The following is a 61,288-nucleotide window of genomic DNA, read 5'->3' as shown; positions in this document are numbered from 1 at the left end:
AGTCGCTCTGTGCATCTTCACTGATGATCTATCCGGTTCACTTAATTTAGTTCATGTTATGTAAAGTAAGCTTGCCAGATTGCCCGATTGTATCCGGGTTTGCCCGGATATTTGATGCAAAGTTTCGAGAAAGTCCGGTCCGGCCCGGTTGCCCGGATATCGTGAAAAAAGTCCGGATATTGCCCGGATTTTTTCACAATTTTCACAAAGAAGCCAAAAAAAAATCAAAGTTTTTGAGTAAGTTTCAGCAAAATCGATTAACGGTATGGAAATTTTCAACGGTTGTTTCAAATAATTTCGCTGATTTAATTTTATAAAATTTTAAATGTTTAAGTGTCCCAAAATGTTTTTGGAAGTCTGCAATTGCATTAATAAAATATTAATTTCATTTTTTTTACATTTTTTCTTTGCTTTTATATATAATAACACCTGAATTTTGCCCGGTTTTTGCCCGGTTTTTGGATTTGAAAAATTGAAATCCATGCCCGGATTTTGCCAGGTTTTTTTGAAAAAATGCCCGGAATTGCTAGGCCCGGATGGGATTGGAAAAAATTCTGGCAACCTTAATGTAAAGTATACTCCACCAAGTAATATTCGTCGGAATAATCAATGTATTTTTTAAATCAATTGACAAAAAAGTCAAATTTCCGTCTTCAGGTTGATTTGAAATCTTGTGGTAAATGTACCTAATATTCGGTTTTCCAACAGTTATTTCAAGAAAATTCAATACACATTTTCAAGGGGTAGATATATCAAAGAATCTTTAAAAAGGAAAGATTACAAAACAGTTTTAATCATGTTGAAGCTCACAAATTTTAAGCTGATTTTGGTTTGCTCATCATTCTACAAAAAGTCAATGACATCAAAATAAACTGACATTTTTAAGGGAAAATCGTTACGTAACGATGAGCATACCTCCCCCCCTCCCCTATGTCACAATTCGTAACGCTCGAGCTTACTCCCTCCCCCCCCCCCCTAGGTGCGTTACGTAATTTATGGATGCCCCCTAATAACTGTTTCAAAAGATTTTGGCAAAATGAATTCGAATATTTCACCAGATTTTGTCTATCGCCTCAAGATTCTAGTTGAATAAACTTATAAACCTACATTACAACTTAATACTGATTAAAAATCTATTTATTATCCTCTATTTCATGAAGAATCCAGATTTTGCTTAGATTTTCTAATTTCAGAGAAGCAATGCTTTAGAATAAGGTTGCTAAAATTTTTTCCTTATCGTATCCGTGCCTGACAAAAAGGGCTTGTTGAATTTAAAACCTGGCAAAATATGAGCAGTTGATTTCAAATCCATTTTTTTTATCAAAAAACCGAGCAATCGTTGTACATAGCTCACCACAATATAGAAAATTGCTTGATTAAAGTGCATAATGATGTTGATCTTGATAAAAAAAAGGGTTAGCAGTTCTCCTATTAATAGGTTTGCTAAAGCATTCGACAGGGTGTCCCACAAGAAGCTTATCGAAAAATCAATTTCTAAATTTTATTTTTCTGGACCCGCAGCGAAAATGATTAAATCATACCTTCAAACACTTCAAAAAGATTGTTTATATCTTATGTTACACGAATGAAATGGCTTTTTTTTATTATTATTAATATTGAGGCTTATTTCGAAAAAAAAAAACACATTGGTGACTGCTTAAATATCGAGAAGAAAAACAATTGAAACATTATATTTAATCAAAACCCCAATTTGCTGATTTTGAATTGTATTTAAGGCTTTCGTAACATCGATAATGATATTTTGACAAAACTTGACCCAAAATTTATATTTTTGGTCACAAAAATAAAAAATTATGGTTACTCGATTTAAGATTTTTGACCATTATTGCAAGTTAAGTCAAAAACGCCGAGGAAAATCCGGACATTTTTCGAAAAAAAACACGGAAAACAGGACCGAGTGGGACGGATCTTAAATTTTGAAATAGATACACGGGCAAGTCTGGATAAAACTGGGCAATCTGATAAACTTAAATTAGAAAAAAATGTAATTTGACAATTTAAGACATCACATGAAATGCGTTTGAAAAGTTTGATATCAAAGATTTTAATTTATTTAACAACTATGTAGAAGACTGTAAACATAGCGTTTCATTTTCGATATATCTAAAATTAATTTTGCTTTTTTTTTAAAAAATTTGGTCCATTTTCTGTGTTTCCGCAAAACTGTTAAATAACCACATAGGAAACTTACGTAACGTTAACTTGCAGCAATCGAGAATATTAATCATTTAAAGAAAACCTTTATTTCCAATGGCTATGTAACATTTCACTGTTTTTCCAAACAATACGCAATTTTTTCAACACCAGCCAAAATCAGCTTTAATATTTTTTGTACGATCGTGGATTTTGTTACCTAATGCTATCAGAAATTGATCCTTCATTTCTTAATTTTTCAACTATTTCCTAAAATCGGAATTGAGAAAAGCATTAGAACGAATTCATGGAATCAAAAATTATTTTTCATTTTATTCATACCCTCTTTTTTCCAAAGTGATTAATATTCTCAAAAAATGATAAAAATTTCATCTCTTTCGTTTCAGATTGAAAAAGTTTAAAAAATTCAGATTTTTTTATTTTTGCATTTCAAATTTTTGAAATAAAATTTATGGACCATAGAGAAATGAGAAATGAGTTTCAAAATTGATAAACATATTATCTTTTCAAATCAACATTCTGGAAAATATTAAAATATTAAGAAAAAATATTTACATTTGTATTTTACTTAAAACAAGCACTTTTCTTAAATCTAATTGCAATTTTATTAAAACTAATGGTTCTGATTTCAAATCATATGAATATAGTTTTGAAAACGTTTAACAAAAATAAATTTATTTTTCCATCTTAAGGAACGCATTCTTTCTTTAAATCCTTTGATATTTACTTCTTTTCTTGTTTCCATTATATAAGCTATGCACTCTTAAGTCAACCAAAGCCCTGCCTTGAATTTAAAATTTTTCTTGTTTAGGTGCATTGGAATAAATCTTCTGCATCGGAAATATTCAGTTTAAATTTGGTTTTAAGTTCTTTGTTCAACCAAAACCAAATTGTCTAGGACCCTACGCAATCTTTGATTCTATACAATTCCTTGATAAGCTCATAAGTATTTTTTTTAACTTCCTGGTTAACAAAATACGAAACCACCTTTTTATCAACATTTTATAGCTTTGCAGACTGAAGTTGAAGAAAAAAAATATCGAAATAAGGTTAGACATGAAATGGGTTGAAATAGTTTAAATTTCATTTCTGATCTCAAAGTCTCTATAATTAAAAAAAAATCATCTCTGATTTTGTAATTTTTCAAAATACCTCAAATTTAGTTCAATGAAATCAAAATGAAAGAAAAGGTGCTTCCTTTTTTCCACATTACTCATTAAAAATAAACTTTTTTAACTTGATATTGGTGTATATTTTATTTGTCGATTTTTGAAAAATTGTGAAAACATAAAGCCATCCCCTCTTCGCTCTAGGACCGCGCCTGTAAGGGGCCCTTTTCAGATTAAATTTCGAATAGTTATGTATAAGGTAAGGTAGTCCCCTAGAGAAAGCTTTGCAGATTTTTTCCCATTTTTTTTCGGCTGAACATTTTTTCAACATACAATCCAGACAAATCTAAGCAGAACTCGAATTGACGAAAAACACTTCAAATTTTCATTTTATTTAATCGAAACACATATGCAGCGTTGAAATCTCGTTTCAAATTCTAAAAAAAACAAAATGGATAAAACAAACACAGAAAAATTGAGCTTTATTCAAACCTCTATTTGTCCACTTTACTTCGAAAATCTAGACATTTCTGAATAAATCCAGGGGATCTGGAATGCACACCCTACAATAAATAATACATCAATTTCTCTTATTTATTAAAAAAAAGATAATATTTCAGGAGTTTCCAGCGAATCAAGCATTATAATTTCATAAGGAGTTATTTTATCCTCAAAAAAAAAATGTAACGGCTTTAAAGAGGGATGCTCAACAATTTTTAAGATTTGTCCAAACTTAAAAAAATACTAAATTTTCAGTTTTTGAAAGATTATTTGCGAAAACTCGAAAAGTACAGGACTCCTATGAATGTAAAACCTGGTTGCAGAATTTTATTAGATTACTTTGAATTTAATTTTAAATTCAATTTTGTCGATGTTTAGAATTTGATGCTTTGGGGTTAATTGATTAGTAGGGGAGAACTGTACAAGACGCATCAGCGAGGTAAAATGGCCTATGCCATTCTTTCTCAAAAATACACTAACCTTTGGCTCCGAATGGTGTTTTTCTCCATTTTTATTGTAGCAAACGAGCTTTTTCATTATTTTTTAGATGAAAAGTTCACAAAAATGACTCTAATTCTTAGAAACAGAAGAATTAATGGATTGTGCCTAAAGCATGTTATTTTTTATGGTTTACATATAAGGTTTTATGGTAAACCAGTCTGCGCTATCTGATCCAACTGCAGTTTTTCGTTATAACACTCGTATGCACATTCGAATGGCTATAAATATTTTATCATATTTCACTAACTTCCCACAAATTTAAACTAAAATTAATCATATCAAAATTGGGGCAAAATGCCCGTAAAACCACGTGTTTTAGGCTAAAATTTTGGATGCTGTTAACTTTAGAGAAAAACCAAATGTCAAAACAAAATGTCTTTCTTTTCATTTGCTGACTCCTAAATTACGATAAGAATGCATAATTACAACAAATTTCGTCCTTGCTTGAGTCAAAAACGTGCACCAATATTTGACTCGAAAAAATTATCTGCCGCCATGTTTGCCGCGATATCAGTCAAGAAATTGAATAACGTTGCCTACCTGAAGGTGTTTTACCTATAAGGAAATAAAAAAGTGAATTTTGAAAAGCAAAATTTTCGTTAAATTAAGCTATAAAAAATGATTTTTTGCCAAAGTATGGTTAGTTTGCAAAAATACGATGAACATGTAATAAAAAAATTGATGTTTCAATAACTATATTCCGTATTATCTTTGTTCCATTTCTCACCACCCATTAGGTATGGTGCGTTCTGTCCACTAGTTTTGGCGTTCTATCCCGCGGCTTGTTTTCTGGCTGTTTAAGATTTTCACAAAAATATAACCAAAATCGTGTTTTTAACATATTATTTCTTTCTGATAAGATGTAAATATGATCCCTGAATCGTAGTGAACTTTCAATTTGGTTCATAGATGATGGGTATCGCTGTAAATAGCGATTATGCTTAACTGGTGCGTCTTGTACAGTTTTCCCCTATCTGTTTTGATGGTTTCAATGAGTTTTCTGGATCATAAAGGGTACAAAACACTTTCATAATATTTACAAATACGTATTTATCATTTGCTGAGGCACTTGTTAAGGATATTTTAAACCAAATGAAACAAATATAATTTACATGAATAAACAAATAAAATAAATAAAATAACCAGCGATTAGATCAAATTCGTGGAGAACCAGATTGCCACAGCTTATAATCGAAAACGCAATTTGTTAAAAAATTGTGGTCCAAGTAGGGGAGAGCCGGGTAAGACGGACACAGCGGGTAAAACGGGCACTTTCAATATTTCTAAAATGACAGTAATTGGCCCAAACTAATGATGGGAATATGGTTGCCTGTGTGTATCAACTCTTTTGAGATCCGTTGATGATTTAAAGCAAGCAGGGTCTCGTAAATAGTAGTAAACAAAAACTTTGAGTTTGCATAATTTGATGTAATTTTCTCTACTCTAAAAATAGTCCTTAATCCACAACATTTTTGGAAATTTCAACCCTTTGTTGATCGGGCTTCTAATTAACCAGCAAGGTTTCCGAAATCACAGAAAAATCTGCAATTTTACAGAATTTTAAGCAAATTTTTATCACAGATTCTGTGTCAAAGAACACAGAGTTTTGAAATATTCAGATTTTACAGAATTTTCAACTTATTTTTCTTTTGGCCAGTAAAAATTTTATTTTTCTTGAATTTATTAAGAAATTTATGAGAAGATTTCAAATGTCGATTGATTTTGCTTAATAAAAATGTACTAAATTTGTCATAAATTATCAATGAAAATAAAGGAAATTGCATCACAGAAAGCCATCACAGAATTTCTGGGTTAAGTAAAAGAAATTCAAATTTTTGTTTCTTAAAAATCATAGAATTTTTTTCGCAACCTTGTTGACAACTTGAACGAAAACCAGCTAATTTTGGTCGATGGCCTAGAGCAACAAACGTTCACTAAGGCCGGAACAAATTTGAAATTTTTTTTTGTTTTCTGAAGTTGAAACATCACGGGGGTGGGGGGGGGGGGGGGGTTGGTTGGATTATAAAAAGCCTTCCAAATTTTCAACAAATTGGTAGAGTTCAACAAAACTTTTCATGCAACAAACTTACCTACGATATACATTGCATAAAATTGACTAATCAAGTTATTTAAAAACTTTTGGTTAGTTTCAGCAATTTGAAATTTTTCGAATATTAAAAATGATACAATTCACATCGTCTTGAGTTAGACTTACGAACTTTAAACTGCCTAAATTTTAGAAGAACTCTCCAAATTAAATATGACTTATTCACTACGAGGTTTCCCGAAAAATTGAGGAGTGGCTGAAAATCTCAAATTGTAAGAGATTGCTGATTTTTAACTTTGTAATAGTTCAAATTCTAAATTTTAGCCATAAAACAGCTGCAAATCAAAAATTTCAGGTCAGGTCCGTGCAAAGGACTTGTCCATGGGGGTGGTGGGGGGTTTGGTTTTTCGAAATTCAAATTTAGCTAGGAATACCAACAATACCAAAAAAAAAAAAATAAACAAGGCACATATTTTATGTGTTGTACAATTTCAGTGGTGCTAATTCTTTAATTTTAACTTAAAAGGCGAATGAACTAAATATTAAAGCCTCTATAAATAAATAAATCAATCAATCAATCTTTTATTTTAACATTCAATAATATAAATTGAACTGGTTGGTGAAGTTTTGAATAAACTAGATTAAAGTTTAAGAAAATCACTCAATACTTGAAACCACTTTAACTTGTTTGTGATAATGCTTATCGTGATGTGGTCTGGAGTTGAAACGTTTGTCCTAATTTAAGGTTTAGGATAACTAAGAAAATCAAATAGTGATTGAGTCAACATTACGCATAAAAATTAAGCTTTGAAGTTGCTACTTTGAATCATTTTTCGAACTTTTTTTTAAACAAAAGCTAGAAACAAAGCTATTCTTATTGAAAATTCAGATTTTTATTCTTCCAAGAAGATTATATTTTCAAAACACAGACTTGAAAAACAAAGACAAACTTATTGAAAATGGTACAAATTTATTTAAAAGTTTAACTTGAAAATTCGGCAAATTAATTGAAAAAAAAAACAATATAATTTGATTAATTTATTTTGAAATTTTAATAAAATTTAAATTTAATTTTTCAGCCTTGAAAAATTGTTTCTTGAGGAACAAATTGATGACATGTGGTGAAAATGCTTCTTATCAAATTCTACCCGCTCATTTTCAAAATCTATTCATTTTTTCCAATTTTAGATCTGCCTTAATTTTATTAATCTTGAAATTTTCTCAATTAAAGAACAGAACTTTCATCAATATGGTCATTTCATATATTAAAATATAAACAACGGGAAAAAATTTCGGCTCAGTCCATTCACGGATCCAAAACAATCTTTTATAAATAGATAAAATTTTGACATTTTTGGAAAACAATAAATTTTAAAACTTATTTATAGAATTCAATTGATGATTCAAATAAACAAACCTTTCGAAATCTTCAAAACGATTTGATTTTTGCATTGAAATTAGCTCGAATGCAATTTAGTTAATTTATCTTAAAAGCTCGTTTAAAATCTATTATTATAAAAATTGCTGAAAGAGAAGATATAGAAAATTTTAATAAGTTTTTTTTCGCAGAAGTTAAAATGTCTTGAAAAAAAAACCTTTATTTTATTTTTTTATTAATATTTATAAGTTTTAATAAGTTTTATCAGAGAAGTGCAGAATTTTCTTAAGCAATTTATACATATTTTCAAAAGTTGCACCAAAATCAATCAAATTTGCCCTTAAATTCTTTGCACCTAAATGTGAATTTTGTGGTCTTGTGTAATTTATTAAAATCCTTTGAGTGTCCTATTGAGTATTTAGAAGAACATTAAACATAAATTGGAGTCGGTGTTAAAATGGGTTGATTTCTTTGAGAATATATCAAATCGGCATTAAATTTGTTATGATATTAAAGTTATTATTATCGGTGGATTAGTAATAACGTAATGGATTAACTTGTTTAGATACATTTTTCAATTAAAGCCAATTTCAAAGACAAGATAGGGTTTTGTATAAGATTGTAAATCAAAATTGACAATTTATTTAAAACTAGCTTAAATTTGCAAATATCATGTACTGCCACAAAATGAAATGTCTTAGGCCTAGCGTGGTATAGGAATAAATATCGCCGAAGGCAAGAAAATTTGACGGCATTTTGACACTTATTTATACACACCTTCTGAGATGAAGTAACTTCTCGTTACTACGGTAAATTAATTTTTTGAACTGAAAAATATTACTTGAAAAAAAAACTTCATGGGGGGGGGGGCGGTTAAAACCTTAGAAACCCCCCCCCCCCCCCGTTCGCATGGCCATGTTTCAGGTAGCATTTGAGTTTATTTTGGAAGTTTCGTTTAATGAAATAACTTGGTTTTGCAAAAAAAAACCACAGGATGATTCAATGAAAAATGAAATTTTTAAGAAACATGTAATCTCTCCTAACATTAAATTGAGAAAATTCCATAGTTCTTGTTGTATTTCATCACATATTTAATATTGCAGCTTTTTTCAAGAGCTAAATTTCAAACTAAGATCTTTAATGTGAATCGGATTTGAGAAAATCACATTTAAAACTCAAAGCGCTCATCTATTTTTTTTTACATTTGAAAAATTTCATTTAAGTTCATTGATGTTCAAAACCATTGAATGTGTGTTTGATTGATTTTTTTTGAACATAATATGTTCTTTTTCAAAAGAAAATAAAGGGTTTCTTTCTTTTGATCAATATAGCGCTGAGAATTAGAGGGAGAAGAGTGCCCAAATGATAATTTTGAGTAAATTTATTGAATTCAAGTAATTTTAATTCAATTGAAAATATGTTAAAAAATATTTTAAAAAAAACTTTGTTTTACACCAGATAAGATTTAAAGAATCGATTTGGAAACTAAACTCAGAATCAAAGATATTGGCACTTATCTGCCTCCGATTTTAAGGGCCTCAATTAAGCTAATTTTTCCAGTTTTTCGAGCAAACTCAAAGAAATCTATCATCACTATGAAAGTAAGCTTCCTATTTTGTTACATAAGATACATACAATGATTTCCTACATAAATGTAGCTTACCTTTTGAAAAATTAAGGGAGTATTTTTTCAAAAGTTTAAATTCAATACGAAAAATTATTAATGTTAATTACCTTAAAACTGAATGATTATATTTTCCTTGGCTCCTTGCATTCACACTGGGTTATAAGTAGGTACCTACCTCAAAATTATTATTTTTAGGTAAAACGCTTTTTTCGTTGCCCGTTTTAAGGGCCTACCAACCTTTTTCAGGTAAATTATTTTTCTACTTATCTTAGAACTTAAACAGTGAACTATAAACAGGACCATTATCTCTCTTGATCAGATAAGCAATTGAAATTTTCAATACCACACCTATTTTCAACGAATTACTATTGAAAGACCGAAGTGGAGAAACAAAAATCAGTAAAAATCAGTTATCAAATTATTTTCACCTTGGAACAATGTAGATGTTGTTGCCTTGTGTATCTATCCATTACCACAAGTTATTGATTTGTTTGAAACAACTTCGCCTTGATTTAGAATTAAAAGTTATTCACTATACTAAGTCAACTCTGTAGAACAAAATAATTTTGAATAATTTTAAAACGCAAAATGTCGTGGACATGAACATGGACTTGTTTCTGAGGCTGGGAATTGTTCGTACGAAGTATGTAGACCTTGTTCTTAAAAAAAAGGGGGACCACCAACAAATATATGGGTAGATTAGTTCCAAAAAAAGAAGCTTTATCCAATGTTCAATCAATTAATTTTAGAAAAGTTATAAACCAAGGTTTGAAAAAAAAATCAAGAAAAAAGGCTTTCATATACAAAATTCTACCGTATACCTTCAAGTTGAGACTTTTATCTGTCGTTCAAACGTCGGCAAAAACTGATAATGACATAAAACTGGCAAAGGATTTAACGATGTTAACTCAGTCTCGCGTGTTGTCTGTCCAAAAGGTATTCTCCGGAACATCCCATCAGTCCTTATCACTTTAAAATTAGCAGATCGTTTCTGCAATAAACTGTTAAGCCTACATCCTATAACGACACATCTGAATAGCATAGAAACAAACAATTTCGGCAGCCATGTGTTTTCATTCAAAATATTGTAGAATATTTAAGATTATCATAAGCAAGATTAGAAATTAGCCTAATTGTATTTTGTCATTTGAACAGCTTACCCTGAATTCCAAAGTATATTAAAAGTTAGTCAAACTTTTTCCCAGGGAGTGATAGATTTCAAAGATGATAGAAAATCAGTTAGACAGATTTCTTGTGAAATTGTGAATCTTTCAAGTTCAATAAAAAAAACTCATGTCTATGAAAAGTATTTATTTATTTTTAACTAACACGGACAACATTGCACAAAACATGATAAAAACAATTCAGATAAAAAGTATCACATTTCCATAAATAAAGAGAAGGCAAAACTTCTCTCCCAAATAAGTAAGTTCCTCTCAAGCAGAAAGTAAAGTGAAGAGCTCAGCTCAGGTTTCATTGATGGTTTCTTTCGTTCACGTTATCTGACTGGCAGCAGTCGCTAATAAAGTCGTTAAGTTGCCGCCGCTGCCGCGCGCGTGCCTCCTATGTGACTTTGTGATATAGGTACGCGCAACAACTTCGATCGTCAACCTCGCGGCGTCGCGACGCAACGTGACGACGCAATGAGCTTTGGGTGGTTCGGGTCGATTTACACTGAGTAAAGCTGAATGAAAGCTACAGCTGCTGCTGCTGGTGGTGTTTTTAAAGATCCATCAAGAGAACCTGTGTTGCCGAAATGGCCGCGAAGAACGAGAACAAACTGGCCGTGTAGATTATTACCGTGGTGTCCCCGATGGCGTCGATGACACTGCCGATTCCGAGTGCGAGGATAAGCTGAGATGAAAAGAAAAAAAAATTAAAATATCTTCCATTCCTTATTTAAACTAAAATATTCTCAAGTTGTTGAAAAATGAATTTATCAATCATATAGGGGAGAGTGGGGATACTTGATCCCCTTTTCTTATTTTCACCATATCTTTTTGGAAAAAATTAGCAACTCGCCGTCTTTGACATTTTCTGACAGCTTGTAACTTCAAGTTTCAATGCTCCAAAAATTACGATACTTGAACCCGTTGATGAACTAGAAGCATTTTCGTGGGAGTAAAAAAATTGCGATTTTTCTGAAGTCATGGGAGACTTGATCCCCTATTGAAGGAGGCTTGATCTTTTATTCAGGAAGTCCTAATCCTTGTATAAAAATCAAACAAAACCCCAAGATAGAATGTTAATTGACTATTTTGGTCATGTTTGTTCTCAGTTCACAATTTATAGCAGACATAAGAAGAAAATTCTATAACTTTGTCTCAACGCTAATAACATTGCATACTAAAAGGCGCTATTTTTTATAACTAAGAGAAAATTAATTATTTTTTCTCTCTTCTTCAGACAATTGTTTGATTAATATTAGTATTTGGATAAATATTAGTTATTTCGTAATCAGCAATCATAACGATCAATTCAGAAGAAGAATATGACGTTTGGAGGGGGGATCAATTGTACCCAACTCTAGGGAATCAATCATAACCATAATCCACATTTTAGAAAACTTTTTCTGAAAAAAGTTGAGAGTTTTCCATTACTTTGAAAATATGGCATTATGAAGTTCATTTTACGCTCGAACGATTGATACATTGGAAAAAATATTTTTTCCAAAATTTTCCCATGTAAGGAACATTCTAAAGTGATGAAAAAAGATCTTCAAGTTACATTTTGTGAAATTTTTCAAACAAAGTTCAATTTCTCAAACAATTATTTTGTTTAGATTTTTTAAACTACAAGCATTGTTATTTTGCTCATTTTGGCACATTTTTCTAGAACATTTGATCTTTGTAAGACATTCCAGTTTCGAGATATAGCTAAGGAATCAAGTATCCCCAGGGATCAAGTATCCTCATTCTCCCCTACTGCTCTTAATCGCAGTCCCAAATGAAAAGACGAGCAATCGACAAAATAAGCTTTTTCTGTTTTGGAATATATTTTTGAATTATGACCACAACTTTAAGCGTGGACAGAAATCGTTTGTTTGGAATGTTTTCTGGGTTTTCATTATAAATCGAAGGACATTAAAATTTCATTTCGGGCTTTTATTATGACTCGGAGCGTCTTTTTATCCGTTATGGAACTGTTATGATTATGAAGGTATATACGAGTTTTTTTTTCAAATCTACTCGCATAACAGCCCTATACCGAAATTATACTTCTGAGGAGCTCCTTGCCGTAAGATGGATCTTTTTTGTGTTTAATTGTATTTGGTAGTGCTTTTTTTGGCAGTCATTTCTTCTATCTTTGTAACCAGTCTTCAAAGACTTTTGTTAAATATTTTGTCATCAACTACATTAAATCTTAGCCCGGGTGTACATTGTGCTGAGCAGCAGACCACACTAGACCATCGGAAAATTCGACTGGGCATAAAGGCAATATGCTGCTCGTCAACAACAGAATATGCTAATTGCCACACACCAACTTCGGTGAAAAAAAAAGGCGACGAGAAAAAATTTTTTTTATGTATTTTATTTCATTCGAAGTTTCAATTTATTTTAAAAAAAATATAATCCCTTCCGAAAACGTGTCAAAATTTTGGAAATTTTGAGTTGTTTTGGCTCAGGCCATTCAGACGCTCTTCAAAAATGCCTGATTGAAAACAACTCAGAATTCGCGAAAACCCCTACAATTCATTTCTGAGTTGTGCCGTCCTAATCAAAATTTGAGTTTACCCAGTTTTGGCGCATTTTGAATTGTTTTCCTTCAAATCTGAGTCAAGGAGAATAAGAGTGTGGGTTCTATTTTTTGGGAAATGACGTATAGACATTCAACTAAAATTAAACTTTTCGACTTTTTTATTCAAACTGTAATATGTCAAAAACGACAAAACATCTTTTGTAGCAAATTCAATGAGAATATATAAAAATGAAGCAAACATGAGTCGAGTTTCAAAACTTATATGGTAGGAATCAGAATATAAGCAGGTTCGATTTGGTTGGATTTTGAATGTACAAAAAATTATATCTACCGATTTTTTATCTCAACTTGTATTGATATCCAAACCAGAGACTCATGAATTCAAATTTCAAAATTGTAATGATCCATTCATCCAAATTTTCTTTTCATTTTGACTTTCAAAGGAAATTAATTGCATTGGTTTTCCATGCATCGTTACAATTCAGTAGAAATCGAAGTTTTCTGTGCAGGAATTCAAATGTTTTCCTCGAGTAGTTATTGATTCCAATTCAAAGAATCTCTGAAAACTGGAGAAGTTTTAGTTTTAGTTTAGTTTAGTCAAGGATCTCTCAGTGACCATTCTGTAGAGCAAAGTGTTTGGTCGTATGTGAGATATTGCAATTTGAATGAAAGAAGTTCAAAAAGTCTTATTTTCATAGAATTGATGTGTCTTATGTTTCGAATACTTATGAAAATGTTTAAAGATAATAAAACCAAAAAAAAATCAAATCTTTAAATATTAAATTTTAAAGCAACAATATTATTGGAGTTGAACGTTAGATATGTGTAAAGTATTAGATATTCTTGCGTGCACCATAACGTCTTTTAAATTATGCACAGTACTGGTAGTAAATAATTTGTAAAACACCAACCACTTCACTAAAAAAGCCATAAAATTATTTGTTCATTTAAAACCATGCATTATAAGCAATGCTGAATACATTCAAGTAATTTAATAATATAAATAGACTTTTTTCACTTATATCCCAGCGTATTTAGTTCCCAGCTTGAATGAAGTCAAATAAACAAAATTACTTTGAAATCAATTATGTTCCATTTTTTTTTGAGTCCGACTGTAGTAAGCAAAAAATAGTAAAAATGAACCGGTCTAATTCCAATTATTGCAAAACGGTTTCCTATGCTTGTCGCAGAATTACGACGAATTATGGGGTCCGAGCGATTCGATTTCAATCGAAAATAGACAAATTTACATAAATCAGATTAGTTTGAGTTCATTTTTCTAATTTTATTTCAACATTTTTCTGTTGGATTTTATGATTTTGATTGTTACAGGCATTGATAGGAAGCGTTAAAGCAAAGAAACACGTTGGGGGGATCACTAAGTTCGTCTTTCAATATGGCGGAATGTGCCAATAATTCATTTCACCACGCGATTTCAAAATCAAATATCTCAAAAAATAGTTTCAAAAGTGACAAATTTGTTTATCATGTGAAGTAGCTAATTAAAGTGGAAAGTTATTTTTCGGCTCTTAAACATGCATTCATGAATTAAGACGAATCAGAGAGATACGACGGAGGTTGGTGCCCCTACCCTAGTATCAGTTTTGTGAGTTCGACTTTTTTGTAATAGCTAACAATATTTAAAGTGTTTCCAGACATTTCAAGCATAAAGGTTAACAATCTATGCACTTGGAATAGGTACATCATTTAACAAAACTTCCAATGTATAAATTGCAATTTATAACAGTGTCTATATAGTGCCTATGGTGTCTTCGCGACATTTTACTTACATTACAAGTATTTTAAAATTAGTTTTCAGTAAAGTGATTTAATCACCTAGTAATTAGTGATAATTTTTTTTTTGTAATTTCCATTTTAGTCTTCTGCAATTTTTTAAAATTATAAAAAGTATAATAGTTTTGTTGAAGACATCAGCATCGTAGTTTTTTATTTGATTTAAGCTAGTGGTTTTCAACAATTTTAGGGCAAATATAAAACTCAGTCACTGTAGGGGCATAATGAGAACGTCTCCGGGAGCAGTATAAGCATCATTATTCGGGGTATGATTAGCATTTTCTGCCGTAGAATCTTGCAGCGAAATCAACTCGATGAAGTCAACTTTATTAGAGAGCTACAGGTTAACTTTCATCTGACGATTTGGCCAATGGTAAGGTGTCGGAGAGATAATCAGAGGACTCGAGTTCGACTCTTAGCGAATTTTTATTTCCATCCAAGTTCTAGATGATGTTCCAAATATTCCAGACGTCTGAAGCAATGTTCAGAATGGATTATAATTTAAAAATTAAAATACTCATTTCTCCATGAGTAATTTGGTTCTTCTTCTTCTTCTACTCAGGATTTCAGGCAACACAGTTGTGTTATCACAAACCTAACTTGAGTAGTCTTGCTTGGCCTTGTGATGATGTAAACATTTGTACCTCGTTCATCATTATCATCATCTGTCATGAAAATCATCGATCTATTGCTCAATTGCGAATTGACCAAAGCATGTGTAGAACCAAAACAAACAATGTTTTGGTTCTGCTCGGTGCAGTGGATAGGGGTAGTCGTTTAGCCTAATGGCGAACGTCTTTGGCTTTTTAGCCAAAGGTCCAGGGATCGAATCCCGCCACCCTAAAATCTAGATTAAGGAAATTTAGTAAGTCCAGTATTATAATAGGAGCTTTTTTTTCCTGTAGGGGAGAACCCACTGTGACCAGTAGTTGATCTATTGTGGTGTTTACCCCGCGTTACTATATGCTATCAGGTTCACTTGCACTTTTGATTGGAGTGACAGTTGATTGCTGACTAAGCATTTTTTCCCAATCGGGTATGATATCAAAGATGTATGATATAACCTTCTTAGGGCTGATATGCAACCATATTTCTTGTGGGCTTATTAACTTTGCTACAAGTACACGCTCTCTCCTATTTAGGAGGGCGCAGCAGTTGCATAGAAGATGCTCTGCAGATTCTTCTTCGAACCCGCAGAACCGACCGTCATTTAGTGGTATGAATAAGGTTTAGCAATTGCTCCGGTAGCTTTTACTTTGCTCGAAATCAAGCAAAGCAAAAGCCCAAAGCATTTGCTTAGTTTGGTATGAATAAACATTTGCTTAGCAGATGTGTACTAAAGTCTTAGAACATAGCTTTTGCTTCGAAAAAAAGAGCTATCCAACCAGCAGAATCTGAAATTTTCTAAAGTAAAATGAAAGAAGACGATCAAAAAATTGAAAAGTACGGCTAAAATAGCCATGAAATCGACGGTGCGGGTGGTGGGTGTAAGAACGATCGGAAAAATTTAAGTCAATACATGCTCGTATGTTGATGTTTAAAGAAAATTGAATATTGTCAAACAAAAAATGGCCTAGCTTTTTAACATTTGTCATAAGCTCTCCCACACGTTTTCGGATCGGGATAATCAGATATATAAAAAAATAGGTAATAGGCGCGCATCTTAACTTAGATGTTTTTTTAAATCTTTGAATTATAAAAAATCATTTAAATTTGGGAGATCTGAATTATGTTTTTAATTATTACAACTTTCTTCCAACTTCAAGCCGATTGGAACTTCTTCCACTGTAGCCGGATTTTTTTAATTTGAAATATTTACTAATTGATTTGTTTTGTTTCATCTTAGACGAATCATTTCATACAACGACAGGAATATGAAAAAAGTTGGGTTATCACTTCGACTGTTCTTTATCTATGTTGAAAATGCCTTTTTAAGTTGTATTGAAGTGTAATATTGCTAATTTTATAAATTCATGACGTTGTTGAAGAATTTGGTTATTGGAAAAGTCTGCTACCAAGCATGCTTAGAAAATAAAGTAATTGCTAGGAGATTTCTCGAGCGATTGCTTCAGATTTGGGCTTTATTCATACCAAACTAGCTTGTTCTAAAAGTAAAAGCTCCTGACTGAGAAAACAGCTGTCAGAAAAAACTTTATTCATATCAACCGAAGCAATTGCTTTCTGCGACTGCTCGAATGCTCGATTTAGTTTAGCAAAAGCAATTGCTAGGGTTTTTTCATACCACCTATTGTTTTGAATTATGTTTATCCTTTTGAGATGCTGTTTTGTTGGACAATGTTCGGTCAAGAGATCTGTGTAAGTAGTTAATTCGTGCTTACTTAAGTTCAACATGTTTTTTGAGAGTCGTGCGCTTGGTTCAATGAATCTTTTTGCCTGAGTTGCTCCCTCCGCTGTTTTCCAGTTGGAAACGATAGTGGTGCTTTCCCAGTTCTTGAGCTCCATAGTCAAGGCACTTCTCGATACTCCGCAGAAAGGTTCAGGTCCAATCAACAGTTCCTGAGATCCTTCCCTAGCTAGCTGGTCTGCTTCTTCGTTCCCTAGGATACCGCAGTGGCCTGGTACCCAGAATAAAGATACTCTGTTCCTTATGGCCAGGTTTCTTAGTGCAACTATACACTCCCAAACTAGTTTGGAGTAACATGTGAACGTACTTAGTGCTCGGAGAGCAGCCAGGCTGTCAGAGAACATGCAGATACTTGTGTACCTGTATCCTCTTTTCAAACAGGCTAAAGTGCATTCTAGAATTGCTTGAATTTCATCTTGGAATATTTTTGGCCAATTTCCCATAGGAATTGAGATCCTGAGTCTAGGTCCGAAAACCTCTGCCCCAGTTCTATTATCCATTTTTGACCCATCAGTGAAGAATAGGATCGATCTGGGAAGAACCGCAGGTCCACCTGACTCCCACACGTCCCTATCATTGATAGTTACATTGTATGGTATGTCTAGGTTGAAAATCCAGTTCCATCCAGTCATCATTTTTCACAATAAGTGAGTTTAATTTAAATTTCTTTAGGATTTTGAGGTGTCCTGTGAGATCTCCTTCATAGAGAGTTTTGTGTTTGGTCTTAAGGCACTACGTTCCGCCTCTAACTCAATGAATTGATGTAGAGGCAGAATATTTAGTAGTGCATTTAGAGCCTCATTCGGTGTGCTTCGCTTTGCGCCAGTTATAGCTAGTCTTTGGAGATTCGCTGGTTTTTTTCTGGGCCGTAATTTGCATAGTTTTGGTCCACCATACTAAGGAGGCATAAGAGATTTTGGGTCTTATTATAGCTGCAAATATCCAATAGATAATGTTCGGCTGTAGTCCCCATTTTTCCCCTACTCCTTTAGGGCAGACCCATAGAGCTGTTGTAGCCTTAGCGATTACATGCTCTATCAGTTGATTCCACGATAGTTTTGAGTCTAGTACTATGCCTAAATATTTCACTTGTGATTCGAGGTTTAACACTTCCCCATCTAATGTAAGAGGTTTTAGTGTAATTTTCGTCTCATAGTTAAGGCTATCACAGTAGTTTTGGAAGGGTTTATATTCAGTCCCTCTTCCCTGCACCAAAATAGTGCGTAGTTGAGTGCAGTTTGCATTCTATTAGACAACAGATTCTCATGTTTTCCCCGAACTATAATAACTACGTCGTCTGCAAAGCCAATAACTTCGAATCCCATGGATACAAGTTTGTTTAGGAGGTCGTCCACTATCAAGGACCACAACAACGGTGTTAGAACCCCGCCTTGGGGACATCCCTTCGTTGGTGTGGCTTTGATTGTAAGTCCTCTCAAGCTTGCATAAATGGTTCTGTTTATAAGCATGACACTAGTCCAGTTAACAATTGCCGAGTGGCACACTCGTCTTTTCATAGCTGTTTCGATTGAAGTGTGAGATGCGTTATCGAATGCCCCTTCAATGTCTTAAAAAGAAATCTAGCCGTAACCGTGGACATCCCTTTTTGTAAGCGAACTGGAAGTTGTTTAGCTTACTTAAGCTAAGATACTGCGATTTAATATACTCGTCAAGTATCTTCTCCATTATTTTCAAAATAATGGACGTTAGACTAATAGGTCTGAATGCCTTAGGTTGCGTTTTATCTTTTTTTTCCCTGATTTCGGGATAAAGATCACGCGCACCTTCTTCCACTGAGTTTGAATATGACAGAGGGTCATACTGGCGACGAACATCGCTACCAAGGCAGGTGTTACCATTTGTTTAGCTTGCTGTATTTGAATTGGTGAAATTCTATATTCACCAGCTGCTTTGAATGGTTCGAATGTACTTATTGCCTAGTCAACCATTGAAGGTGTAAAGATTGTGCGTGATTTGCTAAGTGCTTCATCACGTCTGACATTTCGAGTGAGTCTTTCAATCGGAGTGTCATGATTCTATATTCCTTCGATGGATTCTGGGAAATGCGTACTTAGTAGTAATTGAAGCGTTTCATTTGGGTTTGTAGTGAACTCTCCGTTCTTTTTCTTCAATTGACCCAATCCATTTGAATGTAATAGGAGCTAGTCGATGAGGCAGTTCCGAGTCGTGCTAAAAATAGAATCCGTGCTAAAAATAGGTGCAGGGAATCGTTCCGATCCACAAAACTTCCGAACTGTAATTTTCAACAAAATATCGTATACAATTTAAAAATTAGTTAAATACAAAAATTGGCACCTTATTTAACAAATTTAGATAGCATAAAAACTGTAACGAAGTGAATAATCCAACAGCCTTTATAAAAAAATTTTAAAATTTTGTATTTAGATGAAAATAATTTCTGTTGAATAATGAATTTTCAATATCCCTCTTGTTTCTCAACCGATTTTAACGAAATTTATAGTTTTGAAAACTTTTCAATGCAACTCAAATATCTTTCTCATCCAATACTCAGCTACAAATCTTCTGTTTTCCGTTATTCAGAGTCTAAGAAAAAAATTTCCATGCCCAATTAGTGTCCAAGGAAGCGGAAGAAAGAAGATATTCACTGTGCACAAGGATGTATATTCTTTTATATTCCTTAAGATCATGACAAAAAAATGCAAAAAAGTAGTCAATGAATCGTCAAAATTGTTTGTGTCACACCAGATAAATTTCGAAAAAAAGATTGACGTTATTAAGAGCATTTTTGCATCTTTAGATTTTCCAAATACGAAAAACAGAATTTTTGATGAATTTTCAAAATTAGCTGTGTTTTGAACTTTTTGTCAGTTTGCAATTTCTCTGATTCTCTAACATTTAAATTCAATTTTGCACTGAATGTTGAATATAGAAACGCTAGATTTCTGCTGTAATTTTCATAAGAAAGGCAACTTCATACAGATTCTAGTGATGTTCTTACTTTTGTGCTGCAATACTTTAGACAAATTTGATAAAAAGCTTCTTATTTCCACTTTTTTGGACACTAAGTAATTTTTTTAGCATTCCGTTGCTTATTTATCTACTGTCTTTTTTTCTATGCTTTTTCGGATTATTTTTATAGACATCAAATAACAAAAAACTGAAGATTTGTATCAATTTCTACAGTAGAACTGAAGACATGAGAACAAAATTAAAAATTGCTACCTTTTTTTCCTTATTTCAAAAATAAACTAATAGTTAAGTATAAAACCACAGTTTACAATTTGAAAAATTCTATAAACTTTTATCAATATGTTGCCTCAACTTACCTGAGCCAGAAACAGCATACTGCTGAGCATAGATACATCAGTTCCAAAACCACGTTTCTGGTTGGACTCTGCGTATTTTCCATCCTTAATGGCAAACTGAAATGGCCGGTCCCACAACAAGAGAGACTTCATTAGTAACGTTTTCACTAGAAATGCAAATTTTGAAAAGATGCATTTTTTCCTCCTGTGTAGGATACTTACCGAGTTTTTGGCGTGATACTGAGAAATGGCCAGAAACGGTATCGAATAGATGGTAGCATACATGATGCCAACCGTGGGTCCACAGGCGAGCACCATCCATTTGGTTCGGAAGACGGCCATTAGCAGCATCCCAATGCTGTAGACCAGGATTCCACCGACATAAACATATCGAGCACTAGGAATTAAAGTCAAAACAAAAGTTTTCTGAGCAACATAATTGCATCAATTAACTGAAAAACGTTCAATTTAGGATTGAGGAATCCAATTCGTTAAGTTTTCTCTGAATAATATAAACAGTGAACGAAAGAAGGAAACTTTTCAATGAAGTACATACTTTGTTTAATAGCTTCGTGGGTAACAAAAACACACTTCAAGTTTGATGCTTATAAGAAGTGTCTGAAAACTGACCAAGACAAATTTTGAAGCTCGATTTTATTCACTAACCTAAAATATTTTATCAGTTTTTCGATCATCAAAGAATAGAGAGCACATGAACCAGTGAATACAGCCATTCCCCAGCAGCCGAATCGGACACCTTCCTCATATAAAATCAATCCTGGCGAACCAGTTGGAGCCTGAAAAGTAAATAAAAATATTACTGATTTCATCGATTTCTCACAAAAAAAAAAACCCATCATCTCACCGTCACATCCCCTTCGAAAACGGCAGATCCAACAAAATCAGTGAAGTACATGCAGTAGCTAAGATATCCAAACATTGACAAAAATTGTGTCAAGTACAAAATCGCCAAAGACTTCGGCATGTGTATCAAATTTTTGAAAAAGTTTCCACAAGAGATCGATGGTTCTTCCTTCTCATCAACAGTTATCGAATAACCATCCACAGATTTCCTAGGCTCCAACACCACACCGGAAACACTATAAATAGCTAGTTGTCGCTTTTTCTCTTCCTCGAACATCGATTGCGTTATCGGTCGCAGGAGTGCATCCTTTTCCATCTGTGGCAGCGAAACCTCCCGGTAGCTTGTAACAGTTACTAGAACTCCGATCAGCATAACGATCACCACACACAGGAAAACGGCCGCCTCGTTCGATCCCATTGCCGTTCCGAAACTGTTCTGGGACCAATCGATGGCACCGAGAGTGTAGCCAGCCGTGCCCCCGATTCCTCCGACGATCATGGCCGTCGTTAGCACCCGGGGATGGTCATCTGGAAGGGAACAGAAATTACAGTTGTAAGTGTCGAAAAAAGGAAGAAAGTTTGGTATCATATTATTGAAGGTGATAAGAAAACTCAGACGCCCTCTTAACCAAGGGGCCAAGGGTATTCCTCACACGGAATTATCTTTTCCTTACTACGGATGTGACCATGGTTTATATCAGCAGGTTTCACACGTAGTGAACTGCACTATTAGGATATTCTCTATCGAAGAAGTTATTCTACTACGCGCAGCATCCATTACGCTCAAATTATGGTTTTCGAGGACTAACGCACTTCACAGCTCTTCCTCATAAGTTTTTTCGATGAGGTTATTGACCTTTTGGATCCCCAGCTTATTTATGGAATGAACCTGTGCTTGGATCCTAAGAGCTTCTAGTGCGTACCCATCGCTTTTTAACACATTGCGGACCAAATACGAGATATCTCTTTTTTTTGCTTGCCGATAGTGTGCTACACTTAGTGACCAAACTCATAGAGACCATCTAATTATGAGACTTAAAGATACTGAGTTTGTATAATTTGGTCCCCAGCCCAAAAGTCCAGTGGTTTCTAGGATAAAGAATGCCAAATTTAAGAGTTTCATGGCTTAGCGGTCCTTAATTCGTTGAGTTGGAACTTCACGCAGCACACTAGGATTTAATCACCTGCACTTGTGATATTTCTCAGTTGCCAAGTCAGCTCTTGTTGCGAGTATGCAATGCAACAAGCAACAATCGAAGCAGTCGTTGCCTAATTCAATTCATTTTTTGGTTAGTCAGAATAAATACTTGTTAGAACAAACACGTTTTTCGATTCAAGCTCTTTCAGTTCTGAACCAGTCCGATTCTCCCATTGCACCTGCCAATAGGTAATGGACCCAGGCCGGCGGGACCGGAACATGCAAAAACAAAGTATTAAAGGCTCCAAATTCGACAACTGAAATTTTCGGATGAAGCTGTTGTTCACCAAGGAGGGCAACAGGATAGCTGTAGCGTACGTAGAACCGGAACCAGTCGAGGCGGCGTAGAAAACAAAGGATGAGCAGGCGCTAGCATCGATCCGATTGGCCTTGGAGGACAACCAGTTGATTCACAAAAGGAAGTCAAAATCGGCGGCAGGAGCGTGGTCAGCTGTTGGAAATTCACAAGTGAAGAGGACGTTGACATCGAAGGTTTCCTGGAGAAGCATGGTTACATGGAAGCGCACGTGTCTAAGTTAGCGGAATTGTTCGATAAACTCACTAATTTGCAGCCGGAGAAGATCTTGGACGACCAGTGGCTGGTCACAATTTTGTTCAGCATTCTACTTGAGGATTACAAGACGTTGGTCACTGCATTGGAAGCCCGACCGGGAACCGATTTGGCCCTAGACATGGTGAAGGGTAAATTGATTGACGATTAGCAGAAGAAGAAGCAGCGGAGCAGTGGCGAGTAAGAATCCGGTTCATTATTCTACGGATTTGAAGGCCAGAAAGGACCGATGTTATTTCTGCAAGTAATTGGGCCACCAAAAGGCGACATGTGAAAATTTCGAGTATGGATAAATTCAAAGAGAAACAGTCGATACCAAGCAACATCACGCAAACAACGTGGCGCAGCACGGTTGCAACAGTCAATACACGTTTCTCACTGAATGCAGTGGTCAAGTAGAAAAGCAATGGATACTAGATTCCGGAGCCTCCTAACATTACCAAATATGTAAGTTAAAAACCTGCAACCCCACCAGCATTACAGGGACTTCCTCCTTTATTTGGCCTCAGGTCTGCTCGCTTGGCAACAGAAAAATCGCAGGGAGTTCGAACTAAGAGCTCAAAAATACCCCAATTATGCACTTATCAATCTTCGTTTACAATTGCACAACACTTAACTTCATCCGTATCGTAGTTTGCTCACCACTAATAATGCCCCAGATGGTTACGGTACATTTTAGTGCCAAGCCCTGGTAGTCGGGTTTTGAAGACGGCGGAGCTTCGACGAGGACGACGCTGCTGCAGCTGACCAACTGCTCTATCGGTCCAACTCCAACCGGAACCCAGGATGTTATTTCCGGGAGTCTCGGCTACGAGGACGGAGGAACTGGTAGGAGAGCTTGGTTGGTCAATCCGAATGATCGTTGTTCGGAATCGACCACAACCTTCAACCAATGATTACCGGGAAGATAACAGCTATCCGTGGCGATCGTCACCAAACTATGACTGATTCAGGGACCAGAGATCAAAGACAAAGGTAGGCTTTTGTCCCGCCAAATGATTGTTTTTGGCCAATACTTAGGGGTCCTGTTAAGGAATCAGTCATTAGTGTTCCGTATTTCAGCGGGAACAAAATGGCAGTTCGGCGTCTCACGACTAACCTGCTGGTATCTGGCTTTACACACTTAGCTAGCTTTTGTGTGCTGGATGTGGCGTACACTTTGTACTTCGCAGTTTAGTATTATTTTTGAAAGTGAGCCAGCACCAGGTAGTCGACCTTGTGACCGGTCTTGAACCGCGAGTTCAGGTCATTGCTTTCTCGTTGTTACGAACACGATTGCTGCTCCTTCGTTAGCTCATCGGGCGTCGCTACCGATCGGGGTCGTTACCAAGCAACATGAGTTACCATGGATAGCCCTCTGGTTGGGATGTGTTGAAGCTTCTTGGCTGCATACTGGTGGTGTGTGGCACTGTCGTCGACTTTGAAGGAAGGATTATTTGGAGAAATCCATCGCCCATCATTTTCCTTCACTGCGATATTTGAGAACTATCATTACTCGCGACCAATAACTACAACCTCGATGGAAGTGTTATCTGGAGCTTACAAAGTTCAAGTCTTTCCTGAGGCAGAACGGTATCATCGCACAGCAAATCGGGGTCGCTGAACTGAAGAGCTGGTTTCTGGTCGAAACAGCCAGGTGTATGCTCATCTAGAAAGTGTTTCTGGGGCGAGGAAGCCAAATTTCAGACATGTCCAGCGTGGATACGTACTGTCACGTGCCGAGTGTGAAGCGAAGTAAGCTGAATAGCAAGGCATTGAAGATTCGTTGGTTACAGCGAGGCAACGAAGGCCTACCGCCTGGTGGACGAGGCGACGGATATCAAATTTCTGACGTCAAATGGGTCCGAGCCGGGATCAGCGAATGAAACTCCCGTTGTTCCATTCATCAATTTCCCACGAGTGATTCCTATCATCGAACCATCAGAAATGGAATCCGATGAAGACGAAGGCGATATTCAATACGACTTAGCTGGAGAAGAAGCAGCAGCATTTGGAGGTTTCGACTCGGAGCTCGATAAGGTCCAATCTTGGTGTTTTTCCGAAGCGGTATGTTTGTTCGGTATGACTTTGGTGCAGGAGGAGCCGAAAACGTTGATGAAAGCGCTGTCCAGTCTGGACAGCAGCAAAGTGGTGTCAAGCGATTAACACGGCTAGGTGGTTTTGTATACGGTCAGGCTGGTAGCCCACACAAATTCGTCACACAAATTTTCGCACCATGATGTCCGTAACAGCAAAAAAGGAAATGTTTGTCAAGCAAATAGACGTTGAAACGGCGTTTTTGAAGATTTTTCAGAAGTTTCCTCCCGGATATGTCGTCTGCGAGGAAAGCAAGGTTTGTCGTCTGAACAAAAGCTTATGCGGACTCAAGCAAGCCGTCTATTCGTCGAACCACCGTCTGCATGAGATGTTGATGGCGGATGAATTCAAGCGGTGCGAGGCAGATCCCTGCCGGTACAAGAAGAAAGCTGGTGGCAAGTGGTGCTACGTTCTTGTTTATGTGGATGATGTCATCGTAGCTAGCGAGAAAGATGGTATCATGGGAACACTGGAAAAGGCTCTTTCCAGGAACTGCAAAACATGCCAGCCTTGGCGACGTGAGAGTTTACCTGGGATCTAGAAATTTTCACATCAGCCAAGCAGAAGTACATCGAAGACGTTGTTCATTCTGTTGGTCTCCAAAATGCAAAAGTTTCGGCGGTGCCACTTGTGGATTCGGCAAGACAGAAGAGGAATAAGTTCTTCTTCCGAACGATCAACAGTACCAGAAGGTAGTCGGGCAGCTGTAATACATCTTAGTCAACAGCAGAGCCGACATTGCAAAGGCCATTTCGATCCTGAGTTGAAGTTGAAAGGTTAGCTGTTCAATCGAGCGTGACTGGACAGAGTTGAAGCGAATGGTTCGTTACCTAAAGGGGATAACCGATCTGGACCCTCGACTTAGCATCAGTGACGATGGTCTAGTCAGCTATGAAGATGCTAATCTCGTTGTCTTCAGCAGGGGCCGAGTTCGGACCACTTTCCGAGGCAACCAAAGAAGCGGTTTAGCTGCAGAGACTACTGGAGAACCTTAGAAAGAAAACGGAATTGAGATTGTTCGAGTATAATCAAAGCTGTCTGAAGGTGTTGGATTTAGCAACCATACGAAGCACATTTCTACCAAGTGTCGTTTTGGTAAGGACCTGAAAACGAAAGGTGTTGTCAACTACGAAAATTGTCCGGCGGAAAGAATGGCAGCGGATCTTCAAAAACCTTTCTTTTGGGTACGTTCGGAGATTCTTCGTCAGAAGTGTAATCTAAAGCAACAGCGTTGGGGAGGAGTTTTGAGAGTATGCAACGAAGCAAGCAACAATCGAAGCAGTCGTTGCCTAATTCAAATCACTTTTTGGTTAGTCAGAATAAATACTTGTTAGAGCAAACTCGTTTTTTGGTTCAAGCTCTTTCAGGTCTGAACCAGTCCGATTCTACTATCGCACCTGCCAATAGTACCATCCTGACCCGATGTTCGTGAGTTTGAGCCCAAGAGTAAACATCGAACACAATTGTACCGGATATGCTGTTCAATGACTGCCCGCCAACCGCATAAAAGGAAACACTAGGTCCTCCGGACTAACTTTAGAATAATAAAAGCCGCCTTAGAGAGTTGCGCACTTGAGAGTTCCTCTCGCGAGTGCTTCTTTGACCCTTCTGCGATCGACTTAACATTAATTTATTAACATACATGGTCACACTTCCGATCAATACCACTTCCTTTCTGATGTAGTGAGTATTCTTCTCGATCAGTAGCTCAATTATCCCATCGATACGCTAGATCTCATCGTATGCTGTTGCTCTGGCCTCTCTAGTCTTCTTTTATCCCGTTTACGAGATTTCTTTATCCGTTCGTTTTGAATGTTCCACGTTTTATCATTTTCCGCATTTATTATTCCCTCCTATCCGTTTGAGGTAAAATGATCCCATCAGTCAACCTACCCCGCTTGAATTTGAAGTCTTCCCTACCTCTCTAGCATTTTATATTTTATTCGACTTATCCTTAATTGATGAATCCCAACTCAATGGGAACATTTGGCTTCTCTGATATGCATTCACCTTTATTGTCCCTATTTTGTAAATTGCAGAGGCATGACGTAAGCTGGCCTGGTAAGTAGGGGTAAGGCATCCGAGTCAACTCTGAATTTAAAAATGTGCAAATATCACTGGAAATAGATCTAGATCTTTATTTAATCCAATCTAGATCATTTTATAATTAGATGCTCTTATTTTGCTTCAACATCGATATAAATCACGTTCAGTTTGGAAAAATTTCTATCATCAAACATCAGTAAAACTATCTAATGTCTTAAAACTACAGATGTGAAATTAACCTACCGATTATGCACATATCCATATAATACGCCCTTCCAATTCCACTGCTCGTTTCGATATCGAAATCAGTCAGCACCAACCCGATAGTGGTTAGCACAATTCCCCATCGGAATCCAGACATTTCCTCCACCGGAACATCGTCATCACCCAACAGGATACCGAGCGTTTTTCCGTGCGGCAAAATGCACAACCCAGTACAAACGGCCAATGCCAAAGCTATCAGAACGGGCCTTCGACGGCCCCAACTGAGCCGGATTTGATCGCTAAAAGCTGCCACTACCGGGGCAAACAGAAAGCCCAACACCGGCGAAAAGGCCCAGATCATTGTCATGAAGGTGTGGCTCAGCCCATTGCTCAGGATGATCGGGGACGCAAATCCGGTCTCGGCAGCGTAACAAAACTCCACACTTAGCTGGTACAACGCCAGGCGAACCAGCTCCCAGGCGCGTTTGGGTCTAAAAGTAAAGAGAAGTTGGTTTGAATTAATAAATATTTAGTAGGATATTTACAATTTTTTTTAAACTTTTATTTACAACCAGAAATAATAATTTAAAAATTAATCATTTCAAATAATTTTGCGCATGTTTTACAAATTGATTTGTTTACAAGATCTGTAAAGCTTACAATCATCGTAGTTTAGGGAGAAAGAACGATCAACAGTTCCGGGTAACTATGAAGTCATCTTTATTGACAACATGCCAATATCAGATGTCAAGATGTGTTATTATCTTGCTTGTGCACGCACAGCCAATAAAACAAACCCGATCGGATTTTCCCGGTTAAATTCGGTTTTCGGCAAGTGCATCAGGTAAAATTTATGACCCGCTAATCTTCCAATTGTTGCAGGGACGCAGAATGAAATTTTACACAATCTATCGGCAATCATGCAGCTATGAAACTCAATTTGATCGAATCCGTAGATTAGCCAATAGCATGTTCGATTGATTATAAATATGGTGTAAAAACTTATTTTCGCGCAGAAAAGATAAGATAATAATGTTTACTTATTTCCAAATTATAGAAACCCAAACCAATTTTTTGGAATGGAACTATATTTGGCGTGCTTTTCCATGTCGTCGCGTGTCGCGTTGCGTTTGTTTTTTTCGCAAAGTATCAAAATGGGTTGTTTTCGGTTGATTTGTGATCTTGCTAATTCGCGACAGAGTTTTAACGATATCGGCTTCCATGTTAAGCTAATTTCTCGTCTTCGCTTCAGAAAAAGAGTTTCGATTCATGTTGTTTTATTAAAGGAATCATGCCTTTAAGGCTCCAGGCATGCGGTTCGATCGTCGAGTGTGTTCGTGGTAAATGTGCGGATTCTGCTCAAATATTATGTACATAATTCAGTGGGGGAAGGACTTGTCGGGTGGCATTGTAGCTGATTGGTAGTGTTGTGAAGTGATTGAAAAAGGTTGTGGAAGTTACAACAGAATCGCCAGTGCCGATGAAAATCAAGTTTTGCAAAAAAAGTCAGATGAAAGTTTTTGGCAAGCAAAAAGCCGCGCTTTGCTCCAGGATGTTTTGCACTTTGGACCGGTTCTTCCAAATATTCACCTACATTGACACGTTATACGTTCACTTCAGAACAGTTTTCACGAAGCCATGGTGCCGGGTATGAAGTTAGTGGTTATCTGAATAATGCATGGGAATCCATACTGTGGTCAAACTGCTGTGAATCCGTGCACCCATGGTGGAATATCAACATACATACATACATACTTAGTTTCAAATACTAGAAATTTTGGAGGTCTACTAAAATTTACGATGGTGTAAACGACGTTTGCGCCAATAAATTTATTATGCTAACAGAAATCGCTCAGAATTCTGTGAAACTTTTTTAGCTTATAGGGGAGATAAGGGCATAATGGCCACCTTAAGGAAAACGCTTATTCAACCATAGAATACACCTTTAATATGTGAATTACATCATTGTTTCGTGTTCAGACACTAAAATATTATATTTTCTTACTGGCTGAAACTTGAAAAAGTAAATGAAAACGTTTGAAAATGCAAGCTGAAAACCAGTCACTGCAGGGGAATAATAAGATCCCCTCCTGGGGCAGAATAAGCACCATTAATTGGGGCACGATAAGCTCAAGCAGCGAATTGGAAACCAAGCAGCGAATTCAACTCGATAAAGTCAACTAAATAATAGAGCTACAACTTGACTTGTTCCATCTGACGATTTGATCTAGAGGCGATGAGCGTGCACGCTATCATGGTATACGTTTTCTCATGCGTTAAACAGAGAAAGCTATAGCCTTCACTCCAATTTCACTCCGATTAACTGTCATTCTTATGGAAATCTGTGAAATGTAAACAGCAAGCTTCATTGTTTTTTACAGGCCCAATTGGAAGGTGTCGGAGAGATAATAATCAGAAGCCCAATCGTCAGATTTGAACTAGTCAAGCTGTAGCTATATAATTCAGTTGACTACATCGAGTTGATTTCGCTGCTATATACGGCAGAAAACGCTTATCGTGCCCCGATTAATAGTGCTCTGCTCACCCCGAGTTAACAAATTTAAGTAAAACGCGTTTTCAAAATAGATGAAAATGAAAATAAAAATTTAATGATGGTGAAAATTGAGAAACAATGTGTAAATCATATTGCAGTGCGTAAATTAAAGATCAAGATGTTTTTAATGTCATAAAAGTTTATTTCGTGGTGCTCAAAAATTATAATATTTTCGTCATCTGAAAACCTAGCTGTTTTTTTTCTAAATATTTCTGTAAAGATTATTAGAAGCTTTCTTTTTTGGTGAAAAATTAAAACTTATGGAAGTACGAAACAAATCTTTATGAAAATTTATTTAATAAAATACATTCTTTTGTAGAAAAAAGAGTGCTTACTATGCACTGGGTGCTCGTTATGCGCTTATCTCCCCTACCTACTGTTTTTCAGACAATATCCAGCTACAACCGAAATTGTTGGTTTAAAAGTTAATCAAATAAAAAAAACAATCGAAAAAATATGATTCAAACAAATCACGCTTTATTCGGAGTGTTTATTTACTTTGCTGTTGTTTTTGTTCAGGAAATCTGGAATTTCATAAAATCAGTATTTTAGATTTTTCAAGAAAATTTTTGTTTCAAACTTCGTTCACACTTAAGAAGGCTCAAAACAACCCTTTCCTTTGGCATGTGACATTCTGGTATGCCAATGATCAAACTTATTTAGTTCAAAGCGCGTAGGATTTTTGTATTCTTTCCATAAAATTTTTTACTCCTTTAAGTCTTGGCCAAGAATGCTCGATAAAATCGAGGTACCTAACGAAATTCCAGCAATCAAAATTTAAAAAGTTATCGGACCAAAACAGGTTGTTGAGGTGAATTGTCTAACAAAACTTTTAAAAAGTTTTGTGGAACAATTCCCAGAAAAATGGAAACTACCCATCTACATATATTCATGCAAAATAATTAATTAGAATTTATTTCAACCGGATCTTTCACGTAAACTAAGATTGCATTGCATCGTATCGATTCTATGCATTCGTGTATTCAGCTTGCCAGATTGCCCGGATTCATCCTGACTTGCCCGCATGTTTGATACCAAATTTTGAGAAGATCCGGTCCGGCCCGTTTATCTGTTTTTTTGTTGGAAGAATACCCGGATTTTTCCCGGGTTTTTTTTTCTTTTTTATAACTGAGGCACTTAGGATCAGAGGGGTGCAAGTGATTTTTTATCAAAACTGAGATAAACTGTTTTTCGGAAAGTTAAAGTATAGATTAACATTCTGTAGAAGACACAGGTGACGCAGAAAAATTATTTCGATATTTTTAAGCTATTTATAAAAAAACGTGTCAATGAAAATCCTGTTTCGTTTGGTGTAAGAAGGGTGCAAGTGCACTTGCACCCTTCTGACACCAAAGGATTATACTTTTAGGCTGATTTCATTAGAACGTATACATTTTTGTCAGTTGAAAACAACATCATCTAGCTCCGACTAGGATTTTCTACTGGTTCTGACCAGGATAATCCAAAGTCCCCAGATAGAGAAGTGATGAAAAATCTCTCGGATGAAAGCTCAGAGGATTCAGAGTTTTCGACAGGCTCTGATCATGATGTCACATACTATCCCACGGAACAAAATGAAACTTCTAAAGGTTCAGATGAGACGTTGATAGTTTATAAAAAAATTACATTAAGTCTTTGAAGGAATATTTACATAACTTTTTAGGAAAGAGAATTTTTATAATAAGACAAAAAAATGAAAAATGTTTAATCCACGGTTCTTCTGGAGAATCAGAAGTTGCTGCTGCTGCAGTTGCTAGCGAGAATGAGTCCATTCCTGGAGAGTCAACTGGCCATTCATCTAGACCCCAAAAACGCCAACGAAATCAGGCAGTCTGGAAACTCATCTTGCGAAAAAGCTACGAAACCAAGGGGAAGCGTACGTTGGTTCTACCGGAAAAAGCGACCAGCTAAACAATTGATTCCAATCAATGAACACATATGCAGGTATTCTTGTGTATCCATTAAGGAAAAAGAGAGATTGAAAGTTTTCAACAAATTCTGGGAATTAGGATAGTGGAACATGCAAACCTCGTTCATTATGAGTTGCGTAGAAATTTAAAGCCCGAAAACGTAGAAAATTAAATGTGTGAACAAAAACAAAACATCTAGTATCATACTGAAAATACTCGTTACATACAGGTTCCAAAAGGATGCTATCATATTGTTTGGAGTCAGAGGGGTGCAAGTGTCATTCTTGGGATCAGAAGGGTGCAAGTGAAAAATATCAATAAAAGTAGTTCGCCGTTTTAACATAAATATCGCAAAAACTTTGGTTTTTCTTTCAGGGTTAATTATTTATTGCAATGGATATTGCTTAAAAAACAATCTTTTGAAGTTTGCAAATTAAAGAAGAAAAAAAACTTTCGTTTCTACCATATTTGTGCTCGGTTCAAATCTTCATTGAAGCTATTTAAGAATAAAATGCAATTTTTTGTAGAGTTCTGTATTTTGTGCAATTATTGTTTCAAAGAGATGGAAAGAAATATGTTTTTCTCTTATTTTGTTAGTAAAAGCAAAATCATTGAAAAAAAACACTTGTCATTTGATTCTCTAGAGTAGCAGTCGGGGAACGTTTTTAATCATTACCAAACATATTTTTCTGTAACCCTTTGTAATATAAGTAAGAGCAAGTTCACTGGTGTTGGAAAAAAGTCGTAGAAATTTCGACACTTACGACGGCACATTTTGAAAATTTTGCCATTCAAAAACATTTTCAAGATCTGTGGCCTTCTAGTTTTTTTACAACACGTGTTGTATTTTCGCATGCTGTGATGCAAAAATAGCAATATTTCTATCACATACGGCTAAAACAGAAACAGTGTTGTAAAAAAATACAACTCCCCAAGATCTTGAAAACATTTTTGCATGGTAAAATTTTCAAAATGTCAGAATTTCCACCACTTTTTCCCAACACCAGTGAACTTGCTCTAAGTAATATGCACTAATATTAACAGTAGCGTTCAAAGAATGAAATCGAAAATGGGTGTATTCTACCCTACACTCAAAATTTTAAATGCAGAATCGAATTATGAGAATAATTTGTTGTTCAAGAGTAACCATCTAGACTCAAAACTAATGCCAAAACTTCAAAAACTTATCCCAAGTTCAAAAATTTTGCTTCAATTCTTTAAAATTTTCTCACTAACTATGTTGTCACTTGTACGTTAAATTTTTAAATTAACTCAACCCATTTCGGACTATCTGATTCCATAATTTCGTATTTTAGATTCTTTATCCTGTTCAGGATTCTTGACTTTCAGTTCGAATAATTATAAGAAATTAGAAAAGCTGCTTGGAATCCTGGGTCAATTTTGGTTGTACATTTCATATCAAATTTGATTAATGTTTTTCGAGATCATATGCATTTTTAATATTTTGATAAATGTTTCCCAAATAGGAAAAAAAATCGTTTTATTTTTAAAAGTGAGGTTCTGAAACTTAATCTATATATATAAAAAGCAATTATCTGTATGTTTGTTTGTTTGTTTGTTTGTCCTCTATAGACTCAGCCGTCTTAAGAGCTAGAGATCTGAAATTTGGCATGGATGCTCATTAGGACCAGGAATGATGAAAAATGTTATAGATTTTTGGATGACCCCTTCCGAAGGGGGTCGTCCATAAAAGACAAATATTGTTTTCGTGTTATTGACGTTATTTTCCGTCGGATTGTGACGAAAATTTGCACATGAGTGTTTTGAGAGACGAACAATCGATTACAGTTATCAAATTTAGGGTCAGGGGTCGGCCAAAGGGGTCATCCATATTCACTGATTAATGTTTTTGCGATATTGGCGTTATTATACATCGGATTGTGATGAAAATTTGCACATGAGTGTTTTGAGAGACGAGCAATCGATTACAGTTATCAAATTTAGGGTTCGAGGTCGGCAAAAGGGGTCGTCCATATCCACTGATTAATGTTTTTGCGATATTGGCTTTATTTTACATTGGATTGTGATGAAAATTTGCCCATGAGTGTTTTGAGAGACGTGCAATCGATTACAGTTATCAAATTTAGGGTCAGGGGTCTGCCAAAGGGGTCGTCCATATCCACTGATTAATATTTTTGCGATATTAGCGTTATTTTAAATCGGATTGTGTTGAAAATTTGCACATGAGTGTTTTGAGAGACGAACAATTGATAACAGTTATCAAATTCAGGGTCAGGGGTCGGCAAAAGGGGTCGTCCATGTTCACTGATTAATGTTTTTGCGATATTGGCGTTATTATACACCGGATTGTTATGAAATTTTGCACATGAGTGTTTTTAAAGACGAACAATTGATTACAGTTATCAAATCTAGGGTCATGGGTTGGCCAAAGGGGTCGTCCATATTCACTGATTAATATTTTTGCGATATTAGCGTTATTATACATCGGATTGTGATGAAAATTAGCACATGAGTGTTTTGAGAGACGAACAATCGATAACAATTATCATACTTAGGGTCAGGGGTCGGCAAAGGGGGTCGTCCATATCCACTGATTGTTTTTGCAATATTGGCGTTATTATAGATCGTATTGTGATGAAAATTAGCACATGAGTCTTTTGAGAGACGAACAATTGGTTACAGTTATCAAATTTAGGGTCAGGGGTCGACCAAAGGGGTCGTCCATATCCACTGATTAATGTTTTTGCGATATTGGCGTTATTATAAATCGTATTGTGATGAAAATTAGCACATGAGTTTTTTGAGGGACGAGCAATCGATTTCAAGTTTCGAATTGCGGATCAGAAGTCGGCTGAAGGAGTCGTCCATACCCAACTTTAGTGTTTTTGCGATTTTGACGTTATTCTACATTGGATTGAGATGAAAATTTCCGCATAGGAGTTTTGAGGGACGGTCTTTTGCTTTCAGGTTTCGAATCTTGACTCAGGGGTCGGCAAAAGGGGTTATTATCTGTCCACTGTTTTTAAGATATTTTCTTTATTGAGCATAGAATTGTAATGAAAATTGACACATGGGAGTTTAACAGAAAAGATAATTGATTTCAGGTGTCAAGTTTTGAATCGTGGTCAAAAAAAAAGGCCGTACATGTTAATTGCTCACTTTTCTATTGATATTGTCGTGATCATGCATCGGATTGAGTTGGAAATGTTCAGATGAGGGTTATAAACTATGAGCAATTGACTCCAGGTAGCATGTTCCGTGTCAAGGGTCGGCGAAAGGGGCGTCTATATTCACTGTTTTCAAGTTCCTGACGTTATTTTACATATAATTTGAAAAGAAAAAATGGCACAAGGGAGTTTTGAGGAACGTAAAATTGGTTTCAATTATCGAATTTCGGGCCATGGGAAAGAAAAAGAGGGTTTCATTGAAAGTTCAGTGTTTTGTGCAAATTTTTTTTTTTATTTGATACCAATTTAAGTGAGAAGGTCAAGCTAAAGAGTCGTGCACATAAACAAATAGCACATGTTTCTACCATAATGTCTAGGTTTTGAAATCGATCGAGAAGAAAACACTCTAACATAAATTTTAATAAAAAGCCAATCAACCGTTTAATTTGAATTTCAAGCAATAGTAATACAGACCCCGTTCGTTTTTGGCAACACGCCCGTAAATTTTATGTTGCCAAAATCGAATGTTGCCAAAATCGAACGGTTTTTTTTGTCACTTTTTTATTTTTGATTTTGATTTCAAATAAGTCAAAATTGATGTAAAACCTTATATGAGCATAAAATTTTTCAATTTTGCTCATTTATATTAGTTTTAAGCAGTAAAACATGGAAAAATTCATGTTTTTACTGTTTAAAATTATTATAATAAAGCCGATATGAAAAATTTCATGCTAATATTACGTTTTACATTGATTTTGATTAATTTGAAATGAAAATAAACAATGAAAAAGTGACCAAAAAAACCGTCTTTTTTGGATGTTGCCAAAAACGAACGGTTTTTGCTCGGATGTTGCCAAAATCGAACGAGGTCTGTAGTAGCGACTTTAAACACTGTTGAATTTTTTCCCCAAAATTGTCGAAAGAATGTTTCGAATTCATTTTCTAAACTCATTTTGACGTACCAAAGCGAAACGAAGTTCGTACGGGATCAGCTAGTTTTTACATAAAATTCAATCATTTAAAGCTTCGAAATAGTAATCAAAAATAGAAATTCAGATTCAGATCCAGAAATAAGATTTTTGCACATTTTCAAAAGTTCGGATACAGATTCAAAGTTAAATTTTTGAATTCAAGTTCAGAATTGCGATTTAGCTTGTTAATAATTATACAATCAACATATATTGTTGAAGAACTTAAGAGATAATGAACAATCCATTCAATTTCTTATCAATTCCATTTCTAGATTTTAAAGTTTAATCAAAATTAGTTTGTACACACAATTAAGCTGAAAAATTATTAATAAAAAGTAAAATTTGAGTTAATTTTCTATGTTTTGTTTAATGCAAAATAGCCAAAATTTTATTTCAAAAAAACATCCACTGGATTGCAATTGGTTCTATATGAAAAATATTTACTGTTAAAGAAACATGTACCTTATCTTCACCTAATCTGCCCAAAATTCTGTTTTTTTCCAATCTATTGTTTAACATTAACATTTAACAAGACCGCGAAAAAATCTTAACCATCAGACCCCAAAATTCGGCATTTTGTGTTTCAGACACTAATTGAAAAAATTCTGCAAATGAATTATACATATTTGAGTAAGTAATTTGTGAAATTGGTTTAGAATGAGGAAATTAGATTCATAACATTTGAGTTATGATTTTTATTGGAGTATACATGGGGCAAACTAAAAACGAGATATCTCGTATTTGATTCGCAATGTGTTAATATTGCAGATTTTTTTTGAAACCAAATTTTTAGCTAACATCTTTTATTTCTTTTGCCAAACCCATTTTTTTATTGATTGGGCTTGTTTGATTTGAGTATATGAAGATAAATTTTCTTAAGCTTAGAAAGACTCTCCTTAAAAAACATATTTTTTGCTCAAATCAAATAAATTTGATCTATTAGATTCTTAAACAACTTCGAAAATTAAGGACCAATTTTCTGAAGTCGCGATTTAATACGAACTGTTTTATTGTACAAGTACCGCAAACTGGGGGAACTTTGATCACTTTTTTCATTCATTTTTGAATATTTTGGTAGGGGTTGTTTTTTGGTGGTTATAATTGAATGTTTGTTACAAAACCAGATTTCGAGTTTCGGGGTGACTTTGATCACTGTGGTTTTTAAGTACCGAAATATCTTCAAAAATTTTGTTATGGTGCCAATAAGCACACAAAGCATAAACATTAATAACAGTAATTTCTGTTAGGACTATACCTAGTTTTTCAACGTTTTTTTTTTCAAAAACATTTATAGTCAAAAGATGGACCATGTTGCTGCATACATCTAGGGGTAAAAATTATAAACATTTCTTATTTTTTTTTGGCCTAAAAAACAAATAAAATTTTACCTTCATGCAATTCCCTAGATCCTCGCACTGTTCCCATGTATTTTTTTTTTTCTTCAAATTGAAACATTTGATAGGGTCTTAGCCATTTTTACTATACGGGGTTTCTCATGGAAATTTTTTTTTTTTCAATATAAAAACATTATCACCAAATGACCTTAAAAATAACACTTAAACTAAACCTAAACAAATAAAAAAGTTGAACTTTCACATTAAACAACCCATTTGCTCCTAAATGCTTGAATTTGGTCAGGAGAGATGTTTGTTTGTGAGCCTTCGAAAAACCAGATATTTTAAGTTTTTAAAATTACATTATTAGGAATATCAAAAATCTTCTAATAAAAACCAAATTTAGCTTATTCGTAGCTCAATTCATAGGCTTTCAAACGTAGTTAACAGTTTTCAGATATTTTAACTTTTTGCTTAGTTCATGATGATTATCTGCAAAAATTTCATGTTGATCAAAGTTACCCCGGTGATCAAAGTACCCCCAGTTTACGGTACTTTAAAATGAATAATGAAATAGTAACAAACATAATTTGTTCTATATTTTTTTTGTATTCGTATTTTTTTGTATCTTTCACCAAGCTGTTTTCGAACATTGCGCTTCAAAATGTCCGTTTTGTTCTTTTTCTATAAAGATTCGTAAAGTTTTTGTTTCCATTCAATCAAAAAGTATGAAGATAAAATTATAAGAATTTGATATTAATACTAGATTGATAAATAATAAAAATGGAAAAACGTTTGGAATTGATTACCCAAAATTGACAAATGAAGCACTTATACCCCTTTGGATGCACACGTCTTAATTATACCCTTGATGTCAGCAAAAGTAATATTTCCGCATTCAAAAACAAATCAACCAAACAAACCTTGTAAAAGAAGCTCAACTTCAACAGTTTTCTTCAAATTTTAAGTAGTTTCAAATCATCAGTCTGTACGATAATTAATTCAAAAACATATAAATAATAAAACTAATACTCCACCTACCTCCTACCTCATCAATAGATTTTATGGTTCTGAAGATATTTTAAAAGATAACTGTTTTTCGAATAAAGGCTATATATTTAAGAAAGAAGACCCTCCCGTTCGCAGGGAGGTGGTCCGATTATTTACATTACAATTATCAGTGTTAGACTAAATCTGAGAGGATGATTGCATTTTCATGCTCATTTAGTATCTAATGAATTTAAGCTCCCATAAGTATTACTTTGACTTCATTTTAACCACATTTGTCGTAATTTGCCTCCGCCCGTGGATAGCCTTCAAGTCTTCTAAGCCAACTGTCATGAGATCGAATTCCAGTCACGGCAGCCCATTCTGTACGGCATGGTTCTGTGTTATGATGGGAATCCCAAGTACAAATGACTACGATTTATGAAGTCAAAATAGGTATTCTTATCCTCGACAACATGTACCTATGACTTTATGAATGGAGTCATTGAACTCCAGTAGAGTGTTACAGAACTTTGATTGTTGATGGGTGAAATCTAGAAAATTTCGATGTCAGCCTTGATGAATAAGGTATCGAAAAATGTTTTATTTCAACAATTGCTTACTATTTTCAATAGTTTTTTGTTGTTGTTAATTTTGACTTTTTTTCAAACGTTTACCGCCCTACCCTATTTCATTCATAAGAGACAAAACGAAACCTACCTGAAGAGATGGGAATAATCCTTCTCCTGTTTTTTCGCATGCTCGAAGCGTTCTCGCAGCATGTGCTCCATAATCACCTTATCACTGATGTGATGCTGGTACGAACTCTCCCGCTTCACTGGCGGATCCATTTCATCCGACATTTTGAAACTTTTAAATTTTACTATTTTTTTTTTTTGCTTACGTCACCGCACTCACAGATGATACCCTTTCGAAGAGTAAATCACGTTTATGTTACAGGAAAAACTGACCTAATCGGAAGCAACTCAACTCAAATCACTTTGACACTTCAATATCGGAAAACTATCGCCCTCTTATCGCAAAACTGGGAAAGAACTTGTCCTCTTGTTACCAGCTAATCACTAGGCACGTTATTCTAGACAGATAACGGTACGTCATCTTGGGAGCCAGTTTGCCAAATTCTGCATTCCGAAATATTGCTCTCTCTCTTCCCACGAGGGCCGACGTGAACTTTTCCCGCTGTAATCCGCGCTTGAACTGCGCTTTGGCGGAAGTCGTTCAACAATCTTTATAGAAACTGGAATGGCTCCGGTTCATCACTGAGTGAGTATGGTGGCAGATATCAGCCATTAATTGGTCCAATTATAAAATCATTTATTAACGACAGACTGACGGCTGATACAACAATACAATAAAGATCTGCGGGGTGCGCCGTTCGATTTCAAATCTGACAGCTCCGTCCCTGTGATAGTCTTGGTGATCCGGTCTACTGAACTTGGTCGCTCGATGCTGTCTCTGGATGTGTGTTTTGCAGAGGATTCTTTCGCGCGGACAATGTCAACCTTCAAATGGTTCGAGGTCGCACCAAACAACAAATCTGCCATCTGCGAACATTTGTTGGCTTTGCCTGGACGCGACGACGAGAAACGTACTACAACTCACTGACTGGAAGATGCATTTCAACAACGAATTCCTCCTCTGTGCAAACAACATCAAATAAAGATGCTACAGTATGATATGAATGGGGAGACTGGAGTACGCCGTTGAATGTTTTCACTGGAGGTGAGGCTTATCAGTTGCATGTCAGCTCTCGGGGAAACGAACCTTGAGATTACGTGTGAAGAGCCGTCGTTCATATGGAAGAGAGTGCCACTTATGCTGTGGGAAAAATGTGACTCAACTCTCTGGCACGACTAGATTATGTTTGATCGAGTGGGGAGCGTCTGGAAAACGGAAGGACGTTCATTGATAGACGGTTTCATTGATTAGAGCGATTGATTGATATCCGACAAGTGTTGAGTGTTGGAGAGTGAAAACTTTTATTTTTTTAACATTTTGCCAAATGTCTTAAAAGTTAAAGTGAGCACGCGGCAGGCACGTGAGGACCCACCACAGCGTGATGCAATGGTTTATGGCAGGGAAAAGTCCAAGAGAGATAGAAAATAGCAGAGTGATATATTTTACGGTACCTAGCTTTAATCGGTGTTGCATTCTGGTACAATCCCGAACACGAATCTAATCTTGAGATCTGAGTTTTGGGAAATTATATTGCTTCTGATTTCGCTTAATTTCATTGAATCGCAATAGGTTTCAGGGTGCTATAAAAATACCACATGGTAAGATTACATTTGGGAAAGGTTTTCTTCAAATGTTGAATATCAAAAGTCGGAATCGTTTTTGGAGATGGGCAAAGTTTGCTTCTGATGTTTGAATAGAATTTGTTCTCTAGACTCGCGTTTGTTCATCTCCATTTTCGTTGGATCGAAAAACATGACTTCGAGTTTGACATCATGTAAACAATACAGACTGTAACTCGATTGAATTTGATATAGAAAAGTTATTACGGTTCAAAGATTGTATTTTGGTCGAAAATTCTCGTATAAAACGCAATGCGTAAAAAGTACTCATTGCGTGTTGGACAAAATTCGCGGCCTTTGAACTGCAATAACTTTTTTACTGCAAGTCCAATCGTGTTGCAGTCTTCGGGTGAAATATTTGTCTCAACTTAAGCTTTAAGAAAATCAACCATAAAAAACAATCAGGTAGTGATGAAAGAAATTATTGATGAAAAACCAGTATTTTTCGTTCCTTTCGGGCAAAATACCTCAAAATGTTATTCACGTTTGAGACTCAAGCAACCCCTCCTTATGGTCATATCTTCCTGAAACTTGGTATGTGACCTTCTGGTAAGCTAATAAATAATTTTGACTTGGAGCGAGTGAGATTTATCATGTTTCATTCTTCCTATAGGGGAGATGAGGGCATAACGAGCACCCAGGGCATAATGAGCACTCCATTTTTCTACATAAGTACGTATTTTCTTAAACAAATTTTCATGAGGACTTGTTTCGTACTACCTATAGTATTAATTTTTCACCAAAAAAGAAATATCCTTTTCATCTTTATAGAAATATTAAATAATAACCAGCTAGGTTCTCAAGTGACGAAAATATTATAATTTTTGAGCACCACCAAATAAGCTTGTATGACATTTAAATCAGCTTGATCTGAAATGCACGCACTGCAACATGATCTACACATTGTTTCTCAATTTTCAGCATCATAAAATTTTTGATTTTTCACTTGAATCAATTTTTAAACACGTTTTTACATAAATTTGTTTACTAGGGGCATAAAGAGCACCATATTATCGAGGCATAATGAGCATTTTCTGCCGTAGACTCTAGCAGCGAATTAAAATTGATTTATAGAGCCACACCTTGACTAGTTTTCATCCGACGATTCAGCCTATTGGTAAGGTGTCGGAGAGGTAATTAAAAGACAAGAGTTCGATTTCTGTTCGAGGTGATTTTTTTTCCATTCACAATTCATGATCGCTTTTTTTTGTTAAATTTTACGGCTAGTAGCATCATCCTCCAAACAAAGTCCATAATGTATGAGCGTGCGTGAATTGTTTGTATTCTACAAACAGACCTAGATTATTTTGTTATTGCTTTGTTTGATGAATCTACGACAAACCTGACTTCATCGAGTTGAATTCGCTGCTAGATTCCCCGACAGAAAACGCACATCTTGCCCTGATTAATGGTGCTCATACTGCCTCAGGGGGGGTTCTCATTATGCCTCTACAGTGGCTGGTTTTCAGCTTTTGGCAAAAATTTTTAAAATGCATTTTTTAACGTTTTCATCTAGTTTTTCACGTTTCAGCCCGTTAGGGAATAGGCTTTTCAAGTGTCTGAACGTGAAACAATAATGTATCCTCCATATTATAGCTATTTTCTATGGTTAAATAAGCGTTTTCCTTAAGGTGACCATTATGCCCCCATCTCCCCTTCTATGATAAGTGTAATGCGGTTCGTTAAATTATTGAAAACTGCAAAAATTACTTTTATGATAAAGTAGCCATAACTTCTTCAATTTTCAACCGATTTTGATAAACAACCGCTTTAAATATTTTTTTTCAAATTGACATGATTTTTTGAATGCTACTATTGAGTCTAAAACTTTCGTTAAAACAAAATTTTCACTAAAAAAATGCGTTTTTTATAATTTTTTCTCTCATTAAGTCACTTATATCAACAATACTATTGGTCAAACGCAAAAACAGTGTTCAAATGATCGATAGAAAATTTATTCACCTTTAATATGCGAAAGAGGGATTTCAAATTACTGTTGTGCCGTCTGAGATATTTTAATCTTAATACAAAAACTTTTTTAATTTTTCCAAAATTTCAAATTTAGAGCATAACTCAAAAACGGTTCTACTGAGATTTTTTTGAATTTCATTTTCGGATTCAGCGCCCGATTTTACATTAAAATTGTTGGTCAGTTAATCAAGTTCACGATTTTTTATAAATTTTGTAAACTAGTGTAATTAATTGAAGTTTTGCGGTTCAAACCTGATACTTACAATCTCGATACAAATTAAAGTTTTTGTTTGAAATTTGGCTCTTAAAAATGTAATTATAATATAATAATATTATTTTATTTTTTTACTGGATGTTACATGATTCTTTATCCGCTATTACTTTTCGTAAATGAATAATTGCTTAGGTAAAATCCTGAGAATGATTTTTCAGGTTGGAAATTCAGATACAGTACTTATATTTAAAATTCTGATTAAGCTAATAAATAAGTTAAAATTATCAAGATTACGAATAGTGAAATTTTAATTTTGGATCTTTCTCCGAGTTTCAATACGATTGCTGAAATATAAATGTAAAAAAACGATTTCTGAATGTAGATTCCAGATCAATATTTCGATAAGAGCCAAGAATTGAAATTTGTTTCAGAGCCCTCAATCATCAATCTAGTATTTTTTTATTTTGAGGTGTTGAGTTTTAATCTGCATTCATTATTTTATTTTTTATGTTTTATCTGAGTTTAAATACGAATTTCGAATGATGAATCTTACTATGAGCTTTTAATACTGGATCGCAATTTTGAAGTTGAGAAATTGCACAAGAACTAAGGTTAAGAACTTCGAATCTGAATTTGAAACAAAACTCAGGATGCTATAAAGCTATTATCATTTAGATTCGGGCACATCATTTTGGTGATAACTACATTCCTAGGATTCGGAGATGCAAAATTTGACAGCGTTGTGTTGATAATGAAAAGGTTATTAATTTACGATGAAAAAGGAAAAAAGACAGAGTTAAAATATGTTTGCATAATCACCTCGGAAATCTTTAATTGTCGACTAAAAAACTCATGAACTGTTGATATTTTTCCTGAAATTATTTTGGCCCAAATAAATAAATATAATGAGGAGACTCACTAAAATGCTAAAGGCGAGTTTTTTTCATAGTCGGAAAATAATTATTTAAATGCATATGAATTTTAAAAAATTATGGATTTTTTTTTTAATGAATTAGAAAAAGAAATTTGCATAACAATTTCAAAACACCTTTTCAAGTACTTTCAAATGATGATGGGAACTGAAAATGAAGAATACTAAACTAGATACATAATGCGAAGTATGAAAATAGAAATACTATTAAGATTTTGATAATAGGGAATTTTCTTCTAATCTTCTTCTATGCATCTTTAAATTTTATATATTGAAATGTTCTCACTATGAGAACATAACAGAATTCTGAACCTGGAATTAGTTTTGAGGTTTTGGTATCAGTTCTGACCAGAGGTGCAAAGAGATCCCATCATGAAACATGCAGTGCCGATTCTAACAGCCCGACGTCAGCTCCGAAAAAATCATCTTGCAAAGTTGCAGACTGATTCTATTTCCCTTACGTGCAGAGCGTCGAACGTGTCTGCAAGTAAAAGTCAACAGCGCGATGACTGCACGTTACGAAAATTTCAAACCAGAGGTTTGCAAGCCCGAAGATAAAATCCCTTGAGCCGAACAGAAAGAATCATTTCCGAAGATAGCTACAGTCTGCAAGTTGCTTGCATGCAGCGCGATGATGCGATGTACGTTTGCAAATTTGCAAGTTGCAACTTACAAGTTACAGGACGGTGGACTCGTTCTTGTGCGGTTGGATTCGTTCCACTAACCTAGGATCGACCGAACCGAATCCATGGAGAAAGAAAGTGATAGGCCGAAGAGCCCCAGCCACCGACCATCAATTCAGTTGCCGTTCAGCCATCGAAGCGTGCGTGTGTAGCGTATGTACATGGCTGTCTGCAAAACACTCGGCGCGCCGCCGTACTACAGAAGTAAGGACATGTTGGAGTTGTTGTTGTTGTTGGTGCCTTCGTGCTCGTTTCGTTTCCTTCTAAGACGGATTCGAAAGGAAGTGGTGCCCAAATTTTATTTGAGTTTTCAATGATCATTCTAGGGTGTTTAAGATAAATCATCAAAGCAAATAAAAACTAGTTTGTTTTGATTATAACTTTGTCATCTTACAAGTTATTTATGAATACAAAAGTGTTAATAAAAGCTTATCTTAAAAATGTTGGAAAATCATCTTTATTGTTTTATAACACAGCTGCGGCCCGAAAAATTCAATCCATTCTCCATGGATAGGATCACTTGATAAAATAGAATCACATATTAAAGATTCAGTATTGAGAGCAGGGTTGCCAACATTCACAAATTCAAGGAGCTTGAAAAGAAAAATCAAAGAAAATCAGGTTAACATAAAATGATCGAGCTGAGTGCCTTTTTTGGTCACCGTTGTAAAATGAAATGGAGTTGATACACATTACCGTTCATAGTTCTATTAAATAAGCTAAGTGCTCACTGTCACTTCAACCTTTAAACGCGATGTTATTTGATTTCATGCCATTAATTCATATTTCGTATCAAAGCGTTTTTTTAATGTGATTCAGCGTTTTTCAAATATGTGATTCAGCAGTTGTTTGAAAATCTACTTTTTTGGACTTGTTTTATTTAAATTTTGAAATTTGAGATACTTATCAAAGCCTTTTGCAAAAATTCTTCATAGTAGTTCTCGCGAAGTTAAACTTAAAAGTGGCAGATTTCAAAAGTTCGTTACGAAAGATACGCAAACAGTTTTAAAAACTTGAATAAAAAATTCCGATTTGTATGAAAATGTTCATTCATGTTAATCCTTTAGTCAATTTATTTTGATAAAAAGTACATAAGTTGCTGACTTTGAAACATAAATCAATAATTTATTCAGTTTCCATACTTCTTATTTTGAAGATTATGCAATTGACTGATTGATGGGCGAAAGCGTGATATGTTTAACCGTGAAACGTCCAGCTTTTTATAAGCAGTTTCGTAACATCTGAGATAAATAGCAACCGTTGAGTAAGATTTTTAAAATTTAAGTTTCTACGAAGACAGCAAGTAATTTTGGCTTTGAAGTAAAAGAAATTTTTTCTTCCTTCTGTTGAGACGAAATTCTGATGAAATTTTATACCAAAATGAATTATAGATATTTTTCAAAGTATAACTTAAAACGCTTTACAGTCTTCAGCAAAGAAGTAAAAAATAATATATAGACAGTGATTGAAGCCTTATCAGTAATACTGGATGCGATAGACAAAATCTGACCAAAAATTCGAGTTCAGGACGCGAAATTAATTAAAAACAAGTTATAAAACTTTGACAGAAGATTCGAATCAAACAGTGTGTGAAGTTTTTGAGTTCAAGGTTGGAATGACGACGAGCAAGCACTGAATTTCTATTGAGTTTTGTACCGATCTGTAAAAACTTTCTGTAAAAACTGTAGATAACTTGGTAAAGAAGACGTGATTCTTATATATGTCTAAGCAAATGAAACTGAATTCTAAAATTGAAATTCACACAATTTAATCTGTGATCCTACTAATCAAGTGATCCTGCCTTTGGAGAATTGATTGAATTTTTCGGAACGAAACTTTAAAGAATTTTAAGGCAGCTCTGTTATAAAACAATATAGATGATTTTCCAACAGAGTTTTGATCAGTTTTAATTAACAACTTTGTGTTCATAAATAACTTGTAAAATGACAAAGTTATAATCAAAACAAATTTGCTTGTATTTGCTTTGATGATTTATATCAATCACCCTGGTATGATAATTGAAAATTCAAATAAAATTTGGGCACCACTTCCTTTCGAATCCGTCTTAGAAGAAAACGAAACGAACACGAAGGCACCAACAACAACAACTTCTACATGTCCTTGCTCTTGTCGTACGGCATGCCGCTTCGCTGGCTGAACGGCAACTGAATGGATAGTCGACGGCACCTCGGCCTATCATTTTCTTCCTCCATGCCATGGATTCGGTTCGGTTTTAGGTTGGGTTGGGGTGGATCAAATCGAACCGCACAAGAACGGGTCTACGGTTCTGTCTGTAACTTGCAAGTTTGCAAACGTACATCGCATCATCGCGCTGCATGCAAGCAACTTGCAGACTGTAGCTATCTTCGGAAATGATTCTTTCTGTTCGGCTCAAGGGATTTTATCTTCGGGCTTGCAAACCTCTGGTTTGAAATTTTCGGAACGTGCAGTCAAAGGATTTTACCGCGCGGTTGGCTTTTACTTGCAGACACGTTCGACGTTCTGCACATAAGGGAGAAAGAATCAGTCTGCAACTTTGCAAGACGATTCTTTCGTGGCTGACGTCGGTCTGTTAGAATCGGCTAAAAGTCGTGCGCTGCATGCTACATGTAGGGATCTCTTTGCACCTCTGGTTCTGACTAAAGATTGTTTGTCTTGAATAACCTTACACAATAGACTGCCCCAAATTTGTATGAGAAATTCAAAACCTGTGATATGTTATGCGCTGCAGGCTAAAATTGATCCTAGGCCTAGTACAAGATTTCATGCCAAATTCGGACCAGATGGTTTTCATCACTGTTAATCAGTCGAATATATTGACGCCTCATTAACAGTGATGAATACCACCGTAAAATAATTTATCCCATTTGGAAGCCTTATAACTTTTTTATCTTCACTCTTATCGATATGCAGTCTTCAAATGAAATATTTTTCATAGTTTAGGCTTTGGAAAAAATCGTTTTTAAAAGAAATTGGCCGACGGGAACCAAAGTTATTGATGAAAAACTAGATTTTCATGTTTCTCCCGAACAAAATGTCTCAAAATCCCGTACAAACTTCAGGCTCGTTGAGCAACTCCTTCCCGTGATCTGATCTGGCCCAAATTTGGCATGAAATCTTGTACTAGGCCTAGGATCAATTTTAGCCTGCAGTGCATAACTTTTTCAAAAGTCGGGTCATTTGGAGCACTCTATTACACAATCATCAAAATTTGCATTAAGCATCAACTTTCGTTATTTTCTCTAAAACAAAATTTTATTTACCAAATATCTTTAATTTTCTATCCATATTCCGCATCTTTCTTCTGCATCCATCAAATTTTATTTAATTTCTGCACATCCTTCAGCTCATCTCTACATTCCTTCGCAACTCTATTCACAATAGAATGTTTCACAGACTTTTGTTTTTCTAAAATACTAAATTTTATATTCCAAATATCCTTCATTTTAATTCAACATTCCATTCTCAGCAATAACTTTTCAAAGCTTTGAATTTTATTTTATTTCTGAATTTTTTTCATCCAATCCTAAAATATTCTTTACAAAAGCCTTTCCAATTTGTGCTTTTCCTGTTGCTCTGTTTTTGTTAACCAGAGCCGGAGCAATCCGAAACATTCTTAGCAACAACTTCCTCCAACTGTGCATTTCTGGTCACTCTATCTCTGTTTACGACAGCTGGAATAATTCGTTTGTATTTTTAGAAACAGCCTTCCCAACCAGAAGACCAACTTAAAAATCTGTACTTCCCTAGCCAATTTCGATTTTTTTCACCGGAAGGCCAAATCTAAGCAGACAATAAGCAGCAGCAGCCTTAAAAATTTGCGTTTCCTAAGCCATTCCGTCTTTTTCCATCGGAAGGCCAAATCAAAGCAAACAATCAACAAAAGCAGCCTTAAAAATCTGAGCTTCCAATGCCAATTCCGTCTTTTTCCACCGGAAGGCCAAATTAAAATAAACAATCAGTTGAAGCTGCCGAAAATCTGCGATTCCAAATCCATTCCGTCTTTTTCGACCGCAAAGGTAAACCAAAACAAACAAACGGTTGCAACAGTCTTAAACATCTGCGCTTCCAAAGCCATTCTGTTTTTTTTTCCATCGGAAAGCAAAATAATAACAAACAATCAGCAACATCAGCCTTAAAAATTTGCATTTCCTAAGCCAATTTTGTCTTTATCCACCGGAAGGCCAAATCGAAGCAAACAATCAGCAGAAGCAGCCTTAAAAATTTACACTTTGCCAAGCCAATTCTTTTTCTACTGGAAAGGCAAATCAAAGTGAACAATCAGAAGAAGCTGCGCTTCCAAAGATAATCAGCTTTTCTACCAGAAGCTGTCTGAAAATCTGCGCCTCAAAATCCATTCCGTCTTTTCCCATCGTAAAGCCAAACCAATACAAACAAACAGCTGCAACAGTCTTAAATATCTGCACTTCCAAAGCCATTCCGTCTTTTTCCACCGGAATGAAAAATCATAACAAACGATTAGCAGAAGCAGCCTTAAAAATCTGCACTTTATAAGCCAATTTTGTCTTTTTCCACCGGATTGCCAAATCAAAGCAATTAATCAGCAGCAACAGTACTAATAATCTGCGCTTCTAAAGCATTTCCGTCTTTTTCGACCGGAAGGCCTAAACAACAAACACAATCAGCGGCAGCAGCGTTAAAAATTTTGACTACCCAAGCCAGCAAATGTTTCAAACCATCTCTAAAGATCCATCCTCCATTATTCAATTTGATCCTTCCATTGTACAGAACAAGTAGCGTGCAATATCGTAGAACTTGCCATCCTCATGCAAGCTAAGCAAACTCAGTGACAAGTATTTATTTTTTCAAATTTTCTCTCAGTATTATACACACAATTATACAAGATTGTTAGCTCTACTGAGTAAATATAAACGAGTACATTAGTCATATAGAATTAGAATTGGCGAATAGAAATAGAATGAAGAAGAAGAGTCTGCTGAACGTTTCACATGGCGCTAAAGTCATGAAAACCGAGTTACCATTTTGCTGATGCCATTGAGTGGTGTTATCATGTCTATTAAATTTTGCTGATAAATTTTATATACGTGTAAGGTAAGTACATTAAAAAAATGCACTTTTTTCCTGCGTTTGTACGTTATGATTTGATTGTAGAACAATTGACTTGAATTGCGTGCAGGTGTTTGATGGTTGATTGGTATTTTGAACTTAAATAGTTGCATTATGATATCCATTTATTAAACTTTTTTGTGCTGTCGTGTCACACAAAAAACAACATTTTAAGAAAAAAAAGGGTTTGCGTTTCTTTCAATTAATAGATTTCTCTTTGATTGGTTATTTTATTAAACATGCTTCATAATTAACAGTATTTCAATTTATATTCTATTAAAACCTATGTTATATGATTGGATTAATCTATGAGGTGACCTTAAACCTTCACACGAAGTTTTAACTAGTCTTTATCACATAATATTATGTAGAACGTAAAATGCTTCCATCATTATAATTTAGTTACTTTACTACAATATAAACAAATGCATGAAAAACGCATTTTAAGGCAATCTGAAGTTCACTTTCCGATCAACCGGTGATCGACTAGAATTTCTACGATTGAGCAATCTTAGTAGTGAGATGGTGGTCCTGGCCGCGTTTTGTTGCCATTTACAAATCCATGTAGACAACTTGAGTGGCAGCAATGGCTGCCAGAAAGCTGAATGTTCCTGCTGCATAAATAACTGCCGCGGTGGTCCCGAGGAGCGTAATGACGAAACCAATTCCGAGTGATACGATGATTTGTGCAACGAAGATCATTCCTCCAACGACGGCAATATCCATGGCCAAACCTCGCTTTTTCTCTGGTACTTCCGGTCGGCCAGGTTTGTGAGATTTGAACTAGAATGAGATTTTTTTTTAAATATTAGTGAAAAACTTAAGGAATGAGATCGATTGTTATTTACCTGTCCCTTTGCGTGGTACTGTCCTAAAAGCAGGAAAGGCATCGTAAAGAGTAGAGCGTAAACGATTCCACCAGTTCCGCTGAAGACAAACACGGTGATCTTGTTTGGCCAAATTGCCATACAGTACATGCCGATGGCGTCGATCAACAGACCTCCACAATACACGATTCGAGCTCTCAGCACTTTGATCAGCTTTTCGATGATGAACGAATATCCGGAACAGGCCAAAGAGTAGATTGCTAGCCCAAAACAACCGTACCGAACTCCGTGCAAGTAGTTCTGGTAATCTTCGGATATTGATGCAGCAGCTGGATTACCCTTGAAAACCTCTTCTCCGACAAAGTCCGTAAAGTACAGACAGAAGCTCAAGTGCCCCATCCAACACAGAAGATTCGTCAAGCACAACAAAGCTATAGATTTTGGCATCATGAAGATGCTCTTGAGGAAATCTACCAAAGTAGTTGATTTCTCCTCTTCCTCAACGTTCACAAGCTCATCGCTTGATGTGTGCCCATTTGCTCCTTTCTCTACCTCCGAAAGCGCATTACTTATCAACTGCGGTGGCGATCCGTTCTGATTATCGATCGTTGTTTGTAGCTGCTGGGCGAAAGTTTTGCTCACATCCTTGATGTAGTAAATTTTATCATTCAGCTTGTTCCGCTCTTTCTGGATGATGGATTCGGTCAGCGGTCTCAGCAGTTCGTCCTTTTCCATCAGTGGCAGTGGAATCTCCCGGAAGCTGGTTGTCGTCAGTATCAAACATATTATGAAAATTACTGCCACTATGGTGAAGACAGTTTTGATGCTTCCACCCAACAGTTCACCGAAAGTGGTGTTGTCCCAGTTGATGCCGCCCAGCAGATATCCCACGCACCCTCCGATTCCGGCCATTATCGAGAAGGTTGCACACGCACGACCGTGGTCCTCTGAAATAAAAAGTAACGATGATTTATGGTTAGTTACTTGTGATATGTGTATAAAAGACTAAAGTTTTCCTATTTTAAAATTATCCACTGTAGACTGTTTAGATAGTTATAAATAAATACACTAGACAGTAATTGTCATTTCAAAAATCTTAGAGTGTTCAAATCAAATGTTGGCTGCGTGCTGTTGTTTACATTCAAGTAAAGTGAGCGTTTTTATTTTTGCCGTTTTTTGCAAAGAAATCTGAAAATGCGTTGTCTAATTCCTTAGCAAAGAAAACAGATTTTTAACAAATGAGGCACTGTGAGTGGTCTTTCAATCATAAATCTTGCTGAGGAATAGGGTGTGAGTGTCTGATCAGTTTAAACCGCGTTACGAAAATATGCAGGACAGTTTTTTACATTCGCAGATTACTCGAGACGCGGTAGGAAACCTGGCAATGCTGAATCAAGGATCACTATAAATGGCATACTCTGGCATCAGTACAAGATGTGGCTAAGAAACTAAGTACCAACCTTATCGACTAACGTTATGCGCGCCAAAGAGAGAATTGGACTTCCGAGTCCATCGAAAGCAATGTCAGCCAAAAAGGAGTACCAAACAGGCTGAATCCGTGAAACCGAGGACTCGGAAACGCTACAACGAACTTTTGACTATGAAATCAGGTTGTGTTATCATAGATGTTGAAACCTGCATTGAATTCGACTATAATGCTATATATACCTCACCGAAGGGAAAGGATGTTCTTTTATAAATGAAAGCCATTTACAAAGGTTGCATAACAATCCTCCAATCTTTCGGCCTGATCTTGTTTCGTGCCAATACTCTAAGGCTGCTTTTAAGTGGTATAAAGTCAACAAGGTCACATGCTTTGATGAGGGCGAATCTAAGGAAATACATGTCATATCGAAACTTTTTGGGCTTTGACGAGGGCGAATCTAAGGAAATACATGAAACCAGTGGACAATGTAGAAAATTTCAAGAAAAATTGGCCTTAAGTAGTAGAAATTGTCGAAGAAAGCACTGTGCAGAAGCTGTTTAGTATTGAAACGAATGTAAGAGAACTGTTCAACGACTACTTCTGAAACGTTGGGACACAATAAGCGGCCTCGATACCGAGAAATGTGCATAGCAGTGATACCCCATCAGTTCACAAAGGTAAAAGTGTATACCTGAGACCAGCAACCGAACAAGAACTAATTGCTCTTATTAAGAACCTCGATACCTCTAAAAGTCCTGGACCAGATGGCATTTCTACAGAATTTGTTAAAACCCATCACATCATCGGCACCGCTGATCAGAGACATACTCAACGACAGTAATAGGAGAGGTCAATATCCGCACGAGTCATTCCGATATTTGAAGCAGGGAAAAAGACTGGCTGCAGTAACTACCGCTCCATATCAATATTATCGATATTTAGTAAAATCCTTGAAAAACGAAACGAATTCGCACTTTCTAAAGCAGCACAAACTTTTTTACAACTATCAATATGGGTTCCGGGAAGGTTCAAGCACATTCACTGCAGCAACAGCCCAGTAAACATGAATCGGCAGAGAGGTAACTCAAATCGACAGAGGGATCGTATCGATTTCTCTTGCGATTTTGCATCATCTAATCGGCAGAGAGGAACACACCATACGCGTGCCTTGGGTGAGTGCAACGAAATAATCTAAGACACGCCTTCCAGGGAAACACACGAACACAATCCGAATCGTATGTTTCCCCTCGAGACACGTGTTTGCTTGGCTGAGAAGGCGACTGCTACGATTTAAAGCACACACGAGACACGGGGACAAAATGCGAACACACCGTACGAGTGTACGATTCAAACTGATTTTGCATGTACGTATTCGTATTCGTTGCTTCTAGGTATCTCGGCAGGACAAACCGAATGAGAATATTTGCGTTCTTGGAGTGGCGCCAATATTAACCGTTTTATTCTAAGTTCGGTGGCGATTTCTGAGAGGACGCGCTTACTGGGAGAGCTTGTAGATGATATCCACAACGCACGCGATAATCGAAAACTCATGGGAGTGTTGTTTTTGGATTTGAAAAAGGCCTCAAACACAATCGATCATTCCACAATACTCCAAAAACTGGATGCTTTCGGAATCAGAGCTATTCTGAACTCCCTCTTATTTAGCTAGTTACCTTGCCAACAGGAAACAGTTCGTTCAAATTAACCAAACTTCAAGCAAACTGTGAAACCTGCCAGTTGGAGTTCCTCAAGGCAGTAATTTGGGCCCTCTTCTATTCATCTTGTATGTGAACGATTTGCATAACCTGCGTCTACATGGCGAACCCCAACTTTCTGCTGACGATACTTCACTGTCGTACGAACATTCAATTCTCAATCACATTCACGATCAACAAATAATAATATCTCGGACGGCGCAAGATCTGGACACACTTCAAGGATACTTCAACTCCAATCTTCTTTCGCTAAACTTGGACAAAACTAAGTACGTCATCGGCGCATTGAATGTGAGAATCTGTTCCAGACTGGTACAACATTAATCGAAAAAGTCAAACCTTCAAGTACCTTGGGCTTATCTTTGACTCATTTCTAAAATGGGATGCGCATGTAGACCGTCTAAGAAAGGAGCTTAGTGCCATACACAGCTTAATGTGGAAAATTTCCAGGTTCGTACCCATCTGGGGAGCTGCAAGGAAAAGCAAAATAAGACTACTCCAGGCCATGCAAAATCAAGCAGTTTACAAACGAAACGACTCAAACTTTTCTCCACGCTTAGCATGTTCCAAGAAGCCCCGTTATCCACTTTGTCACCACAATCAACATGTTCAGCGACAGAATCATAGATTCCCCATAAGATCGAGAGGAAACCTAACACAAAGGAGACCAAATCAGAAAGGATGAAAAGATCCTCTGAATACTTCAGTAAAATGAAGTATAACAGTCTACCAGCACACGTAAAAATCACAAGGAGCAAAGTCTGTTTCAAACGTCAACTCAAAGTTCATATTAAAAAAAATTTGGAGAATTTCTTAGTATGAACAACAGTACAACAAACTAGATTGTTGTTGAACCTGCCGTGGACCAGTTTTTCAAAGTCTCCTTAACAAAGAGTAATCTCACTGGAGACTCAAAAGAAGTCCTGTTCCTCACTTCAAACCTATCTGCCTGCCTGAAATTATTTGCCTTCATACAATTTTGTTTTTATTCATCTCCGCCAGTTTTAAAAAAAACTCGCCTACTAAGCTTAATCTAAATATATTAAAATGGATTTATGTCTTTCTTTCTGTTCCCTATAGCTTCGAAAACTACTGAACCGATTTGCTTGAATCTGTGCGGGTGGGGGTGTTAGAAGCCGGGGAAGGTTCCTATTACAGTTTGAGACCTCTCCCTATTACTTGAAGGGGAGAGGGTCTTCCAAGCAAAACAGAAATGTTCACATAACTAATGAACCGTTTATGCAAATGGAACCTTATTTGGTATAGGACGGTATTCGGCTACGAGAAATATTTAGGTTAATATGTGGTACACCTCCCTTTATCCGGTATGGGAATATGGAAGGGGTGAGGGCTCTCTTACAATTTTTTACATAACTCAACAATTAGTCAAGTAAATGGTTCCAGATTTGGCATGCGAGGGTATTTGATTATTTACGAGAAATGATTCAATAATTATTTGAGACCCCTTCTTTCTTTTAGTGAGGAAAAAGAAAGAGGGAGGTTGGCTTTCATACAATTTTTATTGAATAAATCGATAACTAAAAGGCAACCCAAACATTTTGTTTTACAATACTGATTAAGCGAAGGTAATCAAATTTGAAATTCGAGGGTATTTTTGTGAAAAGAAATTCCCAAGATGGTTTGAAGCCCTTCTCACCTTTCACTGAAGAAACAGAAAGGGGGAAGAGGCTCTCATACAATTTTTTGCATAAACTGAGTAATAATCATGTAAATTGAACTAAATTTGTTGGTATTTGGATACGGTAAAAGAATCTAAGATTGTATGAGATCCTTCCTTAATCCCAGTTAACAAAAATGAATAGGTTAGGGGGCCGCCACAATTTTTAAAGATGTCGAGAATTGATCAAACGACATTGGTATGGAATTGTATTTTGATACGAGTAATGTTTCTATAATTATAAAGGATTCTTCCCTTCTTCCATTGAGTGAGATAGGAAGAGAAAACGAGAGCCCCATGTATTTTTGCAGCATATTTATAGAATTAGTCGTACGAAAGAAACCAACTTTGGGAAGAGGGTATGTTTCTACGGTTATTCGGGAAATTAAAAGAGGGGGAAGAATAATTCAACAACATTTTAAGCAAATGGGGCCAAATTTGTCAAAGAAAAATATATTAAAATAAGATTTTCATACATCTTTCTTATCAGTGGGAAGAAAGAAAAGAAATAGGGGTGCATTCATATTTTTTTAAACAACTCGAGGTATGATTGAAAAAGTTTGGCAAAGAAGGGACTAATGTACGAGATAGTTTTTCTTGATTATTAAAAAGGCGGACTCTAATAAATTTTGTTTAGTGACTTGAAAGCTGATCAAACAATTGGAACCAAATATTTCATGGAAAAAGAAATTTATACAAGTAAAATTTTATACAATCGAATAATGGAAAACGGAAGAGTTGTAGCTGAATATTGTCTAAGAAACATATTTGAGTTACATTACGAGAAGCGTCAAATTGACACTCAGGGACAGTAATGGGTAGAAATTTTCGGGGACGGATGATGGTTAAGAAACCTTGACTGTCAAAAAGAAATCTCGGAAAATCGAGCTTTGTGTATGCTGGTTTATTTGGACCCGCTAGAAAATCGCCGTGAATCAAACTACGTGTTGTTTTGGGAGGATTTGACCTGAAGAAACTTTTTCAAACAAATCAAAAATAGATTTAAGTTAGTTTTTTTCATATAAATATTATTATTAGCATCATTTAAGATCAAAGGTTTTGGTCTAGTATCAAAAAATAAATCGAGGTTTTATTCTCTATTGATTGTGCTCAGATAACCCTTCTCTTCGGCCACCAGACACAATCTTAACCTTTCAAAGCTTTTCGGATCAATATGACTCGAAAAGTACATTCAGATTATCATTATCTTCATTCCAATATACCGAAGAACTGAGATTTTTAAAGACCAAGTATGTTCTATGAAGCTGATCATTAAATTAACGAGCAAAAAAAATTAAAATTAAGTCTGAAAAATCGGTTTATTGAGGAATGAGATACAGCGAAGCAAATCGATGTCATTTTTTTAAATAAGATTCCATCCAGGATAGCGATTAAAATTTCTCAAACCTCAACATATTTTTACATTGTCTGATAGATTTATGCATGAAAATTTCAAAAATCGAAGAAAAACTTGAATGCAGCAAAGTTGTCAGAAATCATAAAAAAAATTAAAATAAAATTGTTTTTCGGAACATTTTTCATTCGATACCCGCTACAGATAACCTAGTTAATATTTCTACCTTATTCTGAAATATTAAGAAACTAGAATAAATAACCCAAGTAATAATTTTAGCTTTATTGGTCAGCAAAATTTTGTAAGAACTATCCTATCCTAGAAACGTCATCAAGACTAATTTCTTGAGCCTTGATAAAATCATTATGCTTAAACATTTTGGTCCACAAAGCTTTTAGAAGCCATTTGTAAAAATGTTAGAAATTTTTGTTTTTGTCGACTCTGTGGGATCTCGTAGTTTTTTTTTAATTTTTTCCAGCAACCATGATGGTCGATGAATGATAATTGCATTGTTAAGATACGATCTGGCAAAATAAACAGTCAAAACACCAATGTTTTAACCATTTTAAGAGCACCTTTTCTACTGCCAGTCAGGATTTAAGGTTAAATGTGTATGAAATATTGGTATTGAGTGAAAGGACTAAACGAGTAGAAGTCTAATTTTGCTATCTGTCACCATCTTGACGTCCAAGATGGCAGAATCCACTTAACTTTAAATGCTGTAAATGACAATAAGTCTCATTAAACCACCACAATATGGGTATTGGGTGAAAGGGCTTAACTAGAAGAAGTCAAATTTTTCCTTTCCGATGACATCTTAAAATTCAAGATGGCGGCTTCAACTGAATATTCAAACGCTGTAAATCACTGAAAATCGCATGAAAGCGCCACAATATGGGTATTGGAAGAAAGGGCTTAACTAGAGAAGTCGAATTTCGCTATCGGACGCCATCTTTAAATCCAATATGGCGACTTTCGCTGAACCTTAAAGTGCTGTAGATAACTATATATCGCATGAAACACCCATAATATTGGCTAAAGTGTTAAGGTAGAAGAAGTTAAATTCGCATAAAAATCCCACAATATGGGTATTAGTTCAAAGCGAACAATCGAAGATTGCAGCTTCCGCTGAACTTTGAAATGCTGTAGATGATTACAATATTTTAAACTTGAGTAGTAGCCGCCATCTTGGAATTCAAGATGGCGACGGACAGCAAAATTCGGCTTCTACTCGTTTATCAGTTTTACCTTATAACCATACTGTGAAGGTTTCATGATATTTTTAGAAATTTACAGCTTTGAAAATAAAAGCGGAAGCCGCCATCTTGTATTCATCATGGCGTCAAGCAAAAAAATTTTTCTACTATTTCGGCCCTTTCACTGAATTCTCATATTTTTTTTTTTTAACGAACACAAACACATACAGGATCTCAATGAAACTTGATATTTCCTCGAAGAGATTCCTTTTTCTTAACTCTAAGCGCACATCTTTCGAGGATATGATGGCTAACATCTTACAAATGCTAAAACCACCAACCCACAGAAAGTGTACTGTGTTTGCCGTGACCGGGATTCGATCTCATGCCCACTGGCTTAGAAGACTTGAAGGCTCTTGTCTACGCCACGGGCTGCGGCATATTGTTGAGTTATTCATACCACTTCCGGTAATTCAAAGTTTTCCATATTTTTTATATATATATTTTTTTTTAAATTTAACTCAAAACCAACACACGTTACTTCTCAAAAATGTGTATGAATGGGAATTAAAATTCAAATATGTGCTATCTTAACTAAGCGTGTTCTATTTTGACTTCTTGATCGAGACCCAGCAAACATGAAATCGTAATAGAAATGATGATCCAAATCGAATATTGAGACATTTTCAAAAACGATCGTAAACACGTTGGTATTGAGTGTTTTACTATCATTAATTTACGACAAGCTTTGCCCAAAAAAAGTTGAATCGAATAGCAGTTTAGTCAACTCGTAAATATGCCTCCAAAAAGTTGAGAATATGCTAATTCGACATATACGATTTGAGTGAACTGATTTTCGATAATTGGGCGGTCCTTCAATTGACACTCTATTCGGTCTTTCCCTTTCTTCCTTTGACCGGTTCGTAAAAAGCAAATCCCACCGATGGAGCTATAGCGTGGATAATATCAACTGATGAGTTGGCATCGTGGTAAGATATCGGACAGCGGACTCGGAGGACTGGAGTTCAAATCTCGGTCGTTGAATTTTTTTTTCGTTTTGATCAAATTACTTAGAATCGTTTATTTTGATTTTTGTGGGGATATCGAATCGTAATTTTCTTGTCAGTGTAGATATATCGCCTTCACTTTTGAAGCTATATGCTATTTTGGTACGTTTAATACAATCTTTTCATTTGGCACATTTGTTTGAATTATTCTGTTGTTCCGGCGATATACATTCTTCAATGTTTGCTGAGGAACTGTCACTAAATTTTATGACGGTTTAATAATCAAGCACTGAGTGCTATCATAAAATATTCAATAGAAAGCTTGGAGCAAACTTTCAAGTTTGTATTTTATTTTAACATATGGTCGAAGCAAAAATATAAGCATTTTGCATGACCATAATTTCACCATCATAAAACGATCTGCAAAAAAATGCCATAATAAAACCATAATAAAACTTCCGAATGTTAGTTGGCTTAATCTGTGTAACTTGAGAACCTACACAATGAATCAAATATCATCAAACTAAATTAACAATTGCGATCAGGAGAACGCCAACAAATTTCAGGTCAAATTTTCCCGAAGCGCACATTTTGCGAACAGCTTTGGTGGGTTTAACACGTGGACGATTCAAGCCCACTAAAATATTAGTAATATGCCCAAAAATTATTAACTTATAAGGTAAGCAGGGTGGTGAAAAATCGACGCAGTACAAAATCCAGACATAAGACTCCAACGAGCTGATTTTGTAGTCCTTCGGTCACACAGAAGACATCATGCAAAATTTTAACTTGATTATGATTTTAATGGCATGTGCGGCGGAATGAAAACTAGAGAGAATTTTATTTTATAGAATTTGAAAGAAAGGTGGATAGACAGGCATTAGTGCGCCAATAGGAGAAAGCTTGATAGGTGTTGAAATTTTAGGCTAGAGGGCATGTTGATGAAAAGCTCCCATGAATTGCTCCCGCCTTTGCTCTGCATTAGCTAACTATACATGAGAAACCCAGAAAGAGAATTCCCATGTATAGCGAGCCCAATGGTTTGAGAGCGTGTTTTTACGCACACTTCAAACGAGCAAAAACGTAGCAACCCATGGGCCTACTGAGCTTTCCTTATGCGTCGATAGAACTGTTTCTCGCATAAGGAAAGCTCAGTAGGCCCATGGGTTGCTACGTTTTTGCTCGTTTGAAGTGTGCGTAAAAACACGCTCTCAAACCATTGGGCTCGCTATACATGGGAATTCTCTTTCTGGGTTTCTCATGTATAGTTAGCTAATGCAGAGCAAAGGCGGGAGCAATTCATGGGAGCTTTTCATCAACATGCCCTCTAGCCTAAAATTTCAACACCTATCAAGCTTTCTCCTATTGGCGCACTAATGCCTGTCTATCCACCTTTCTTTCAAATTCTATAAAATAAAATTCTCTCTAGTTTTCATTCCGCCGCACATGCCATTAAAATTATAATCATACAAATTACGGCGATTAAAATCATATTACAAAATTTTAACTTATATTGGCTCCATATTAGTTTCGCTCAACGAGACGCAAATATGATTGGATTTTCAACCAATTTGTTCTATAAAAAGTGAAAACATCATTTTTTGGGTGTTATCTATAAAATATTGGTTGGAGCTTGGAACAAAAACATCAATACAGCGAATACTCTTTTAGAAAGGGGTTGCAGTAAAAGTGTCGAAACAGACTGAAAAACCTCCCTGGGAGCAATGCCGCACTGCCGAATAAAACGTTAACATCATTTCCAACAAAATAAGCCAATTATTAAGCAGCAGGGTAATTAACAGTCTCCGGTCACGAGGTTTCAACATAAATAATTACCAGTCGGGACCGAATTTACTCACATTTTCCAGCAGGATAGCAACAAGATATTTGAGCTTCCTCAGCCTCATCTCCGCGGTAGGTTCGAGTGCGTTTCACAAACCACTCACCCACGCCGGTTGCGGAAAAATGTAAGTAATCTGATAATTTGAATCTCATTTCCTTTTTTAACTTTAATTTACGCTACAAATAATAACGCAGTTTGTTGGGATAACACTCAACAGGTAGGTCCCGTTTCAGTTTATTCGACCAATTATTTGCTGGTTGGTTCTCGAATGGAAAAACAATTGATATGTTCGAATTAAGTGCTTCAGCATCGGATTAATTAAAATACAGCAATATTGATAATATTCCCCAAATGTCCGATTAAATTTCCGATAATTTGCCTAACAGTAAATTCAAGGATTCAAATAGCAAAAAACCTACCTGGTAAGCAGACGTCCAACAGGTAAGCCCTGGCCGGTGTTTGGCACGTATCGGCACTGAAATCCAGCAGAAGCGTTCCGAGAATGGTGAAGAATATGGCCCATTTATAGTGCATCTCATGCTCCATAATCTGATTATCCACCGCGTAGAATTCGTATGCACGGGGAATAGTCCGATTGGATCGGGCACTTTCGGTAACGCCGGAATCATCGCTTGTGACCTCCGGAAAAATCTCCCCCAAATCGCCGAACCAGTGGCCAAAGTTCTCACC

The 61,288-nt window shown here is 35.7% G+C and overlaps 2 protein-coding genes across 5 annotated transcripts in view; both read right to left on the bottom strand.

Annotated features, from left to right (window-relative positions):
* Window positions 1-10,634: 10,634 nt before the first annotated feature.
* LOC129746990 (proton-associated sugar transporter A-like) lies at window positions 10,635-39,954 on the bottom strand. The gene is made up of 7 exons (XM_055740999.1): window positions 39,068-39,954; window positions 27,482-27,933; window positions 21,349-21,875; window positions 21,150-21,280; window positions 20,706-20,880; window positions 20,505-20,600; window positions 10,635-11,192 (listed from the first exon to the last, which is right to left on the bottom strand). Exons 1-7 carry the CDS (start codon window positions 39,208-39,210, stop codon window positions 11,061-11,063), a joined length of 1,656 nt encoding a protein of 551 aa, XP_055596974.1. The 5' UTR covers window positions 39,211-39,954; the 3' UTR covers window positions 10,635-11,060.
* Window positions 39,955-49,757: 9,803 nt separating this feature from the next.
* LOC129746985 (proton-associated sugar transporter A-like) overlaps window positions 49,758-61,288 on the bottom strand; it is a 54,550-nt gene continuing 43,019 nt past the window's right edge. For all 4 annotated transcript variants that reach the window (XM_055740984.1, XM_055740987.1, XM_055740986.1 and 1 more), the window contains 3 exons: window positions 61,018-61,288; window positions 50,401-51,326; window positions 49,758-50,335 (listed from right to left, as the gene is read on the bottom strand). The exon at window positions 61,018-61,288 is cut by the window's right edge and continues 20 nt beyond it. In XM_055740984.1, coding sequence (XP_055596959.1) covers window positions 50,105-50,335; window positions 50,401-51,326; window positions 61,018-61,288 — 1,428 coding nt within the window. In that variant the 3' untranslated portion in view covers window positions 49,758-50,104. The remainder of the gene's footprint in view (window positions 50,336-50,400; window positions 51,327-61,017) is intronic.

This window comes from Uranotaenia lowii, chromosome 2 (genome assembly GCF_029784155.1).
Source record: "Uranotaenia lowii strain MFRU-FL chromosome 2, ASM2978415v1, whole genome shotgun sequence".
Classification (NCBI taxonomy): Eukaryota; Metazoa; Arthropoda; class Insecta; order Diptera; family Culicidae; genus Uranotaenia; species Uranotaenia lowii.
Note: the sequence above shows the minus strand (reverse complement) of the source record. Positions and strands in the feature narration are given on the sequence as shown.

Excerpts from the sequence above, each read along its gene's own strand:
- LOC129746990 (XM_055740999.1), bottom strand. The coding sequence starts at position 39,210 with ATGTCGGATGAAATGGATCCGCCAGTGAAGCGGGAGAGTTCGTACCAG. Across the intron at positions 27,934-39,067 it reads GATTATTCCCATCTCTTCAG|ACCCAAACGCGCCTGGGAGC; the intron begins GTAGGTTTCGTT and ends CTTTACTTTTAG. Across the intron at positions 21,281-21,348 it reads TTTTCGAAGGGGATGTGACG|GCTCCAACTGGTTCGCCAGG; the intron begins GTGAGATGATGG and ends TTTACTTTTCAG.